At 45.7% G+C, this 70,522-nt stretch overlaps 4 protein-coding genes and 1 long non-coding RNA gene across 7 annotated transcripts in view; 1 reads left to right on the top strand and 4 right to left on the bottom strand.

The window, feature by feature from the left end:
- Positions 1-2,337, bottom strand: part of C9H2orf72 (chromosome 9 C2orf72 homolog) — a 15,544-nt gene extending 13,207 nt beyond the window's left edge. Inside the window, exon 1 of the mRNA XM_077827004.1 lies at positions 1,719-2,337. Coding sequence (XP_077683130.1) covers positions 1,719-2,337 — 619 coding nt within the window. The remainder of the gene's footprint in view (positions 1-1,718) is intronic.
- Positions 2,338-17,043: 14,706 nt separating this feature from the next.
- LOC144270619 (uncharacterized protein C2orf72 homolog) lies at positions 17,044-19,321 on the bottom strand. Its single transcript, XM_077827223.1, has 2 exons — positions 18,639-19,321; positions 17,044-17,143 (listed from the first exon to the last, which is right to left on the bottom strand). The coding sequence occupies exons 1-2, from the start codon at positions 19,219-19,221 to the stop codon at positions 17,052-17,054; spliced, it is 675 nt and encodes a 224-aa protein (XP_077683349.1). The 5' UTR covers positions 19,222-19,321; the 3' UTR covers positions 17,044-17,051.
- A 5,007-nt stretch (positions 19,322-24,328) lies between these two features.
- Positions 24,329-32,005, bottom strand: LOC144270002 (large ribosomal subunit protein eL33). Of its 3 annotated transcripts, none has more exons than XM_077826159.1 (5): positions 31,898-32,005; positions 31,358-31,400; positions 29,125-29,277; positions 26,558-26,702; positions 24,329-25,546 (listed from the first exon to the last, which is right to left on the bottom strand). In XM_077826159.1, exons 2-5 carry the CDS (start codon positions 31,366-31,368, stop codon positions 25,346-25,348), a joined length of 510 nt encoding a protein of 169 aa, XP_077682285.1. In that variant the 5' UTR covers positions 31,369-31,400; positions 31,898-32,005; the 3' UTR covers positions 24,329-25,345. The 3 variants fall into 3 exon arrangements, with proteins under 3 accessions (XP_077682285.1, XP_077682286.1, XP_077682287.1); XM_077826160.1 differs by having other exon boundaries at positions 24,329-24,384; XM_077826161.1 differs by having other exon boundaries at positions 31,829-31,943.
- Positions 32,006-32,038: 33 nt separating this feature from the next.
- On the top strand, positions 32,039-68,465 carry DRC9 (dynein regulatory complex subunit 9). Its single transcript, XM_077826158.1, has 10 exons — positions 32,039-32,209; positions 44,046-44,193; positions 47,267-47,514; positions 48,858-48,986; positions 53,233-53,314; positions 59,063-59,224; positions 61,767-61,841; positions 65,093-65,224; positions 66,647-66,748; positions 68,271-68,465. Exons 1-10 carry the CDS (start codon positions 32,175-32,177, stop codon positions 68,403-68,405), a joined length of 1,248 nt encoding a protein of 415 aa, XP_077682284.1. The 5' UTR covers positions 32,039-32,174; the 3' UTR covers positions 68,406-68,465.
- On the bottom strand, positions 47,999-63,745 carry LOC144270004 (uncharacterized). The gene is made up of 4 exons (XR_013347092.1): positions 63,664-63,745; positions 59,087-59,206; positions 57,163-57,253; positions 47,999-48,934 (listed from the first exon to the last, which is right to left on the bottom strand). It is a non-coding gene; the product is annotated as an uncharacterized LOC144270004 (long non-coding RNA).
- Positions 68,466-70,522: the final 2,057 nt, after the last annotated feature.

The raw sequence follows: 70,522 nt of genomic DNA, 5'->3' as shown, positions 1-70,522 counted from the left end.
TGAGTCAGCAGTGTGCCCTTGTTGCCAAGAAGGCCAATGGCATTTTGGGATGTATAAGTAGGGGCATAGCGAGCAGATCGAGGGACGTGATCGTCCCCCTCTATTCGACATTGGTGAGGCCTCATCTGGAGTACTGTGTCCAGTTTTGGGCCCCACACTACAAGAAGGATGTGGATAAATTGGAGAGAGTCCAGCGAAGGGCAACAAAAATTATTAGGGGTCTAGAACACATGACTTATGAGGAGAGGCTGAGGGAGCTGGGATTGTTTAGCCTGCAGAAGAGAAGAATGAGGGGGGATTTGATAGCTGCTTTCAACTACCTGAAAGGGGGTTCCAAAGAGGATGGCTCTAGACTGTTCTCAATGGTAGCAGATGACAGAACGAGGAGTAATGGTCTCAAGTTGCAGTGGGGGAGGTTTAGATTGGATATTAGGAAAAACTTTTTCACTAAGAGGGTGGTGAAACACTGGAATGCGTTGCCTAGGGAGGTGGTGGAATCTCCTTCCTTGGAAGTTTTTAAGGTCAGGCTTGACAAAGCCCTGGCTGGGATGATTTAACTGGGAATTGGTCCTGCTTCGAGCAGGGGGTTGGACTAGATGACCTTCAGGGGTCCCTTCCAACCCTGATATTCTATGATTCTATGATTAGCCAGTGGGGTAAAAACCAAAGTCCTCTCTGTTTGGTGGGTTTGACGTGCCTTAATAATAAAGGACACCCAGCTTTGGGCTGTAACTGCCCTGCTCTAAACAATTTGTCCTGAATTGATACTCTCAGTTGTGTCCCACCAAAGGCAGCATCTACAATAAAAGCACCCTGCTGGTATAACACAGCAGTATACCTATACTGGTAACAGTATGCATCTGATGAAGTGAGCTGTAGCTCACGAAAGCTCATGCTCAAATAAATTGGTTAGTCTCTAAGGTGCCACAAGTACTCCTTTTCTTTTTCCTATACTGGTAAGGCTCCCATTGTAGACATGACCTGCATCCACACTTGTACCTCTTTAATTATACCGGTATAGTAAACCCAGTACAACTTGTGCCAAGCCCCAAGATAGTGCTGCTGAGACAGAAATGGGTTCAAGACCATGGCACCAATCAGCTGTAACCAGTGGTGTTCCTTACAGCTATGAATTATTATAATACATGTATACCTGCCATCCCGTCTTGTGCCGTGATCCCATCAGACCTAATGAACTGAGCCGTCAGGATGGGTCAGTCCTGGGCTGGGAAACCCACAGGGGCACCGGGGACTAACTAAGCAGGTGGCAGGGTTTGTTCTGAACCAATGCCCCAGCAAGGAAATCCGTGCTACTGGTGTGGGATCATGGCCATTCCCGGGGCGTTCACTGAAGGAAGGCGGGGGGTTGGCTCTGGAGCGCTTGCCCATCCCAACTCAGGGAGCCACCTTCCCCTTGCAAACCCCAGGGCCTTTTGATTCCACTACCCCCCACCCAAGTGCGGCTGTGTGTCCAGCGAGACCCAGCGCCTTCCAGCCACAGCTGCCTGCCCCATTGTGTCATGTGTAAGAGACTCTGGGCTGAGAGCTGGTGGCGCCCGGCAGGGCCAGCGCTCCTGGATGCCAGCCGGTGCTGACACAGCAGCTCAGCTCGCCAGGAGGTGCACACGGCAACCCGAGGCAAGAAAGAAACCGACGCCCCCGGCCTGCTCTCTCCCCGCTCCCCCCGTGCCCCGGCCCCCGGGCACCCCGCCCCGTACCTGCTCGGTGCTGCAGGGCCGCTCGCAGGGCTCGGCAGGCGGCTCTGCGGACCTCCAGCGTCCCGCCCGGGCGGCCGGGGCTGTAGGCGGCCGCTTGCACCGTGTCCCGCGGCCCGGCCCCGCGCCGCCCTCCCTGGAAGACCTCGCAGAGCAGCGCCTCCAGCAGCCGCTGCGCCGCCGCCGCCGCCGCCTCCTGGCCGGGGCCGGGCTGCACGATCACCCCCACCAGGGCGGCCGGCGGGCCCCGGGGCAGCCGGCTCCGCAGGTCCCGCGCGATCTCCCGCAGCCGGGCCCGGGCCCGCGGCGGCTGCAGGGAGCCGGCCCGGCACAGCAGGAAGATGAGCGGGGAGCGGATCTCCCGGCCGGCCGCGCCGCCGGGGCCGAGGCACACCCGGACCTGGGGAGCCGGCTTCCCCCGGGGCTGCCCCCCGCTGCCCGCCGCGGGCCCGGGCTGCTCCCCGAAGAGCTCCCGGGCAAAAGCCCCCAGCAGCGCCCGGGTCTCCCCCGCTTCCAGCACCTCCCCGACCAGCAGCACCTCGGGCTTCCCCCCGACCAGCTCCACCAGGGCCTGGAGCTCCCGCAGCGCCTGCTCCCCGCGGCCCGGGGACTCCCCCGCCATGGCCCTCCGGGCGCTCCCCGTCTCCCTCTGCAGCGCCGCCCCGGGGCCAGGGCTCAGCGCCTTCCCTGCCCCGCCCCGGGATCCCGGCACAGGCCGCCCCTCGCCGCTTCAGGCTGTGACCGGGCTTCTTCCCCCTCGGCTCCTGCTCCTAACTCCACGTGGGGTGCAGGGGCGGGGAACCAGGGGCCCAGAGCGCTCCTGACCCACCCGCTTGTGTGGGCCAAAGGTCCCCCCGCCCCAGGCTTCTAGGATCAGCTGGAACCAAGGCGTGCTGCCGGGGGGTCAGGCCTGCCCTGGTTGTAGTCTTCCAATTGCAGCAACAGCCACACCAGGATAGAAGGAAAATCCAGAGACTAAGAGGTGCCGCAGAGGGGTCAGAGTTATAGTCCATCTAGGCCCCTCTGCTGTCTCCAGTAATGGCCAGTACCAGAGCTTCAGGGGGAGTGTGCAGAACTGGGTAGTTATCGGAATCCCGCGCTCCCCCCGTTCTCCTCCCGGCAGAGGTTTAGGAGGGTCACCCTGAGCATGGTCGGTCACCCTCTTGGCTAACCGTCCACTCCTCAATGAATTTCTCATTCTTTTTTTAACCCAGTTGTACTTTTGGCAATCACAGCATCCCCTGGCGAGGAGTTCCATAGGTTAGTTGCGCACAGTGTGAAAAAGAGTGGAAGGAAAATTCTGCTTTGGGAATCAGAAGCCAGCTGACAATAGAGAAAAGTCCTCTTGCCCCGGAATCCTGAGCCCCTCAGACACTGGGAGGGGGAAGAGAGAATGAGAAATGAACAGCACAACCAACTGCACACAGTACATCAACCCTCTTCCTGCTGTGAATCCTGCCCTGATAACTAACTGAGCGACCCCCAGGGTTTGTTAGTATTATTATAGTAAAGCTACTAGAAGCTTCAGTCACGGACCAGGACCCCATTGTGCTAGGCGCTGTACCAACTCAGAAGGCAAAGATAGTCCCTGCCCCAAGGAGCTTGCAATCAAGTATAAAGGATGGATTCAGGCAAATGGGGCAACAGAAGGAGAGAGGCGGTGGTCACAACACACCAGCAGCCTAACTGCTGTCAAAGCTTTTTGTAGGCCTCCTGGCCTCACAGCAAAAGGGAGTTTTGAGGGATTTGAAGGTGGAGTGCGACTGATACAACCTGACAAGGTGCAGGAGAAAGACTCCTGCGTGTGGGTGTGATGGGACTGGAGGGCAAAGCGAAACATACCTGACAGAAGAAAGGCGAAGTGCATTAGTTCATCCAGTTGGTACTATAATATATAGTACACATATATAGTTCATACCACAACCTTTGTTTGAAAGGAATTAAGGTTAGGTGAGTGGGACATCCTCCTAGCCAAAAGCCTTAAAAGCAATGACTTGCCAAGTTACAGGAGACCTTCTAACTGTACCGTACCACCCACACAGCTACCCACACAGCTTCGGTCCACAAACACTGACAAACTATGCAGCCTCCTCACAAGCCACTTCCCAACAGTGCCATAAACACACAACACATTAATCCCCCTCCTGTAGAATGCAAACTCTTACTCACAGGGTCGGCAGCATTAGCAAATGTTCAGTACTAACCCAGGTGCAAACACCAAGCGTGCGGGGGGGGGGGGGGGGGGAGGGGAAGTACCACATCTAAGTGGAGGTTTTGTGTTACCAAATATAAAGCCCCAGTTGTGAGTGGTGAAATAACTGTAGTGGAACTTGGCCGTGACCGTTGCAGAGGCGAGCTCACTCTGATCACTAAGCATACAAAGAAGTCCTATTCACATGAACGGACATCAAGTGACACACAGCCAGGGGAGAACATACCCTGAAGTTTGCAAAATGGACAAATGTGTGTCAGCTGGGCTGGGAAGCTGCATGGATCAGCATCAAGGCAGATGGGATTCTCATGCTGCTTTTCCTTGATAAACAGGGCCACTCACAGTCCTAAGAGAGCCCCCGGCAGAAGGTGCAATGCTAATCATTTACAGGGCTTCCAGTTGATGGGCATTACTGTGACACCCAGCACTGTATGTTTAATGAGCCACATCTGATTTGCAAAGAAATTGGAATCTATTTAGCCACCAGTGGCTATGTGCAGTCCTCTTTAACATTACAGAGACAGGAAATAATGGGAGGGTGGAGCATTTACTTTCACTCCACAGTGATAGTCCAGCCAGACACAGACAAGCTAAGAGGAAGAGTCAGGGCAGGGGTGCTCAAGCTGGGGATGAAGGTCCCAACCACCCTGCCATTCCCTGTTGCTAAATGGGAAGGCGGGGCGAAGGATGTCCCAGTATAGACACGGAGGTCATGCTAGGGAAGAGGTTGAGAACCATTCAGTTAGGGGACTAGGTTACATTCTCTCCCTACCAATGACTGGTGCCAGGGAAGCCCACAGCGAGTGTGGTTTGATGATGTGGCTAACTGGATGGGATGTGGTGTCACCCTTCTCTGGGATGTGTGAAGACAGCAAAACATGGAGAAAGATCACTGGCCAATGACTCGCCTGGGTTGTGTTCACTGTGATGTGACTTTATGGTGCTTTGCACTCTGAGAATAATAAAAAAATACATACATTCCTTACATCAGGCTGGCAAAGTCCCAAACTTTATAAGGTACTGTTCCACCTCAAAGGCCTGCCCAAGATGTGAAAGAATCAGTGGTTTAAACATTAGGCATGAAAGCTCTCAGGTCACAGGAATCACCAGTTTGGGGTGTGGCAATGACGTCACCCCTTCCTTCCTCCAATGGAGTTCCATGACATTTACAGAAGGGCTGTAACATTTATGGCTGCTTGTGCACTCTGACCAGCACCATTTCAGTTTGCAAGCATGCTGGCTGCAGGGCCCCTGCTAAAACAAGGGTTGTGAGCTGTGACAGGCTGGATCACAGAAACCCCCTTGGAAACTACCACCTGATGTGCCTAGACTACCTCTAAGCCTGTTTTCCCTGCCAGCTTGGGACTTCAGTCCCTTGCCTGATTTTAGCCAGACACACTTGCCTGCTACAAACACAGACCCAAGTCTGAACCATGTCCCCCAGAAACTGCAGACTTAACTGAAAACAGCTTAAGAAGTGTTCCTATCTCCAGCACTCAGATACCCAACTCCCAATGGGGTCCAAATCCCAAACAAACCCATTTTACCCTGTATAAAGCTTATACAGGGTAAACTCATAAATTGTTCACCCTCTATAACACTGATAGAGAGAGTTGCACAGCTGTTTACCCCTCTCCCCCCCCGGTATTAATACATACTCTGGGCTAATAAGTAAAAAGTGATTTTATTAAATGCAAAAAGTAGGATTTAAGTGGTTCCAAGTAATAACAGACAGAACAAGTAAATTACCAAGCAAAATAAAATAAAACACGCAAGTCTAAGCCTAACACAGTAAGACAGTGATTACAGATGAAATCTCATCCTCAGAGATGTTCCAATAAGCTTCTTTTACAGATTAGTCTCCTTCTAGTCTGGGTCCAGCAATCACTCATGCCCCTGTAGTTACTGTCCTTTGTTCCAGTTTCTTTCACGTATCCTTTGGGAGTGGAGAGGCTACCTCTTGAGCCAGCTGAAGACAAAATGGAGGGTTTTCCCAGGAGCTTATATAGTTTCTCTCTTGTGGGTGGAAACCCCTCTCTCCCCCTGTGTAGAATCCAGCTACAAAATGGAGTTTTGGAGTCACCTGGGCAAGTCACAGGTCCATGCTTGACTCAGTTTTCTGCAGGACGTTCCCAGGAAAGCTCAGATGAGGATTGGTGCCTATCAAAGTCCATTGCTAACCAAGTACTCCCAATTACTTGAATAACCCCTTCACTCTATGTTGACCACATCTGCCTTAGGTGTTTTCTACAGCAAACACTTTAAATACAAGCATAGAGCCAATGCTCATAACTTCAGATATAAAAATCATACATGCATACGAATAGGATGAATACATGCAGAAAAACATAACCTTTGCAGAGATATGTTACATGGCATATCTAGCATAAAACATATTCCAGTTATGTCATATTTACACTCATAAGCATATTTCTATAAAGCATTATGGGGTGCAACATCACATGAGTACTTTGCACCATCACAACCCTGCTCCACGCATACTTTCTTCCACAGGGGCTTGCCCCCTGAGTTAGACCAGAAAGAGCTGGCTTAGCCCAGGTGAGTCATAGGCAAGTGACTCGTGAAAGTAACTTAATAATTGACAAACACTGATAAAGAGGGGAGAATCTTAACTAGGGATCACATTCTGCTGTCATAAAACCATATGTTGACCTACTTCATTGACAGCAAGGTAACCCACTTCTGAAAAGAATGGGCCCTGTACTAAAGCTATACAGGTTTCAGAGTAACAGCCGTGTTAATCTGTATTCGCAAAAAGAAAAGGAGTACTTGTGGCACCTTAGAGACTAACCAATTTGTTTGAGCATGAGCTTTCGTGAGCTACAGCTCACTTCATCGGATGCATACTGTGGAAAATACAGAAGATGTTTTTATACACACAGACCATGAAAAAATGGGTGTTTTCCACTACAATAGTGGTAAACACCCATTTTTTCATGCTTTGTGTGTACAAAAAGATCTTCTATACTTTCCACAGTATGCATCTGATGAAGTGAGCTGTAGCTCACGAAAGCTTATGCTCAAACAAATTGGTTAGTCGCTAAGGTGCCACAAGTACTCCTTTTCTTAAAGCTATACAATGAGATACAATCTAATAGACAGGAATGGCCTTTATTTAGAGTTTGTGTAAGGATTTGTTTTCATTTATTTCAAGTCTTGTCAATCACCCTTTATCTAATCTGGTGTAGATACAGTACATTCTGTATCTAATACTACAGACTTTTAAAACAACAGGGAACAATCATAGGGAACAGCCACATAGCTGGGGCCCCCTGGATTTCACTTCTTATTGCTAGATTCCAGGAACTCCATACCCAATACCTAATTTATTATAGTTTTCCTTTCGCTGAAGCAGATAATGGGGCAGGAAGGAGATTGACTCTATTTAGGGATGAAGCTGGGGGAAATGTATTCTTTCCCTCCACTCCCCCACTCCATAGCACTGAGGGAGGTGCTGTGGGAAGCTGGGATCTTATTCCAGCAGTGAGTCAGGAAGGAAAGATCTCTAGAAAGAGCCCTGTTGCTGAGAAGAGAACCAGCGGTAAGGTCTTCTTCTTTGCTGCCCAGCCCCGGCAGGAGAGAGCCATGCTTTACTGTTTTGCTTTGGATTTTGACTGATGAAAGCCCTTCTCTATTGAAGTTTGGGCCTTAAAGGGGCAGGGCATTATTTATACCGACTGATGACAAAGCCCCCTACCACGCAAAGGTGTTTAAATTGTGCCTGAGTATGCAAAATAGTTTCTTGTGCCATTCGAGTTGGCTCCCATGAAGCTAAAAGAATAATCCTTATCTGGAGTATGAACAATAATACCTAGCTCCTATGCAGCTTTTCAAATAGTAGTGTCCAAACCCTGACCTGTTCTGGGACAATAACCCCTCCAGTTGGAAGCTCTATGGTTAATGTAGGTACATCCTAGACATAAAAGGCAAAAGAATCCATACTTAAATTGGATGAGCATCACTGATTATTTTTGCTTGGCAACAGATACCTGGTTTATCTGAATAAAAAAAACAACCACTTTTCAAAATGAAAGTGTCTGTAAAGCTCCAGTTCTTTTTTTATGCTCAGCTGTAATTCCACAACTCATTTTGTTTAGATGTTCCGTTGTCACTATGTTCATAGGAAATGTGAACATAATCCACCATATCCAAACAACTGTGTTTACATTTCTCTATTCATTAACAAAGGTAAGCTCTAATTGCCAATGCAGTTTTCTCTTCCTACTCATTGTTTTTAAAGAGACAGAACTAGCTCCTAACAAACAGAGTTTAAAACAGGTACCGATTTAGTGGTACATTGCAAGTGACTTCCATGTAGCTCAAACTAAATCTTTTCAGTGGTAGGACCCAAGCAACCATATCAAGGGTGCTTCTGAGGCCAGGAAGTTGTAGACAACACTGGTCTTTTCCCAACTTGTTAGCAATTGGAAGTGAGGTCCTGACTAAAGCTAGACACTGAACTAAAGAGATATGATCTGCACTGTTATTCCCATCCTGGATCTCTCCTGAGGAGGGAAAGTTAATCTGACCAAGAAGTCCTTGGTTCCAGTTCAGGTTTATGGACCATATGAAAGTAGGTTTGTTAGCTCTCCTCCTAGGTCCTGCTGTACTAAATTAGTTGGAATATATGGACTAAAGGTGTTAACACCCAATCACTGTCCAATATTTAAACAGTGTTAAACTAGGATCCACTGTTTGGTATGCAGAGAACTCAGCCTGCTTAGTGCCATGGCAAATATATAATTCAATTCATGCCAAAGGGCAGAAGTTTATTGATTGAAACACACAAAAGGAAAATAATCCAGAGGAGGTAAAGAGCACTGCCACTGAAATTAATAGTTTATGCAAAACAAACAATCAAAACCTAGCAAAGTCCCTTTTTGGAGACAGCGGATATTGGTTAAAGTCTCTTATTCAATCCGTCAAACAGTGCTTCTTGGTGGGGAAGAAAGGTTTAGTGCTTGTTGTTCAGTTTTGAATAGGGAATAATCATCACTTTCCTGCTTTAGAGAAATCGAGGACACAGACAGGGAGAGAAGACATAGGAGAGTAAGGCTGGGGGAAATTCAGCTTTTGTTGATGTTCTTGGGATACAGAGTGGCTGGTCGGGCACAGATGGATGCTGGCAGGTTGGCCATGACAGCTGTTGCTCTGGACCCTGGCTCACCTCCTGGGTCAGGGGCATCATCTGGTTGGTCTGCTCAGTTCCTCTCATTCACTGTTCCTTCTCAGGTTGGGCAATGCTGGATGGGCTGTCTCGTCTCACCAACCTGGTGCCGGGCAGTACAGCTGATTTCAGGATCAGGTGAAAAGCCGAGAGAGATAACACAGAAGGAAGATGGGGGGCAAACAGAAGTACACAAGGGAGGGGAAGACAGAGCAGGATCTCACATTTATCAGTTTGAGGTCCTCGCTTTTGCAGCACTGATGGTCAAGTATCCCTACTGGAGTATCCGTGTGTGGTATCAGGCAACAATCCTTCCACTGCAGCTGCGATGATGTCAGTAAGGTTTATTCTCCCCTCTAAAGTCTCTTTAAGGGCCCCCAAAGAGGCGATGGGTGGAATAATCCATCCACTCATTATTTTGTCCACCAAGCAGGCCTAATTTCCAACACACCGATTTTGGTTCATTGATTTCCAATCCTCTGCTCCTCTTGTTCACCAGTCATGACCTTAACACGGTCCTTCCGTGGGATCGGACGATCATTTCTGTTTAAATTAATTCAGTCAGTCTATCTCCTTCTCCTATCTTTTTTAAACATTTATATCAAAGGTCATTGTAACAATTCATAAACCTTTACCTACTTTTTAGCAGTTAGGCTAACAATTAACAAAGGCATGGTCTCGGCATATCTGGCTGTGGGCTTGATTCAGTCCCATTGATCTCAATGGACAGTCTTTCCATGACCGTCGCTGAACACAGAATCTGGTCCTAATGACTCTGCTATTCTTCCTTCTCCTTCACAAACAAGCTAACACGCAGGTTCTAAGAAAATCACAGCGACTGCTTTACTCTCCATTTGTAAAATAGGATTCCGAAAGCTGAACAGAATTTTCTCCCTGACATTTCATGTGGAGCCGAATTAAAGTCTGATATTCCTTGTCACCTTTGTTTTGCTACTGAAGAGGAGTAAAGTCTTTATCAAGGTGAAAATCCGATCAAGAGGAATGAGCTGGGACTATGCCCTATGTCCGCAAGCAGAGAGAAAGAGGGGACCATGCAGTCATAAAAATGGAACAAACTGAATTCTTAAAATGAAAAGGATCCTGTGATTAATCAGATCCTAGTGCTATGTGTTGTTGGATTCTACAGCTGTTTATTGTGTCCAAACCCACTTTGTATATCACTACCCAAAGCACAAAATCCCCTAAATCCTGCAGTCTCATAGGCTTCAAAAACTCATTGAGTTGTGGAAACAGTTTGTTCCCTTGGAGAACACAGGATATGCATGCAGCTGTTGCAGGCATGCTGAGCATGAATGAGAAAATCTAACATCAAAACATGAAACAGAAAGAGAGAAACCCATGTGGGGTTGAGGGAGGCACACGGGGATCAGATCCAGAAGAAGGAGCCCACATAGAGGAATCCATATGCTAGGCAGAGCATTGTGAAAAGGACTTTGATGTCAATTTTATTCCAGGAACAGAATTCTACAAGGAGAGATTTTATTTTATACTGCAGAGGTGCCTGCTGTAAAAATCTAAAAACACACCACCACCCATAGCCCTCATCAGCTGGTGGTAGCAAGGGCCCATCACCCTGCTACCGAAATGGAAAGCAACCCACTGTCACCGGCTTAGACTGTGCACCTTGTATGTAATTTAATGCAAACACAGCAGAAAGGCTTCAGATGTTCTCTCCCTCCTGACCGAAGGACTACATTGTTATACGCCCTTCATACCAGTCTGTACTCCCAGGTCATGTTGTACCTAACCAGCTCAGAAGGTCCTTCAGGGGCCACAGATGGGATCCAGACAGATTAGGGGTTGCCAGGGGTTAGCTATCAAAAACTAGTGGATATTCTGAAAGTCACCAGGCACCAATGACTTTAGCCCCTAATGAGCTCCTCTCCTTCCCACTAGACACCAGCCACATAGCCCACACCATCTGCGCTCACTGGACGCAATCACATTCAACGTAGGAAATCCATTTCAGTTAGAGCCATATAAGGCCCTGGAAAAATCATGCTAAACTCATAGTCTTAGTCCATATCGGCGGTTATGGACCAGCCAGGCTGCTTCCAAAAGGCCCAGTCATTTCTGCACAGCAGCCAAACCCCACAGCATAGAGCTCTCCCCTCTCCCACAGCTTCTCTTTTGCTCTGTGTGTGGCCACGATTCTTCGCCCATGGCCATGTCTTCCCCCAGAACCATGGTACTGCTGCTAATGCCCTGAAAAGCAGGCCATAACCCGACTTGTGAGGGGAATTCATTTTATAGCTGAACAGTTGAGTAATAAACTCAGGTGTCCTCACAGGGCAAAGCCTTACTTTTATTAGGGTCATGCAGTGGTTTCAGAGCATGGGCTTCCTTCACTTAACGTAGGCCTTTCGCCTCATAGGTGTTGACAGAGTGGTCAACGTTCGCAATTTTATGGTGAAATTCATGATACCGTGAATAAGAGACTTTAACCAATATCCTTGACAGCAAGGTTTGAAGCCTGGCCTATCAGACCCCTAGCTTCGGCCTCCTGAGTTCAGCAACTAAAGGAGGACTCAACACACTGCTTCAGAGGGTGATACAACTGTGCTAGATGTCAGGATCACCACGGACATCAGGAATCCTGGTCTGGGGAGAAAACACAACACCACACTTAGCCTTGGTTTGGGGAGAAGAGGGTAGCTTATTGGTTTGAGGCAGAATGTGCTTTTATCATCCTATCTGAAAGGCAGTGTGATGGCGCAGCTAAGAATTGGATCTCTTATGTTACCATGAGTCTGGGTTCTGATTCCCAACCGCGCTTGCCGTGTAATCACTCTGTTAACTGTGAAATGAAACTGTAGCTCATACTTGGATGCCTGGCCTTGATTAATAAGGGTAGAAGGGAACACAAACCAGTCAGCAGAGGTGAGATCTGAACTCATGGCTATTGTCTCCCCCAGTTCAGGGAACTTCCCCATAGCTTACCTGGGTATTTGGTGGAGGAGACTAGTGTCTTTCTGCCTCCTCCAACAGAGGCTTTATACCTGCGGGTGTGTTACATCATCAGTGCTAAATGCAACTACTCCCATCCCCCAAGCACCTACACGGAGCTTCTGCTGTCTTCCTGGAGAATCTGATTGCTTTGCAGTCTCCCCCACTGACCCCCAGTGAGCCCATCCCTGGTGAATGGGATAAGCTGTGATGGAGTTTGGCTGTGACCAAATAGCGCCCCTGTCCCACTTGTACTTGCATTGCCTCTGGCCTGCGGAGAAAGCCAGAACTCCAGGCTGTCGGAACAGGAAGCTGTTCACCTTAAAGAACGCAGACTCCTTAGCCATACAGGATGTGGGAGCAGCCCAGCACTGGCGCCGTCAATGGGACCAAGGCTGAGAGAACTCCCTGAAAACGTTCCTGTCTGGGGCACTATATGAAAAGGCCAAGGGGTGAATGGACCTTGCCCCGTCGTGTCAGTACACAGTGCTGGATCGATGGGGAGAGGGATTTGGCAAGGTTTTGTTTGGAGGCAGATAAAGCTGGAGCTGCTTAGAGTCCTGGGCACGGGCCCCTTTTTGATCCACGTTAGGAGGTTAACAGGTCAGCGAAACCTAGCAGGGTGATTGTGCCTGAACGGAGCAGCGAGCCCTCCTGTTCCCTTGGGACGGTGCAGCCTTCGCCAGGGTACGTTGAGAGGGTGGAGCAGCCTGATCCCAGCGTTCACAAAATTGTGCTTTGAAGGAATCCTAAAAGTTAGAGGGAAGAGCCCTATTAGCTCTCCTCTAGTCCATCACCAGCTGCACCCCCTTTCTCTCTGGCCTCCCAGACACGCACATGCCCCCCGCCGGTTCACACAAAATGCTGCTACAGTTTGAACCCCCCCCCCCAGCTCCCCCTCTGCTACCACATCATATTCAAGCTTCTCCTCACCGCCTGCAAAGCTCGGCAGAACTGTGCCCCACCCTGCTTACCCAGCCCCTCACCATTGCCACCTCTGCTCTGGCAGCAATGCCAGCATCATCCGCCCACACGGGTCAGCTTCTCTCAGACATCTCCGTGCCTTCTTCCACACTGCCCCCTGCGGCTGGTCCAGCCTCTGTGACCTCCTCCTCTCTGGATTTAAAACCCTCTTGCAAACCCCCTTCTGCTGTGCTACTCAGGGAACTGAGCTGAACTCAGACCATGAAGCCCAGGACACTGGGAAGGGTGACCTTTCTCTGTCAGTGGCCTGCAGGGTGACCTTGGACAGCATTTCCTGTTTTTTAAAATTTCATGATTTTTGGAGCTTGACTTGTGAGTTATGAATGCTTGGAGCTGGTGATATTAGCTGGCACTCAACACCCTCCCATACCTACAGAGATTCAATTCCTTTCAAATTCAAACCAACCATAAGAAATGAAACGTGGGAAGCAAATGACAAGATGCGCCACTTCAGGCCAGAGAGTTTCCTCCAGAATAATCAGGGCTGCTTTTGTGTGACTCCCAGAACCGTGCTAGGTGCATTACAAAACATACAAAGGTATGTCTACATTGCAAAAAACCCCCAAAACCCCACATCAGCAAGTCTCACAGCCTAGATCAGCCGACTCCGGCTTGTGCTCTGGAGCTAAACACAGCAGTGTGGACGCTCCGCCTGAGCTGGGCTTTGCAACCTGGAAAGCGGGGAGGGTCTTGGAGCCTGGGCTCCAGCCCGAGCAGAAATGTCTACACTGCTATTTTTAGCCCCGTAGCTCAAGCCCAAGTCAGTTGATCCAGGCTCCAGACTCACTCCCATTGGTTTGTTGTTGCTGTGTAGACGTAGATTCCAGACTGAAGAGTTCATGAGTTTAAAATAGACCCAGATAATGATACAACTAAACAAGAAATCACGTTTTTTGGCTGTGAAATATTTTAAAAAATATTTAATGTTTGATGTTAAGGGTTTAAAATAAATATTTAAGCAGCTGTAAATATAAAGAAGAGTCCACTGTCATTACATAATTCCTCACATGAAAACTGTCCCAGGACATTTTGTCTGCCCTGCTGTAAGTGATAAATGGTTTGAAGTTTATACATACACACAGGCATGCAAACAGAGAATAAACTCCAAATTTTAATGTGTGGGGTTTTTTTGTTGTGTAGTTTTTTTGTTTTTGGTTTTTTATTTTGGTGGCAGTTCAGATCTTAGCTGGATACAGGAGCTGTAAAAAAAAAAAGAGAGAGAGAGAGAGAGAGAGAGAAACATTAAGTCTCTAATGCAAAAATGCATAATTTGTAACAACATTTGTATAACTGCAGCACCTAGGAACCCAGGTATGGGCCCGGATCCCACTGAGCTTGGTGATATACAAACTCTGAACAAACAGACTCTCCCTGCTCCCAAAGGGATTATAATCTAAGTATAAAACAGAGAGGACAGATGGACACAGACAGAAAGGGGAGACAAGGAAACAGTGAGACACTATTAGTCAGCATGATAGGCGGAGGTGTCAGTCCACCAGCAGTCCAACTGTTGTCAAGTTAATCAATTAATCATAATTAGAGCTGGTTGGGAATTTTTCAATTAATTTTTTTTTAAAGTTTTCACAAAAAACCCCACCCTGAGATCCCAGAACAGTCAATAGGCTGGGGTTGGGGCACTCAGCTGAGATTGGGGAACCCAGATACAGGTCCCCGTTCTATCTAATTCAGAGCAAAGACTGGAACATGAGTTCCCCATCCCAGGTGAGTGCCCCAAACCTCAGACTACTACTGGCTATTTTGGGGTGGGAAGGGGTGTTTATGTAGGTTTTTTCCCCTCCCTCTTTTTGTGTGTGAAAACTTTCAAAAGGTCTCAGTTTTGTCCCAGTGCAGAATGGGAAAATGTCTGGAATCTCAACATTTTATGGGGAAAGGAAAAGTTTCCCAGCCAGCATTAATCATAACCTCTACAATACACCAGTGAGGATGCAACTATTCAATGGGGTTACCTGATATTAGATTCAAATCACCTACCTCCCACAGTGCCTCTTCCCTCCCCCTGGAAAAAAAAAAATCTAAATACCTCCCAGGGACATTCTCCATCAGATTATACCAAACCGTAGGCAAGTTGCATCACTCCTAGTGTCTATTTAACATGATCATTGTACACATGGTGAAATCAGTTTCTTTCTATGGAGATAAACTCCACAGAGGGGGTAGTGTGTACTTGAATGTGCTAAACACAGTCCATTTTACTTGGAGCAGGGAGTTCACAAACCTGCACTGTAGGTATTCCACATAGGAACCTAGCGAAACTGATTCACACAAAGCCACATATCAAGATGCAAGATCTCTCTAGACCAGCTAGAGCACCCAATCACCATATATACAGCCGTACCAAATTCAGGTCCGCTTTGGTCATGGGATTTTTAAAATCGTAAATGTCATGGTTTCGGATCTTTAGATCTGAAATTTCACAGGGTTGTAACCATGGGGTCCCAACCATGGGGGGCGGGGGAGGCAGGGGTGTCACAAGGCTACCGTTGGAGGGTTGCAGTCTTGCCACCCTTACTCCTGTGCTTCAGAGCTGGGCATCTGGCCAACATCCATGGAGCTTCCTGAAGCCAGGGGAGGATCCCCGAGGTGGGTCTGACCTGGCCCTGAGAGTGGCCTGTGCCAGGGAAGAGAGAATCCTGTCCCTCCCCCGCCTGTCCGGGACTAGCAGTTGGAGCTCAGTGCACAGTCGCAGCCCCCAGCTCTGCCTCTCCCTGACTCCAGGCCCAGTGCTCAGGAGTTAAAGGGGCCACTGGCTGGCTGGCTGGCTGTGTGTGTTAAAGGGGCCTCAGGCTGGCTGTGTGTGGGTGTGACCACGGGGCCCTGGGCCGCTGCCCACTTGCCCACCCGTAAGGCTGGGCCTCCCTCCCTGCCCCCCAACTTGACAACCCCCCCATACCATGCCACCTTCACTTCCGCGCTGCTGCTGGCAGCGATGCTGCCCTCAGAGGTGAGCTCCCTCCCGGCCAGCAGCCGCTGCTCTTCGGCTGACCAGCTCTGTGAACTGTAGTCTCCTCTACAATAGCCAGATTTCCTGGGGGCGACCAGATTTCATGGTCCGTAATGTGTTTTTCATGGCGGTGAATTTGGTAGGACTCTAACCATTTATGCTGCTATTTTGCCACAACTTTTCAGAGCTCTGCCTCCCCCCTGACTTCTCACGGCAGCTGCACCATGCAAATCAAAATTCTGCTGATGCACAGGGATGGAGGGGACCTAGGAAGCTGATGCAAAGTCCTCTAAAGTCCCTGGAGGACTTGCCATTGATTTCAGAGGGGGTCGGATCAGGCCCCTAGCATGCAGTGTAACAAACAGGGCTTGGCTTGTTGTCGTCTACCGGTGGCCCTGAGCATTGGTGTAGAGGACAGCCTGGTAAATGCCACCCTGCCAAGGGTTAATGGCAACAGAAATACTGTAAGGTGAACTAAAGGGAAGAAAGGGACTGTTGCTGGATTGCTGGAGCAGCAGCTCTCCCTGCTGACGACAGCATGCTCAGAATCTAGCTGCTAGCACGAGTTTTGTTATCCCATCGAGGGGAGCATATATGGCACCCCAGGGATTTGCGCAGCATTGCAGGACTGTGCGCGTGGCCTGGGGAGGAAGGGGGTGTCCTATAAAGATCTGTCTGGCCTAGGGTTTTCTATAGCACCATTACCACAGTATCTAAGCCCCCCCCGCTCCCCTCCCACTGCTCTCCCCATCCTCCTTCCCCAAGTCCAGCACAGCCTGCTTGCAGTCCCAGGCAGGGAGGAAGGGGAATTTCCAAACTCCTGCCAGGGGATAGTTGTGGGAGTGGGGAAGGCATCTCAGGCAAAAGTATCTGCAGGAGTTGGCCTGCCTGGGAGCACTCCTCCAACAAGTATGCTAGGAGCAGCCGGCGAAACGGGTTTGCTCGTGCAGTAGCAGCATGTGGATGTTGCTATGAAGGGACGGGCTGAGATGCACCCACCTTCCAGGCACATTGCAATGCGGCCTAAGGGAGCCTGTCCTCATACCGTCTTTCATATCCTGTGTTGCACACACCCAAGCTGAGTCGGATGGTAACTGGATCCTGGGGAGTCATTTCTGGGGGGAGGGGAGGAACACAGTGTAAATGCCGCTGGCTTGGGGAGCATCAGCCGCAAGGTTGGGGCTGTGCCGAGCATGAACCACTGAGCAGAGGAGCCTGCAACAGGCCTTTGCAGAAGAGCCACACCACTGTGCAGCCTCTCCCACCTGTTCTTCCTCCCAGCGCATGCTGTCGCCAGCAATCCCAGCTTCTCAAGTGGACCACAGAGGGGATCCAGCCAGGCTAAGGGATCAGAAGGGACTCGCTGGCACCTATGCGAGGACTCTCCGGTCTCGAACCCAGGCCCCCAGACAATCCTCAGATGGCGACCTGCACCCAGCAGCTTGCTGGTCCCAGAGTGTAGGCTGGCGGAGCCGCGCTCCCCATAGGCCCCACCCACGAAGCTCCCAACGGTAGGAGACGTCCAGCCTCTCAGATTGGCGCAGACTCACTATTTAAGGCAGGAGGTAGCACAGGAAGTTGTCCAAGCAACAAGGTGAATCCCTGGCATGCAACAGGACCCTGCCTTCGCCACTACCTTCGGAGCCCTGCCTTGCTCCTGTCCTCTAGCCTCGATCCAGATCCCTGCTGCTACTCCCCCCACTCCACCCCCCAGCTTGATTCCTGACTCTAGCTCTGACCCTTGGCTTGACTCCCCATTCTGTCCCCGCCTCTGACCTCCGCTTTCTGGCTCACGATTGCCAGCGCTGACCGCCTACATCCCAGTTTATGACAGCACCCAGCTCTCTCCGACCTGCTGGGCAATGACTGAACGTCCCCCCCCAAACCCTACTCAAACAGAGCCCGACCTACAATCCTCCTCGGCACTGATTTAACATGCCCCCTGCCCTCACACCAAGTAGGGCTGGTGGACTGGGGCAGGTTGCCCCTATGTAAAAGGCCCAGACGTTTATTGACACCACCACATAGTTCCCCAAAAACCCACGGACACCGACTGGATGGCCCCTGAACCAAGACTTTTTCCTCAGAGCTCTCACACACATGCAAGATGCCTCCTCTCCCATCTCCTACTCAAGCTCTGTCTAGCACAGGAGCTCAGCTTCCCAGAGCTGCTGCCTCCTGTCAGTTAGCAACAAGGAGCAGCAAATCTACAGGGCTCCGAGCCATGCAGCTCGAAAGAGCAGCTCCTGATGTACTTTCTTGAAGGCCCTCCTCAGGCCCTGCAGCACCATGGGTTGCTGAAAGGGATACGGCGGTTCCCCTTCCCCAGTCTAGTTTCCAGCTCATGTGCCCCCCATGCCCATCCCAGCCTCCCAAATACCGCCTTGCTCAGCTCCACCCTGGATGCCCACATCCCTGATTTTCATGTCTCTCTGGTGTGTCTCTCACTCCTAACTCTGCTTTGATCTCTGCTTCCCCTCTGCACCCAGCTCAGACTTCCACATTTCCTTCCACCCACCTAGCTCTTTGTCTCTCCTCCCCAGCAAGACCTGCTCTTAAGTCCCCCTTCACATGATGCTAGCCCTGTGTGACCTCTGACCCCTCCAGTACCTTCTTGGCCCTTCAGAACTTCTCTCAGGGCTCTGCAGGCAGCTCTCTTGACCTCCAGGGTCCCGTCTGGCTGGCCTGGGCTATAAACAGCTGCTTCCACCACCAGTTCCTGGAAGCCACCATCTAGCAAGCACTGCATTCTCCTTAGCGCCCCTGCCGCCCGTTCTGATTCCACCTGCTGGTGCTGCAGGTCTGGCTGGATCATCACCAGTACCAGAGCAGCTGGCATGCAGGGAAAAAGATTCCTTAAGTTCCAGAGTGTTTCATCCAGGTGTTCCCACTGCATGAGCTGCCTCAGCGTGGCCGATTGCCAGAGCATGAAGACCAGCTGTGGTTGCATCTCCTGCTCTTCCTCCTTGATTTCCTCCTTCCGGTGGAGTTTGGCCTCTAGGTCGATCCCTCTGAAGAGCGCCTGGGCAAAGTCCATCTGCACAAGCGGGGCTGCCTCATGTACATCATCCATCTCCATCACTAGCACCTGGCCATTCCGCCTGCCCACAGTGTCCAGCAGAGTCAGGAACTGCCCGTGCACTGGCTCTGCCGGGGAGCACACAGGCATCTCCCCTAGCAGCTCCGACTCCATATCTTCCTCCCAGACTACAGCGTCACTAGAATGGCAAGTGGCTTGTTACAGGGAGCGTAAGGCAAGCCTATGCCAATGTTTCTGTGGGAGTGGAAAGTGTGTGCAGAGAACAGCTAAGGCTCTGTGGGTCCCAGGCCAGGTAGACAGGCTCACCCTAGTTCAAGTAGAGCACATAAAAACAGCAGTGTGAACATTAGCTGGGCAGGCTTGGGCTAGGGCAGCTAGCCCAAGTCACAACATCTACAGTGATTTTTAGCATGCTAACTCTGCTTGAAGTAGCCTGAGTCTCTTTACCTGAGCTGGGAGACTTGCTCTCAGCTGCGGTGTAGACATGAACTGCTCACAAAGAAGCAGGTTAGATATTGTGGGTTTATTCGACAAGGGATCAGAATTCTTGCAAAGCAAAGAGGAAAAATAAGAACAAATGGGACCTTTCACTACAGGAGGATCCAAAATTGGTGTCATTGGCCATTTTTGCAGTGAGCGACCCAGGCTGTTGGAGGTGCAATGCATACTGTATACACACCCTCCCTGGGAGGCAGAACAAAGAGGAATTGCCAGTCCAGTTCAGACAGGAGCTTATCCAGCACAGCATGTGATCACCAACAGCATCCAGGAACAAATACTGCAGCAGAATAGGCTAGAATCCAGGTGATATGAAAATATGGAATAACTCAACCACTGGGAAGTTTCTTACTAACTTCTTATGGCTGGAAGCATAACAATCTCTCCTCCCCCCATAATGGGGCTTGCTCATGTCATCCATATATCAAATCCTGGTAAACTCTTGCACTCTGCTATCTTGTGGGAGAGAATTGCACAGGTTGTGTTTTGCTTAAAAGAAAAACTATCTTATTTAACTATTTAAAATTGTTGCCTTTCAGCTTCCTTAAATGTCCCCCTGTTCTCAGAGTAAGAGAGGCCCGCCAGGGAGAGCAGATTTTACCTTCTCTGCATCTCTACATCCCCTCCTCCTCTTTGTTGCCTCTATAAAGATCTTAAACTTCTCACTCTCCCCTCACAGGCCACACATCTAAACATGATTTGTCACCTCTGACCAGCTTTAATTTCTGCTGTATCTTTTAAAAGAGATTACATTTAAATAGCGTGAGACACAATGAAGAGCCCAGAAGTTCTTGCTTCAGGGCCTCAGACAAGGTGAAAATTGGCTATTGGATACACTATGCTACCCTGCCTCCAGAGGCAAAGGAGGGGAAGAGAACATGAAAGACTTTCCCCTAACAAGGGAGGTTGGGAGAGACGAACTCATACTTCTCACACCAGAAATAGACCAGAAGGTGAATTATACACATTGTGTCACTCACCAGGAAAAGGACATATAATCGATATTTAATAGATTAGCAACAGTTCCACTGCCAGATTAAAAAGTCCCTGATTCCACAAGCATGAACAGAGGGCTACATTTCACTAACACAATGTGACTATCAATTTTCAGCATCTTAAACAGGATTAATGTACCTGTTACCTATGGCCAGTTCTAAGGTAACTTACCTGTGTTACCATCTAGAGAGGAAAGCTTTTTCTAAGTCTTGTAATCAAACTGTTTGCAGTAGGCAAATTTGCTGCTCAACTGTATGTGGATTGGCCAGGTTATCTCTGATGTCACAATCCCACCCTTTCCCAAAATGACCTGTTACTCTTGAAATCAAACTTAAATTATTTAACATCTGTATTATGATTAATGCCTAGTGGTCCTGACTTGGGGCCCTATTGTGCTAGACACTTTACAGTGACAGCTTCTGCCCCAAAGAACTTACAATCGGTTTTCTTCCCTGCATGTTTAAGAAACCCAGTCCTAAACATACATGAAGTAAAGTAAATGCAGTATATTGATTTTAAGCCAGTTTTCAGAAGGGGGAGAGGTAAATAGTGGTGTCTCCCAGGGGTCTGTACTGAGACAAGTCCTATTCAACATATTCATAAATGACCTGGAAAAAGGGGTAAACAGCGAGGTGGCAAAATTTGCAGATGATACAAAACTACTCAAGATAATTAAATCCAATGCAGACTGCGAAGAGCTACGAAGGGATCTCACGGAACAGGGTGACTGGGCAACAAGATAGCAGATTAAATTCAGTGTTGATAAATGCAAAGTAATGCACACCAGAAAACATCTCAGCTATACATATAAAATGATGGTCTAAATTATCTGTTACCACTCAAGAAAGGTTTCAGAGTAACAGCCGTGTTAGTCTGTATTCGCAAAAAGAAAAGGAGTACTTGTGGCACCTTAGAGACTAACCAATTTATTTGAGCATGAGCTTTCGTGAGCTACAGCTCACTTCATCGGATGCATACTGTGGAAACTGCAGCAGACTTTATATATACACAGAGAATATGAAACAATACCTCCTCCCACCCCACTGTCCTGCTGGTAATAGCTTATCTAAAGTAATCATCAGGTTAGGCCATTTCCAGCACAAATCCAGGTTTTCTCACCCTCCACCCCCCCACACAAATTCACTCTCCTGCTGGTGATAGCCCATCCAAAGTGACAACTCTTTACACAATGTGCATGATAATCAAGTTAGGCCATTTCCTGCACAAATCCAGGTTCTCTCACTCCCTCACCCCCCTCCAAAAACCCACCCCCATACACACACAAACTCACTCTCCTGCTGGTAATAGCTCATCCAAACTGACCACTCTCCAAGTTTAAATCCAAGTTAAACCAGAACATCGGGGGGGGGGGGGGTAGGAAAAAACAAGAGGAAATAGGCTACCTTACATAATGACTTAGCCACTCCCAGTCTCTATTTAAGCCTAAATTAATAGTATCCAATTTGCAAATGAATTCCAATTCAGCAGTTTCTCGCTGGAGTCTGGATTTGAAGTTTTTTTGTTTTAAGATAGCGACCTTCATGTCTGTGATTGCGTGACCAGAGAGATTGAAGTGTTCTCCGACTGGTTTATGAATGTTATAATTCTTGACATCTGATTTGTGTCCATTTATTCTTTTACGTAGAGACTGTCCAGTTTGACCAATGTACATGGCAGAGGGGCATTGCTGGCACATGATGGCATATATCACATTGGTGGATGTGCAGGTGAACGAGCCTCTGATAGTGTGGCTGATGTTATTAGGCCCTGTGATGGTGTCCCCTGAATAGATATGTGGGCACAATTGGCAACGGGCTTTGTTGCAAGGATAAGTTCCTGGGTTAGTGGTTCTGTTGTGTGGTATGTGGTTGTTGGTGAGTATTTGCTTCAGGTTGCGGGGCTGTCTGTAGGCAAGGACTAGCCTGTCTCCCAAGATCTTGGAGTCATTCTCTCAAAACATCCACTCAATGTGCAGTTTTCAGAGTAGCAGCCATGTTAGTCTGTATCCACAAAGAGAAAAGGAGGACTTGTGGCACTTTAGAGACTAACACATTTATTTGAGCATAAGCTTTCGTGAACTACAGCTCACTTCATCGGATGCATGCAGTGGAAAAATAGTGGGGAGATTTTATATACACAGAACTTGAAACAATGGGTGTTACCATACAGTGCTCAGGTAAGGTGAACTATTACCAGCAGGAGAGAAAAAAACCTTTTGTAGTGACAATCAAGGCAGGCCATTTCCAGCAGTTGACAAGAACGTGTGAGGAACAGTTGGGTGGGGGGGGAAATAAACACAGGGAAATAGTTTTACTTTGTGTAATGACACATCCACTCCCAGTCTTTATTCAAGCCTAAGTTAATTGTGTCCAGTTTGCAAATGTCATTACACATTACGGTGTGTATGGTAACACCCATTGTTTCATGTTCTCTGTGTATACAAAATCTCCCCCCTGTATTTTCCACTGCATGCATCTGATGAAGTGAGCTGTAGCTCACAAAAGCTTATGCCCAAATAAATTTGTTAGTCTCTAAGGTGCTACAAGTCCTCCTTTTCAATGTGCAGCAGCAGTCAAAAAAGCTAATGATGTTGGAAATCATCAAGAAAGGGATGGATACTAAAAGAGAAAAATCCATGGTACACCCATACCTTAAATACTGTGTGCAGATGTGGTCGCCCCATCTCAAAAAAGATATATTGGAATTGGAAAACGTACAGAAAAGGGCAACAAAAATGATTGGGGGATGGAACGGCTTCCATATGAGGAGAGATTAATAAGACTGGGACTTTTCTGCTTGGAAAAGAGACGACTAAGGGGGGATATGATAGAGGTCTATAATAGGCAGCAAGTTTAAAAACAAAAAGTATTTCTTCACACAACGCACAGTCAACCTGTAGAACTCCTTGCCAGAGGAAGTTGTGAAGGCCAAGACTACAACAGGGTTAAAAAAAAGAACCAGAAACCCAGTATGGCCCTTATGTTCTTAAATAAGAATTTTTTTCTTGTTAAAAGTCTAGCGGATAACCAATATCTCACAATCCTGGAAAACAGCAAGTCAAGACTTGTGCAGAGGAAACATGCATTGTGGTGATGGAGAATGAAGGGATTTCAAACAGGTGTGTAACTAAACTACATAAAGTGGAAGTAAGTTAAGAGGTAGGTGAGAACCAAAGAGGATTGTTCAGGGGTGCTAAAGTCCTGTTCTTCATGAGTATCTCAAGAAGCCACTACATCTTTAAATGTGAGTTGAACCAATCTGAATCTTGGCAAATAAACTGAGTTCTGTATTACACGTGAAGTTACAAACTGTAACTGTACAGAACTGTATTATCTACATCGATTTGTCAGAAGAATCAACCAGTGCAAGAGAAACAAAACTTTGAGCTTTCATTTTAGTAAGCAGGCAAAGTGTTTTTCAAATACTGTATGTAAACTGCATTTGTTTTCAGTTTACATGCACAATTTTGAGATGTTAAACTTTTATTGAAGAGCACTTAGATACCATGATGGGAGTTACAGGAAAAAAGCCACAGGTAGATAACAGCCATTCATTGTGATCTATTTTCATTTAAGAGGTAATTTTCTCTTTTGATGCTTTGGTCAGTAACAAATCCAATTCCTCCCTTTATCATCTGCTATTACTAGGCCATTGTCCTGTTTTGTGGATTATGTAACACTTGTAGAAACAACTGAAAGTGAACTAGTTATCCCCCACACCAGCTGAAGGTCATAAGAAATCATTAAAAACAAAATATACAAAAAGGAACAATTTCTGAATTTTATTTTTAGTAAAAATTTAGATCCTAGATGGATACAGCATCTGAAAAACAAAAACATCAGGTTAGATCTTGTTACTAAACTAAAATGTTAACACACATTTCTAATTAATCATTCTCTAAATACCTATGCAGATAGCTAGGAGTCTGCACAGAGAATTCTTTGACAGGTTACTGGTCTAGTGGATGGAGGGAAGCGGTAGGTGTGCTATCTTGATTTTAGTAGGGCTTCTGATACGGTGCCACCTGACATTCTCATTAGCAAAGGAGAAAAATGAGGTCTATACAAAATTACTGTAAGCTGGTGCACAACTGGCTGAGACCATTCTCAAAGAGTAGTTACCAATGGTTCATTACCAAACAGGGAGGTGGTATTTGGGGGTGGGGTCACGCAGGGGCCTGGTACTAGTCAATATTTTCATTAATGATTTGGATAATAGATTACCCAAATAAATATGCTTATATAATTTGCAGGTGACTCCAAGATCTAACTATAATGGTAGATAAGCTCCAGAATAGGTTTACAAGGCAGGATGTGGAAGCCGCACCATTGGAGGCTTTTAAGAACAGGTTTTCACCTGTTAGGAATGGTCTAGATTCTCTTGGTTCTGCCAGAGCAGGGGGCTGAACTAGATGACCTCTCAAGATTCCTTCCAGCCCTACATTTCCTGAAGTAGTGATGATTCCACATCAGGGGTGGGCAAACGTTTTAGCCCGAGGGCCACATCTGGGAATAAAAATTGTATGGCGGGCCATGAATGCTCACGAAATTGGGGCTGGGGTGTGGGAGGGGGTGAGGGCTCTGGCTGGGGGTGCGGGCTCCGGAGTGGGGCCAGAAATGAGGAGTTCAGGGTGCAGGAGGGTGCTCTGAGCTGGGGAGGGTGAATGGGAAGGGGTGCAGGCTCCAGCTGGGGGTGCAGGCTCTGGGGGGGGGCTGGGGATGAGGGGTTTGGGGTGCAGTAGGGTGCTCTGGAGGGGGATCAGGGCTGGGGAGTGGGAAGAGGCTCAGGGGTGCAGGCTCCAAGCAGTGCTTACCTCAAGTGGCTTCCGGAAGTGGCGGCATGTCCCTTCTCTGACTTCTAGGTGGAAGCGCTGCCCCATCCGCAGGCACCACCCCTGCAGCTCCCATTGGCTGTGGTTCCTGGCCAATGGGAACTGCAGGGCAGCACTTGGGGTGGGGGGCAGCTTGTAAGCCCATGGCTGCCCCTAAGGGTAAAGGCTGGAGGTAGGCAATGCCGCTGCTTCCGGGAGCCATGTGGAGCAGCCTCTGACCCTGCTCCCTGGCTGGAGTGCTGGAGCAGGGCAAGTCCCAGACCCTGCTACCCAGTGGGAGCTCAAGGGCTGAATTAAAATGGCTGGCGGGCCGGATTTGGCCCGTGGGCTGTAGTTTGCCCACCCCTGTTCTACATGGAAGAATGAAAGAGCACAGAACATGGCTCAGTCTTTGGCAAGTGCTCTTTGCAGGGGTAGCCCATGCACAATCTTCGAACCTAGCTGGGGGAATGAGAGGATAACTGCTCTCTTTTGCCCAGCTGCAATGAAGGATAGTACTTGTGCTCCTCCTACAGTGGTTCTTCTACAGGATAACGAAAGCTGAGCAGGGTCACATCTCACTCTGATACTGTTTTTGACAATATCATTAGGATGACAGTGTGTACAGGAGCAACAGTTTGAGTGGTGAGAGACAGCCAGCCAAGGAGGAGGTTATCCTGGAGGTGCATAGGTAACAGCACATGTGAATTTTGGGTCCATGACTGGACTTGGGAGAGATTCATTTAGTCCTCAGCCAGAAGCAGGGCTGATACGGTGAGGGCATTTGGGGAAGATAAGGGAAAGAAAAATAAAGACCCCAGAACACCCTGACCCAAATAAAAGGGAGAGTGGACCAGGAGACTCGGGGAGAGAGGAGAAGAAAGAATTAGCTATACAAAGTTTGAGGGAGAGGGAAAAGAAAGCAAGAGTAAATAATCTTTGAGGGGTGATTACAGTGAAGTTAAACCTTTCCCATTGCCAGAATACAGGTCCCAACATGCACCTATGACAGGCCCTGTGGAAGATGCACACTGGAAACAGGGGAAAGGGAATTTTTGTATATTTCCCCTCCACCAATGTAACATTTTCTCAGTGTTCTTTGAAAATCTTATATCCCAAAAGGTATAATTTAGTTAAAATAAAATCATCACTATAGGTTCAAAGCTGTTAGGAAAAACTACTCACCACTCTGATTCTGTGCCCAATGGCCTTGGCAGGAAGGTTGGACCGGAACTTGGCACGAACCATGCCACTGTTTCCATGGGCACGTGTTACTTTCCCCCAGATCACTCGTGTTCTGTTGGGCTTCCCACCAGGAGTCACGGTATTGCTAACAAACAGAAGACTGTTAACTCCTGGGCATTCCACCCCAAACCAAGTGACGGTCTACTTAAAGCAACAGTGGCAGGTTAAAACCATCATCTTTTAAAAGAAGTTTCATTCCCTCTATTGTCATGGCTCCCTTGGAATGGTCAAACTCAAAGTTTAGAAACATTTATTTGGTCACTCATAATGCAGATTTGCTTTCATCCAAGCTGGGAGAAATGCACATTTTGAAGAGATTTTTTGGTGATCTCATTAACATGAGGTGGTGATGTTTGGATTGCAAATACAGTAGGGCAATGGGTTTAAACCCAAATATAAAAGCACGAAAACATGTCTGTACATTTGCCCCATCAAGTTGTGGGTGAATCTAACAGTGTCCCTTTACAAAACATCCTTCAAGCAACAGTATTCTACCTGGCTTATATTAAGTCAGTAATTTACAGAATTAAATCAAACTAAATAGATATAAGCCAGTTGGCAAACTTGTTGTGTCCACACAGAGATTTACACCAGTTTAAACTAAATCAATTAGTTAAACCAGTGCAAGTTTTGTGTGTAGATTAGCCTCCTATCTTAGATTTACCTTTCAGAACTGCTATGTCTGGGATTTGCAGGCTTCAGTCACTCCCCTCTGATCCATTCCAAACACTGTATCTATTTCCAGTACTGGTACTAACTGGGGAAAGTATTAGGCCTAGTGATTTACTGGATGATTTGCAAATAACTATAATATATATTCACGCAAACAATATTACACATTAGAATTCTTGATTATCACTACAAAAGGTTTTTTTCCTCTCCTGCTAGTAATAGCTCACCTTAACTGATCACTTTCGTTAGTGTGTACAACAACACCCATTGTTTCATGTTCTCTGTGTGTGTATATATATATATCTATCTTCCTACTGTATTTTCCACTGCATGCATCCGATGAAGTGGGTTTTAGCCCACAAAAGGTTATGCTCAAATAAATGGGTTAGTCTCTAAGGTGCTCCTTTTCTTTTTGCAGATACAGACTAACACGGCTGCTGTCAATAATCTTAGCGTTCACTAGCTTTAAATTCACATATTAACAATCTAATCCACTGGGAGCACAGCTTAAAGCCATATGCAATGGTAATTACAATTCACATCATGTAATAAGACTCTAACCTATCCCCAGACCACCTGCAAGAAAAATCAAAACCCTCACACGGTCCAACCCACTTCTGTTAAAACACAAGAAGAGAAATGCTTCACTGTGTCTGGCAAACTATCAAAGGGGAGAAGAAGGCTTCCCACTAAGCATGCCCTGATTCCCTCAGTCCTTTTAGATGTATTAATGTAGAAGTTATCAGTTTGAGTGACTCCTGTGACTTTAACTGTAGAGGAAAAGGAGAGGTTTCTAAGATGTCCAGGTCCAAATCAGAACCTTGAATTGCACCCAGAAACATAATAAAAGCCAGAATGGTCTCTGGAGCACAGGGAAAAAGCACTCGCTGTATGAAAGATTCTAAATGGGAAACCACATTCTGCACTAGCTGTCCCTTAAACCAGTGGTTTCAACCTTTTTTCATTTATGGACCCCCCTAAAAAATTGCAAATGGAGGTGTAGACCCCTTTGGAAATCTTAGACATAGTCTGTGGACTCCCAGGGGTCCGTGGGACCACAGATTGAAAACCACAGTTCTATGGTAACACCTTTTTGTGGACCCCTCATACATAGTCTGCAGACCCTCAGGGGTTCGAGCACAGGATGAAAATCACTGCCTTAAAGTAATCTAATCAGGAAGTAACAAAGGCACAGATATCTGCATCAAGGTCCACATCAATAGAAAAATTCAACCTGCTATGCAAGTAGAGAAGGGAATAACCACAAATGTATCAAACCTACAGTACTTCTGGGGCATCCATCAGCATAGTAACAGCAGCAGCAATGATGGTGATCAGTTATATGCACTCCCAGAAGCAGATGAGGATTGATTAAATCCCTTCAGGTTACAAAGCAAACCCTCACTGAAGGGGATGATATTAATTCTGTCACTTAAAGCACTGAAGTACAACAGTGAAGGACACTTCAGTCCAGTCCATTACTGACTTGACTTCAGTTCACACCAGTATCCTGGAGGCGAGAAGACTCATGTCCAACCCATCACTCTTACCAGAACCATTAGTCTTCTAACCCAGCATTTCTACAAGAGCAATCATACTGATGTTTAACACATTATCATTTAATAACTGAATTAATTTGGTACCTAGAATTGTGAAAGCAAAAACTAAATCCCCAAAACTTAACCCTGTCTTGCACGATTCTACTTGGCCATTTTGTTTGTTTCACCATTATCATGGCAACAGGTATGCAAATACATTTATTGTGGCCTGATCAATTTTTACGACAATTTTTACAAGTCCTATTTGGCATAACAACAAGGAGTTCAGCTACTTACTTTTTAGCTTTGTATACATAGGCGCATCTCTTGCCCAAGTAGAATTCAGTCTCATCACGGGCATAAACTCCATCAATTTTCAGAAGGGCAGTGTGCTCCCTCTGATTTCGGAGGCCACGCTTATAGCCAGCAAAAATGGCTTTGGACCACAGTCTAGGAAATATTGAGCATATTAATGAATCGCCAACCACTAAAGCGTACTGCACGTGAATACGTTTTCTGAACAAAACTTTCTGAAATAATTAGATATCATGCTAGTAGAAAGCATACAGGGGAAAAAGGAACAGTGCTTCACTTGAGCAAATACCCCCACATTCACAAAGTGCAGCTTCTTTAGCACAAGACATCAATTATAAAAATCCTGCACTAGCCTTCTCCTTCCTTCCTTTTTTATACTAGAACCATTTCTAAAAAAACGTTATTTTCATTTTTTTAAACACACAAACACTTGTCGCAAGATCCCAAAGGGATAGATAGTATATTCCATACATGGTGAAATAGATTAAGAACTTGGGGCCTGCTATCCCACAAAAGTCACCATGTCAAACAACTTAGTTAAAATGTTCTCTTTCAACATGGTTAAATCATAACTGCATCCCAGCGTCAATGGGTGGGAGAAAACATAATCATGTCCGCTGTGACCAGTCCAAGTCTTTAGCACAATTCAGGACACTTAAAATATGTTTAAGGTCTTCAATGTTGATAAATGCAATAATACACATTGGAAAACATAACCCCAACTATACATATAAGATGGGGTCAAAATTTGCTGGAACCACTCAAGGAATAGATCTTGGAGTCATTGTGGATAGTTCTCTGAAAACATCCACTCAATGTGCAGCAGCAGTCAAAAAAGCAAAATGTTGGGAATCATTAGGAAAGGGACAGATAGTAAGACACAAAATATCACATTTCCTCTATATAAAACCATGATAAGCCCACATCTTGAATGCTGTGTGCAGATCTGGTCACCCCATCTCAAAAGGTGTATATATTGGAATTGGAAAATGTACAGAAAAAGGCAACAAAAATGATTGGGGGATGGAACAGCTTCCATATGAGGAGAAAAGGAGTACTTGTGGCACCTTAGAGACTAACCAATATGAGGAGAGATTAACAAAACAGGATTTTTCAGCTTGGAAAAGAGATGACTAAGGGGGGGGATATGATAGAGGTCTATAAATTTGTGATTGGTGTGGAAAAATTAAATAAGAAAGCGTTATTTACGCCTCCTCATGACACAAGAGCTAGGGGTCACCAAATGAAATTAATAGGTAGCAAGTTTAAAACAAACAAAAGGAAGTATTTCTTTACACAACCTGTGGAACTCTTTGCCAGAGGATGTTGTAAAGGCCAAGATTTATAACAGGGTCTCAAAAAAAGAACTACCTAAGTTCATGGAGGATAGGTCCATCAATGGCTATTAGCCAAGACGGGCCAGGATGCAAAACCATGCTCTGAAGTGTCCAGTCTGTTTGCCACAAGCTGGGAATGGGAGACACAGGATGGATCACTTGATGATTACCTGTTCTGTTCATTCCTTCTGAAGCCCTTGTATTGGCCACTGTCAAAAGACAGGATACTGGGCTAGACAGACCATTGGTCTGATCCAGTATGGTCGGTTTTATGTTGAGAAACTATGTTTAAGCAATTATACTATAAAGGGGTTTCTTAACATAGTTACTTTTACAGTAGAGATCTGTCCAGGCTACACTTAACTTCATAACCAAACTGTAACACAGGTAATTGCATATGCAGTTTGCATCCATGAACAAGACAAGTAGCTTCCAACTGTAGCACATCAGTAGGTTGCAATCAGATTCTAACAACTCTTGACGCACAGACAGGCCCAGTTACTATGTCCGTGTGACCTAATTATCCAGTCCTTCTTCCTTGGTCTGTGCAGAGCACTCTGCGAACTGCAGTGCGCTGTGCAGCAGCGTGGGATAAGCGTCAAGATGTCTAAGAACATACTGATCCAGACACAACTGTGCAGTGTAACAGGCAGGGCAAGATTTTCTAGCTGACAGATGTTTGGGACGGGAAGAATAGTATCGGTCATGACAACCACATCACAACGGAGAGTCAGAGCTTAGTTAGGTTTAACACAACACGTTCTACAGCTGAGATGGGGCTAGGGAGAGGAAATGTGTGTGATTTATGAAGCCCGCCACCCCAGCCAGTGTAACGTGTCCAGCGACAATAAAGGAAGTTTTCAGAGCCCATCGCTCACCTTCCAGACATGGTGTCGTCCTGAAGTCCTGCTCCCAGCAGGCCTGCGAAGCACAAAAAGACTTTAGCCGCCACACTCGGGAATTTAGCACCAAGCGGCTGTACGACCCCCCCGCCCCGCGGCGGCCAGCACGTCCCACGGGATCCCAGGCTCCCCCACTAGGCGGCTGGAGAGGGGAGCAGCACCAGGGGCCCCCAGCTAGAGCCCGGCCAGCTGAGGGGGGAACCCAGCTCTGCACCGGCCGCCCACGTTAGCCAGGCCAGGCCCCCACCCCGCGGGCCTTATCAGGGCAGCAGCCCCGCGATGTCCAGTCAAGCCCCCCGGGCCCCTCTCGGGCGAGTCAGAACCGGGAGGCGCCGGGTTCGGAGCCGGCTCAGCCCAGGGCCTAGCACCATCCGCCCCGCATCGGCTTCATCCCGCCGCCTGCCCGCTCCACGCGCCCCCCGCTCCACAGCCCGGCCCCCGCCGCACCTGCCCCCGCCCCATGGTGGAGGGAGAAGGCCGCTTCACCAGCCGCGGGACCTCCGCTCCCGGACTCACCCCCGCGCCTCCGACCCAAGATGGCGGCGAAAGGGAGAGCGGCCGCAAAGCACGCCGGAATATGAAATCGCAAGGACCCTTTAGGTGACCCTAATACTGCCTGACTAGAAAACGCTCGGTGGAAGGGTGACTAGACTCCAGCGACGGCCCCTCCATCCCTCTCTGCCCCTTTCTCCATAGGCAAAAACCCTGCGAGGGCGTGGTTGAGTGGCTATGCCTGACAGGCACCCGCTAAAAACCAATCTGGAGGATAGGCCCCCTGAGTTTGGTGGTTGCTATGGAGACCAGCTCTGTCCAGCCTGAGGCCTCTGTGTGAGTCTCTCCTGGTTGTCGCTGATAATAGACCCCCCCAGTGGGGGGAGGGGAGAGAGCATCCCAGTGCAGGGCCCCCCCGGGTGGAGGGCAGTGGGCCCCTGGAGCTAGAGAGCGGGCAGCCCACCGGGAGCATGTCGAAGCCCCTTGCGGGGGGTGGGGGTATGGGGTCCCCCATGCTGCCCCTGGCCCCAGGAGCACAAAGGCCTGTAGACCTCATGCTCAGACCAGCCAAGCCGACCCCTCCTGTTGAGTGCCCACGCGGGCAGTCGTTTCTCCCCCGCCCTGGGGCTGCCCATGCCACGGCCATGGTGGGTGCAACTCCCACTCCCCCGCCGTTAAACACAGCCTGGAAACCTCGGGGATGGGTTAAAAACATACAGAAACCAGGCACCAGTAATGGAATGAACTGGAAAGGGGCCAAAGAGCAGCCGAGCCGAGGCAGTCCCAGTCGCGGGCAGGCCACGGTTACGATGGACAAACGGGCAACCGCGGAGGATTAAACCCCAACTAGCCGGTTTTAAAAAGGGGCCTTTAACCCAGCGAAGAGAAGCAACTAACAGTGGCTGGGTTGAGGGGCAGCTGGGGGGTGTAATACAAACAAGTGCAATAAGATGTGCATGAGCCATCACGCTGATCACTCTGCTTGTGTGTTGTGCCCGCAGCCCTACCTCTGTGTTTGGTCTTTTTTTTTGGCAGTGAGCTCTTTGGAGAAGAGACTGTGTCTTCCTATGCACTGGGACAGCCCCTGGTGCTTCTTCAATGCGACTGTAATAGTAAATAACTTTAAAATTTACTTTTAATCCTTTGTTTAGATCTGGATTGAGGATTGGGGATTCATTGGAACAAAAGGTTTCAGAGTAACAGCCGTGTTAGTCTGTATTCGCAAAAAGAAAATCAGCGGATGAAGTGAGCTGTAGCTCACGAAAGCTCATACTCAAATAAATTGGTTAGTCTCTAAGGTGCCACAAGTACTCCTTTTCTTATTGGAACAAAAGCACATTCTTAAGTGTTTTCCTGAATAGGAATGGACTTAAGCATGTGCTTAGCTGTTTTCTAGAATCAGGGCCTTGTCTCTGACATCTATCATTTCCCCCATGCAGCTAATGCTATTGTATTAGTGTAAAATTATGAATTAGTGTAAAATTTTGAAAAGTGCCATAAGTGACTTAGCAGCCTAAACTCCATTTTCAGAAGTGACTTTTGCTGAAAGTTTGGCTCCTAAGTGACTAAGTCACTTTTGAAAATTTGATTTAGGCTCCCAAGTAGCTCACATGCTTTGAAAATGTTAACCAACTCTATGATAGACCCCTCACTCCTGGGGGCTGAGGGTTCAATCTGAGAAGGTGCTGAGCCCTCTGGCTTTGATGCAGTAAAGTACTTAAACACTCAGCACTTTGCAAGATTTAGCACTATTAATGACATTTTAAAAAAAAGCACTGGAGGAACTGTTTCAGGCATCTGATAATATGATGTACTGTAGAGCACATTTGCCAGCTTTGACTGTGTTCACAACTGCTCCCACATAGGGAACATGAAAATCAGTGATGTTCCCTTTGCCAAATCCTACTTATTTTGTCAGCATCAGTAGGCTGAGCCCTAGAACCACTGGATCTTGGAGAGGATCCAGTGTGGTGAGGTCCAACTATGCTGAAAATGCTTGCCTCTGTGTTAGCATGCCCTGATAATATGATTCCTGCAAGAGTTCGCAGCCACTGAACTCCAGGTCAGCTGCTGCTCCTGGATTCCCTTCACAGGGTTCTATATTAGAGATGGAGCAAGGAAGTTAATGCTGAAGGAATTTGTATTAATTATTCTTATTTTAACAGCACCAAAAAGCATGCTAGATTCCTCTCTGTACAGCCAAAGGATGTGATCCCTGCCTTGACAAACTTAACTTACCTGAAAAATCCCACAGGTTTCCAAGGGGATTGGTGCCACAGAGAGTGGATGTCCCTGAAGTCCTGTCTTCACCTATGCTATGCAGGCTAAACTCTATGTAGGAACTTCTGCAAAGGGGGCTCTTCCATGCTCCCCCCACTCAATTCCACTAGGTTCTCATCCCCTCCAGCCATGTATCAATATTTATTTTTTAAAATCAGCAACTTGCTTTCTGACATTTGTAGTGCTAGTCAGGGTTCTGTACAGCCATTGTCCAATAAAAGCGAGGGCTTTTCTTATTTAAGCCTCAGCTGCTATGTGAACTCACCAGTCTGACTCTGCCAATATGCTGGCAAAACACAGTGAATTAGGGGTCAAGTGGCAGCCCCTGCTTTGAATTTCCTCACTGGTACCCATGATTATCATCACTTCTTAATCGGCTGAAAGGAGCATTTCAGAGTGATGCAAGGTGTTTCCTGAGTTTCCCACCCCTGCAGCTGTATCAATCTACCAGGTGGCAGGATGGAGAAAGACATGACTACAAGGCTCTCACCTAGCAATGTGTGGGCTGTAATCCCCAAAGGGGTACCGGGCCAAACCATTTATATTGTTTTTTTTAAATTATTTCCAAACTTCCCCTCCCTTTAGGACAGAAGGGAGAGCATATGATAGTTTGCTCATCACCCCAAAATCTTGGGGGAAGCTCTGAGTCTCTTCACATACCTTGTCTTTTCTTGTAATTAAAATTTGATCAAGGAGTTCGGTTGAGTACAATAATTAGTGTTGATGCCAGTGACTGAATCAGGATTGTCTTTTCTGTGTGTATAGCTTTAAAAGTTGACTTCAACTAGAGGAGCTCCTTATTTGTAATATTTCTCAGTACACCAGACAGTGGTTTCCTCTACATCTATAATAGAACATAAACCCTGGCAGAGCTTACTGGTTTGGCACCAACATCTGCTGAGTATATGGATATACGAGGAAGCATACAGGAGGAACTAAGACAACATTAGGCTTTAGAGAAACATTACATTCCAGCTTTAAGTTTTCTTAAAAGGCATTAATATCTTGAATTAATTATCTCCTGGATAGAAGTTGCTGATGGGGAGGAGGTGAAGCTATTAAATTCTGCCTTTGTATCAAAAGAAGTCAGTTTTTCCTACAAGAACCTTCAACTATTTTATTCTTCTTTTAAAATTGCTGGCATAATAATCTGTCACAGCTCTTTCACAGAGAATCTTTTGAACCGTATTGTCATCTTTGTGGCTGCACACTTTATATAAACCAGATGCAAAGGGACTCGTCTCATGTAGTTTAGACCCAAAATTTCGGTTGTTTAAAAAATGTCAATATGAATAAAACACATTTTTAATTTAAAACATATCTCTACCACAACATTGTACTAGTGCACGTTAATCCAAAGGGAAACTATCTAAGGCATTTATAACAAGCAAAATTCAGTCAGAGGGACTTGTATTTTCCACTTCTTCCTTGGATTACTAGTTTCTGAGTATAAGAAAAAAAAATTTTTTTTACACTAACTTGATTTACTAGACTAATTTCACTGTCAGAGTTAAATGAACAGAATAAACAAACATCATTAATGATGACAAGTAGGAATCAGAGTAGCAGCCGTGTTAGTCTGTATTCGCAAAAAGAAAAGGAGTACTAGTGGCACCTTAGAGACTAACTAATTTATTTGAGCATAAGCTTGTGAGCTGTCGCACACAAAAGCTTATGCTAAAATAAATTGGTTACTCTCTAAGGTGCCACTAGTACTCCTTTTCTTTTTGACAAGTAGGAAGTATTTTGACATTCTTTGTTTTAACAATCTAGGTCATATCAGTAACAGTTGTAAAGGCATTTTTTAAAATGTGATTTCTTTTGACAGTGTTCATTTAAGAGACAAAGCTGAAACAATCTTGGAACCGTTAGTGATTATCTTTGAGATCTCCTGGAGGATGGATGAGGTACAGAGGATTGGAGAAGGGCAAACATAGTGCCTGTCTTTAAAAAGGGGAACAAAGAGGACCTGGGGAATTATATAGTAGTCAGCCTAATGTTGATACCTGGAAAGATGCTGGAACAAATTATTAAATAATCTGTTTGTAAGCACCTAGAGAATAATAGGATAATAAATAATAGCCAAATGCCAAACCAACCTAATTTCATTCTTGGATAGGGTTACTGGCCTAGTGGATGGGGGTAAACAGTAGACATGACATACCTTGATTTTAGTAAGGCTTTTGACACATCCCACATGATATTCTCATAAGCATACTAGAGGAATATGGTCTAGAGCAGTGGTTCCCAAACTTTAACAACCTGTGAACCCCTTTCACTAAAATGTTAAGTCTCACGAACCCCCTTCTAAAAATGAATATTTCCAGGGATTTTCTCATTTACCTGAATATAAATTATAAAAGCATTGATCTTGCAAATATAAAATTTGTTTTTATGACACGCTTATTATATACTATTTATTATTATTTATCATTACAGTATTTTTATTACATTATGAAAACGGCAACACTCTTCCAAGATCTCACTTTCATAGCTTGTATCACTTTGAATAAGTCTGTTATAAGACAAGGCTCCTGTGTTTCATCAAGGAGTATCAGATGTGAAACAGCATGAAGGTATTTAAGAAGCCAACTCAGAGTTGCTCCTACACAGTCGTTCAGGTCTTGCGCAGTCCTGGCAAACAATGCACGTTACAACAAAGCTTAAACTTGTTCTTCATCATAATTTTAAAAACAACACTAGCTGCCTATTTAATTTTAAAAACAGCAAAACATATCCACCTCCCTTTCCATTTCTTCTAAGGAGTCTTGAAGTTTAAATCTCCTCAGTGTGATAGATATGCTTGCTTTGATCTGCTTAGCTCTTGGATGTCCAGGGGCTCCAGGCTGCTGGCCCCGTACTGCCCAGGGTCCCTAGGGACAGCGCTGTCCACCATTATGGAATTTTTTCCCCAAGAACCCCCTGTAACATTTCACGAACCCCAGTTTGGGAACCACTGGTCTAGAGCAGTAGTTCTCAAAGCCGGTCCGCCACTTGTTCAGGGAAAGCCCCTGATGGGCCGGGCCAGTTTGTTTACCTGCCGTGTCCGCGGGTTCGGCCGATCGCGGCTCCCACTGGCCGCTGTTTGCTGCTCTAGGCCAATGGGGTCTGCAGGAAGTGGCCAGCACGTCCCTTGTCCCGCACTGCTTTCTGCAGCCCCCATTGGCCTGGAGTGGTGAACCGCGGCCAGTGGAAGCCACAATCGGCCAAACCCGCGGACGCGGCAGGTAAACAAACCAGCCCGGCCTGCCAGGGACTTTCCCTGAAAAAGCAACAGACTGGCTTTGAGAATCACTGGTCTAGAGGAAATTACTATAAGGTGAGTGCACAACTGGTTCAAAGGCTGTGATCAAAGAGTAATCAATGGTTCACTGTCAAACTGGGAGGGCACATCTAGTGGAGTCCTAAAAGGGTCAGCCCTGGGTCTCTTACTAGTCAATGTTTTCGTTAATGACTTGGATAATGGAGTGGAGAGTGTGCTTATATAATTTGCAGATGACACCAAACTGTGAGGGGTTGCAAGTACTTTGGAGGACAGGATTAGAATTTAAAACTACCTTGACAAACCGGTGAATTGGTTTGAATCCAAGAAGCTGAAATTCAATAAAGACAAGTGCAAAGTACTTCACTTTGGAAGGAAATATCAAATGCACAGATACAAAATGGGAAATTACTAGCTAGGCAGTAGTTCTGCAGAAAATAATCTGGGGGTTTTAGTGAATCACTAGTTGAATATGAGCCAACAATGTGCTGCACTTGCAAAAAAGGTTAATATAATTCTGGGATGTTGTGGTGAGACAGGTCCCCACCCCCATCAGCAAATAATTAAAGAGCTTCTCGGGGCACAATCTGCTTCAACCAAGTACATCTCTGAGGCTTGCAAAGCCTAGATATGGGTGGGTTCTTTAAAAAGGAAGATGCCAGGTCACTGTAGGGTGGATAATAATATATGGGGAAAAGGACTGCTGCCAGTAGAACAGAAAAAAGCGTTGGTGATGCCAGTTAAGAAACCAGGCAAGGTACATACAAGACCTGATGCTTATAAACCTATTGCTCGCACATCCCATGTGGGGTAAAAACATGGGGAAAAGTGTAAATGTAAGACTAGTGGAATACTTGGAGAAAAATGATATTCCTGTCTAACTGAGGTACAAAGTGGTTTCAGAAAAGGAAGATGCACAGTTGACCATATCGTGAGACTAGAAACTGCTTAAAAAAACATAAGGACTTTGAACTTTGTGATAACAGTCTTCCTGGACATTGAATAAGCATTTGGCATACTAGAGGGAAGACGTCCTATATAAACTAGCCAAAATTGGAATAAAAGGGGAAATGGTTTGATGGATAAGGGAGGGCATTTTTTAGTTAAAATGGGAACAGCTTTATCAAAAACCTACAAGCTTACAAATGGAACTCCACAAAGGCGTATTTACAGCCTTGTTTTGTTTTCCCTTATGATAAATGACTTCCCAGAAAGCATGCAGATGTCTGTGCTATATAGACTAAGCATAATACACTTAAATTAGATGGGAAAAGACAAATGAGGTACTCCAAAGAATTTCTAAGTGGGGAAATGATCGGGGATTTAAATTCTTACTTGCAAAAATTAAGGGAATGCCTTTAACCAGAAAGAAAATTAGAGAAGTTTGGAACTTATTTCTTTACGGTGAAAAAATTCAGATCGTTCAAAAGGTTGTGGTCCTAGGAGTAGTGTTTGATAATAAATTAACTTGTACAGGTCACAGACAATATCATACAAAAGTGTAAAAGTAGGATGAACTTACTCAAAAGCGTAGCTGGAAACAAATGGGGTGCAGATAAAGAAGGTATTGATGATGATAATGATGTACAGAGCATTGATCAGATCAGTTTTAGACTATGGATGCCAAGCTTTAGGTTCAGTCTCAAAAACAACTCTTAGGCCAGATCTACACTAAAAAGTTAAGTTGACCCAGCTACATTGCTCAGCAGTGTGAAAAATCCACAAAGTAGTTAACCCTCAACCTAATCCTTGGTGTAGACAGCGCTAGGTCGACGGAAGACTTCTTCTGTCGACCTAGCTACAGTGTCTCGGGGAGGTGGATTAACTATTACAGTGATGGGAAAACCTCTCCTGTCTCTAGTAAGTGGCTACCCTGAAGCACTACAGCAGCACAGCTGAACAGCTATTCCCCCATTTGTGGATTTGGAACTGCATGAAAAAACAAGGGAAGGGAAAAAACACTTATGACCAATAACATTTCTGAATTTATTTATGAAAAATGGGACCAGCTTTGCAAAGTCTATACAGATGGATCAGAAGATGACAGCACGAGTAGAGTGGGAACAGCCTTCTGTGTTCTTAGTTTTGGAATCCAGAAATCTAAAAGACTGTTGAATTATGTGACCACACTGATGGCTGAACTAATAAGGATAATGTTGGCACTAACCTGGGTAAAAGATGTGCGACTGACCTGCACTTGAACCTGTCAGGCATTATGACAATCGGAATTTGGAAAGCAGAAATGACATAAGTGAAATAATGTTCCTAACTACAGAAATAATGCAAGCAGGTATCTGTGTAACAATAGCATGGATTCTGGTATATATCGGAATATCTGGACATGAGAGGGCTGACAAAGCAGCAAAACAAGCTCTGAAAAAATGAGGAGGTAGATATTAAGATACCTTTAAATAGACAAGAATTCAAAAGTGTGGTAACAAAGGAGCTTGCGAAGGAATGGAAAGAACTATGGACTAAGGGGGAAAAAAAGGACTTAAGGTTTTAGAATGTATGATCAAAAATTGAAGATAATACCATGCTCCACAGTCATGTTAGGAAAAATGACATAGTCCTTTTTAAAGGGCTAACTGGTCATTATGCCTTAAATAATAAGTTAAACGTATTAAAAAGAAATAAAGATGGGCTGTGTAATGTGTGCAAAGCCAAGGAACCTGTTGATGATGTTCTATGGCAGTGGTCTCCAATATTTTTATGCACAAGATCGCTTTTTGAATTTAAGCGCAACCCAGGATCTACCCCATTCCTTCCCCGAAGCCCTGGCCTGCTCACTCCATCCCCCCCGTCACTCACTCTCCCCCACCGTCACTCACTTTCCCTGGGCTGTGGCAGGGAGTTGAGGTTCGGGAGAGGGTGCAGGCTCTGGGCTAGGGCCAAGGGGTTCGGAGTGTGAGAGGGGGCTCTGGGCTCAGCCTTGGGCAGGGGATTGGGGTACAGAAGGGGGTATGGGGTGCTGGCTCTAGGAGGGGGCTTAGGGCTGGGGTGCAGGCTCCCGCCAGGCGGCACTTATTTCAGGCAGCTCCCCGTCGGCGCCACAGCGGGGCTAAGGCAGGCTCCCTGCCTGCCCCGGCCCCACGCCACTCTCAGAAGTGACTAGCATGCATGCCCCTGAAGCTCTGTGTGCTGCTCCTGCCTGCAAACACCACCCCTGCAGCTCCCATCATGCAGTTCCCTGTTCCCAGCCAATGGGACTTGTGGGGGGCAATGCTTGCAGGCAGGAGCAGCGCACGGAGACCTCTGCCCCTCCCCTTCGGGACCTTGGGGGCGTGCTGACCTCTTCCGGGAGCAGCGCATGGCCAGGGTAGACAGTGAGCCTGTCTTAGCCCTGCTATGCTGCCAGACTTTTAGTGGCCGGAGATCGCAATCGACTGGCAGAGGCTCCAGGATCGACCAGTCGATTGCGATCTACGGGATGGTGACCACTGTTGTATGGCATTGTGAAAAATATTCTATAGAAAGTAAGTTTCTGGATGAAAAATTGAGTCAGCCCAGAATCAAAGATTTTTCCCTACAGGGACTAATGAGAATGTCAGGGAAATGCAATAGTGCAAAAAAGCCTTGCTGTAGAAGGATATTTAAAAAACCAAAACTTGGCTAAAAATTAATGAAGAAGGTGGTGGTCAGAGCTTCATATGAGGACACTGCTGTGTCAAAACACTAAAGACAAAGTGCAGGGTGGTACTTTGTAGAAGCAGGACTGCAACTCAGAGCTTCCTGGCAGCGGGGGTAACTGACTGGGGAAATGGGTTGGCTTCCCAGGTCCTCTCAGAAAGGAGAAGGGCTGGTACTTTCCTTTGACTTCCCAAAGGCCTAGGACGCTGGTTTTTGTGGGCTGTGGAAGCAAACAGACTTTTTGTTTGGATTCCTTTAGCTCCCCTCTTCCCTGCAATTTGCCTTGAACAGCACAGCTGGAGGCCTGAGCCTAGACTGAGAGGCAGCAGCAGTGCCCACCCTCTCCCCAAGGGGGTGCTAGAAAGGTATAGCCTACTACAAGTGTATAAACAGGAGCGTGCTAAGACATGAGAGAGAATTGTTTCACTCTTCTCGGCATTGGTAAGGCTTCAGCTAGAGTAGCGTGTCCAGTTCTGGGCACCACACTTTAGGAAAAATGTGGAAAAACTAGAGAGAGTCCAGAGGAGAGCAACAAAAATGCTTAAAAGTTTAGAAAACCTGACCTATGCAGAAAGGTTAAAAAAACTGGATGTTTAGCCTTGAGAAAAGATGACCAAAGGGGGACCTGATAACTCTTCAACTACATTAGGAATTGTTATAAAGAGAACTGTGATCAATTGTTCTCCAAGTCCACTGAAAGTAGGATAAGAAGCCATCCACTTAATGAGCAGCAAGGGATATTTAGGTTACATATTAGGAACAACTTTCTAACTCTAAGGGAAGTTAAGCTCTGGAATAGGCTTCCAAGGAAGGTTGTGGAATGCCCATCATTGGAGGTTTTTAAGAACATGTTGGACAAACACCTGTCAAGGATGGTCTAGATCAGTGGTTCTCAAAATAGGGAAACTTGTTCAAGGAAAGCCCCTGGTGGGCCACACTGGTTTGTTTACCTGCGGGAAGGGCAGCCAGCACGTCCCTTGGCCTGTGCTGCTTTCTGCAGCCCCCATTGGCCTGGAACGGCGAACCACGGCCAGTGGGAGCCAAGATCGGCCGAACCTGCAGACGCAGCAGGTAAACAAACCGGCGTGGCCCGCCAGATGCTTTCTCTAAACAAGCGGCGCCCCTAGTTTGAGAAGCACTGGTCTAGATATTGTTGGTCCTGCATCAATACTGGGAGATGGACTAAATGACCTCTTGAGGTCCCTTCTAGCCCTGCAGTTCTATGATTCTGTAGAGTCAAACTGAAGATGCCATCAGGGGCTAGTTAAACCTCCTGGAAAGGATTAATATCTTCAAGGAACATACTCCATGAAACAGAATGTCAAGAAACAGACAAATTAAAAATAGAGGGTCCTTTTACTGCACCCCACCTTTTGTGATGCTGAAAATCTGGTAGGCCTGAGCTAACAAATTATATTCATCTTCTGCCTATTTGAAACTAATTTCACATTCTAATATTAAATTATTACAGTTTCTTCAAGTCAGGAAGTTGCTGAAGAAAGTAACTCACTCTAACTGCAGTGCAGATACAGAGTATGGCTGAATCTAAACCTCTTTAGAATTCATAGAGCATAACAGTGCCTCAACCCTATTAATCACAGGTCTGATCCATTTCCAGAGTGTGCTTGCAGACTGGGATTATAATGTTCTGCAGACTTTGAGTGTTTGTTCAAGAGATTTTAAACATGGCCCAAGTCCAACAGCAGACAGAGAAGGACTAGTGGAGACTTCTATTATTAGACTTTATTGTAATACCCAGAAGGCCCAATCAGAATCAGGGTCCTATTGTGCTAGGTTGCTGTACAAACACAATCTCTTTTGTGTGTGTGTGCATGCATGGTGGGGGTTTGTGGGGGTGGGAAAGAGGGTTGTAACATGGACCAGAAGCTTCTATTCAAATACCAAATAATAATTCTGGAAACTTACTTAGCAAAAATAAAGTTTGCATAAGATCTTGACTGGCATTTGTTCCTTTTTCTTTAAAAATAACCTGCACAAATTAATAGTTTAAATTGTATGAGAATCTCAGCACAATCATGTTTATTTTGCCTTTTAAAAAACCCACTGGCTGCAAAAAACTAAATCTAAGACACATTCCTCCTGTTTTATTGTTAAAAGAGATAGTGTGATTAAAAATCCTGTGTATGTACAATAAAAATGTCTTTACCTATGTTACAGTTTAGATGACAAAGTCAAAACTGAAATCTCTACTTTTCAAGCTACTAACATACTTTTCTCACTGTTTATGGTGATGTTTACTTATGTATTTTGCTCAGCTTGGACAAAGAAAATAGGCTGGTCAATTTCCATTTAGCTTCAGTGTAGTCTAATGCTGTGTTGTTTGATTTGCAAACGTGGCATGGGAATGCTGATTTGTATATGAACATACTTTTTCCATTTGAATTGAAATAAACTTGTTCAAGATTTCAAAAATAGGAGGTGAAAGTTAATTTCCTCAGTCCATACATAGGCTCTTGCCCTGATTTTCAAAAAGTGCTGAGCTCCCAGCAGCTCGTATTGAGGTAAATGGGATGATCCAAAAATATTCCAGGTAATGATGAGGAACAGTTTAAAGCATAAGTTGGCAAAAGTGCAGCTATGGAGTTCAACGTAGCTAGCAGGCACCTTCATTTTGAATATGGATGGGGAGTCTACAAATCTCAGCACTAAATGCTCCAATCTGAGCTGGGGGGGCCAGGCCACTTGACCCAATTTGGAGTATTGCGCTGTAGGATTCAGGCTGCCCAAACATAACTAAGATGAGGGTGGCTGTGAAACTATTTTGTTAATGTGAGTTAAGGCTCCCACTATGTTCAAATGCAGCCCTTAGGGGAGCATGATTTCTGGGGTAATGAGTGCAGGATAGGCTATACAAAAAATAGAAAAGAGATGAAAGGCTGCAGATTTAAAGCTATTTCAGTATCTGCTATTACTTAAACTGCTGTTACGAAGTCCACGCTGTCTCTCATTGTCGTCACATGCTGTGCTTGTTCCTTTTAGCAAGAACATGGCAAATAAAAAGATGGAAATATTCTCCCCTCTGGAAGCTGTGCAAATCTGTGCTGTGCTGGAGGACTGTCTTGATCAGCTTGCTATTCTTGGATATATTATGCCAGTTTCCTATGAGGGCAGGACAGACATCAGCAATGTAGGTGCCTCAATTTTTTTAAATTCTCTGATTTTCCTTCCTGTCTTTATGCTACAACTTCTTACCTTCGTTTGACTCCTCTTAAAAATAAATGTTGATATATTTTCATTGTAAAGTGCCCCACAGCCCGTGAGAGAAGGAACATTCTGTTTGCCAGAAGCTGGGAAAGGACGACAGGGAATGGATCACTTGATGACTACCTGTTCTGTTCATTGCCTCTGGGGCACCTGGCACTGGCCACTGTCAGAAGACAGGATACTGGGCTAGATGGACCTATTTGGTCTGACCCTGTATGGCTGTTATTATAAATGCATCATCTTGTTCAGCTGTAGACTGATTTTAATACTTATATTTCAGTAGCACCCAGAGGCCCTAATAAGGATCCCATTCAGCTAGGCACTGCACGAACATAAACAAAAACATGACTCCTATGCCAAAGAACTTACAATCTAAGATAAAAGTCAAGATGCAAAGGAGTAGGGAAAGGAAAACGATCAAGCATAGCTAAGTTGTATATACCTATATGCATTCTCTTTTTAAAAAGCAAAGAACAGGATTTTCAAAAACACTCAGTTCTGATGTAATTCTGCTCCCACAGAGGTCACTCATGAAACTCCCATTGACTTTAGGGGGAACAGAGTTGGGCCAACACTGAACATTTTTGAAAATTCCACCCTAGATCTATAACTAACCAACTGCCCCTCAATCTAGAGTCATTAACTGGCTGATTTCATATTAGGCATCACAGCATAAGTGGGTCTCGAGGGGAGATTTGAAAGAGAGGGCAGCTCAGAGGGGTGTTCCATGCATTAGAGGCAGCCTAGTGGAAGTGCTGAGATGTTTTTGGAGAAGGAGGCAGTTGCAGGGGATGGTAGAGTGGCGAATGAGGTGATAGGACACAAGAGTGGGCCTAACCACCTTGAGAGGCAAATAGTTTTCATATCTGCTATCACCTCAAGAATCTGAACATTTACTGAAGGCAGCAGCCAATTTCCAGGCTGAGCAGTTATGAAACTTTTCCTTATGAGTAAGGAACTCGAAATAATTGAAGCATTATGACTGAGGTGGCATAAACTACTGGAACTTAGTTTATCTGGTGTAATGCTGCTTCTTTTTATTCTACTCACTAGATGCCTAAAGTATCAGCAGAGAAAGAAAGAGGAAGAGTAAAGTAAAATTTAATTTTGTATAGCAGTCCTTTGTCTCTTATCTGTTTTCAAGAACAAGAAGTCTATTATATGGTGACAGAGAATACTCAGGTTTCAGAGTAGCAGCCGTGTTAGTCTGTATCCGCAAAAAGAAAAGGAGGACTTGTGGCACCTTAGAGACTACCATATTTATTTGAGCATAAGCTTTCGTGAGCTACAGCTCACTTCATCGGATGCATTGAAGGAGCTGTAGCTCATGAAAGCTTATGCTCAAATAAATTTGTTAGTCTCTAAGGTGCCACAGGTCCTCCTTTTCTTTTTAGAGAATACTCAGAATCTGAAGTGTGTACTAGATTCAGAGCCTGACTAATGCTTAAGCCATACAGTAGAGGGCACTCCTTCCCTGAAAAGAGATCTATGGACTAGATCCACCTGTTCCCAGATATGAATTCTCATTCACTGAATAGCGTGAGGAAAGCTTCTGATGTATTAGCAGTGAACGCCCACAGAGAAAACACATTCCTAAGGATTCTAGGGGGTTTTCTCCTCCTGACACACACGTTCACTGTGTGATAGTGTCAATGAAAGTCACGCCCAATACAGAGAACAGCTATGTGCTAATTCCATTGCTCTGTGATTTTGTCACTGTTTCCCATCCTCTATTTTTCAATTGTAAATTGTCAGTTTCATTTCAAGGGACCCTATCTTCTGCCTAGCACTTAGGCATGCTATTGCAGCTGTAGAAGTCAATCATAGTTATGACATTTTATATAACACTAATCACAGTGTCAGCTGATAATTCATTAACTTTCTCAATCAATGACTAGGGCGCACTGCTCCATTTCATGTGCCCCCCCAGAGGAATGGAGTGTTTCCATTTGCTGAATTTAGTGCAGTTGCCTCCTACACTGTGCCACAAAAATAAACTTCTAGTTGACTGAACAAAAGGCACCTCATGCACTTTACAAACTCTCCATCCTTTGGCAATTGAACTATCCCAGGGATTTTAAGGTACCTGTCAAAGTGCCTGTAGATACTACATTACATTAAAGCAGTTTCTTTGCCACGCTCAGGTTTTTCTGGAGCTCAGTCACTTAGATTGAGATTCAATCTATTTTAATATTGTTAATTTAAAGTAATTTTTTTTATTTGCACCTGTCTGTATACATTTAGTGTATACAATTTATATACCTATTCACACAAATACACCTACACACCTCAGCTGGTTAACTGCCCTAACTCAATGGAGCTATGATAATTTACATCAGCAGAGGATCTCTGTTTGTTTTCCAACTCATACCTTAGGCTGCCCTAAAATATCCAAAATGTTTCCATATAGCTTGTTACGAAGGTAGTGGCCAATATTTTGAATTTCCCCTCCTGATTCTTGTTGTATTTACTCCACCACACAAAACCGCTAAACAAACACATTCACCCAGCACTTATACTTCTATTAAGAAGGCAGCACAACGCACAGTGATTGATATAGAAATAAGGCAGGCAGGCAAGCTCTAGGTGATGCTGGTGGCAATTAAATGAGAAATAGATGACAGGGTGACCCTTCCTCTCTCCTCAGTCTTCACCTTGGTCCTTGTCCTGCACCAGCCTTTGCACATGCTTAATTTTACACACTTTGAATAGTCCCATTGATCTCAATGGGCCTATGCTCCTGTGCTTAAAGTTAAGGAGGGATAAAGGTCTTTGCAAAATCAAGCATACATTATAAGTAAAGATTGCATTATTTTGGATATCAGACTCCCGTCTCTTTGGTGTGTAATTTAATACACTCTATCAATGGCTGTAGGCATGATTCTAATCTAGTTTACTGTTTAATCAACTTTTTCCTCTTCTGTTACATAACATTGCAGAGTTTTTCATTTCTCTTCTGTCCCTTATGCACATAAATCTCTTTTGTTCCCTTGTAGATTGATGCCCAAGAAATTAGTGAAATCACCAAGAGCCAGAAGGAGTTGGGGGTTAAGTTTGAACAGCTCATGTCAGCAAAGTCAGAGAACAGGCCAACAGTTCCCTCTGAGTCACTGAAGTTCACAGAACTGGGGCAGCAGCTGCAGGAGACAAGTGGAGATCTAAAAAGGGCCAATCATCTTTTTAGTAGGGCTGCAAAACAGAGTGCTGTGTCCTCCGATAACCTCAGAAAAGTTCAAGCTGATAGGTGAGTGATCAGAGAGGACTGTGGCTTTTAATGAGAGGTGCCAGATGACAGACCTGAAGACTGTGAAGTCCTTCATTTCTCTCCAGAACAGATAGCAGCAGTATACGCTTCCCTTCTCCTCCTTGCTAATGTACTTCAACCCTAACCTGGAGGGAATAGGGAGTTTAGTCTTCAAGACCCTGGCTTCTGCTTAGACTGACAGCAAGGAGGCCATTTACTGTGGTTTGGGAACTAGGATACCTATCCATCAGGGAATGGACTGACACTACCAACTAATTTCTCAAAGGTTTGCAAAGTATGGCCTAGCATTAATGACTTTTGGTCACTTTAATAGAATCCAAACTGATGACCTTTCAATAATTCATCCCTGGAGCCATCCAGTACTGGTGTTTGAATGTTTGGAATCAAGGTTTCTCTAGCAAATATTAGTTTATTAGTGAAATTAGTTTAACAGGCTGAGCATTGTCTCTTGAGCTCAGTCAATTAATGTCTCATATGATGTCACTGTAGCACTGTTACTACTGTGCACTCGATCCTGCTTTACAGAACAGCTAATGAACACCAAGGCCAAGATTTTCTTAAAAAAGGGAAGATGATGTTAGCCCATATTTTAGGCTCCTAATTAGATGGCTTGATTTGAAAGAGTGCTGAGCACATAGCAGCTCATTGATTTAAGGAGTCTAACATTAGGTGCATATATTACAAAATCTTGGCCTGTATAATTAAGCAGCAAAGTCAAATGAACGAGTTCAAGGAAATTCAGTGCAAAAAAATTCCCAAATGAATGCAAAATTGCCACTGAGAATGTAATCACATATTCATCAGGAAATTCTACATGCTGGTAAATTGTAAGCTCTTCAGGGCAGGGACCATGTTTGTGTAAATGTCTGTACAGCACCTAGCACAATGGGTTTCCATCTTGAGTGGGGCCTCTTAGTGCTACTGTAATATAAAAGTTAAATGATAACTCAACCACACTGTATGTTCTTAAGGCATAAACATAACTCCTCCACCATTCTACACAATATTCCAGATGCACAAGTGGGAGTTATAGTGGGAAACCTAACTCTGTCTACACCAAAGGTTTTGCTGGCATGGGTAAGGGGAGTGATTTTTTTCGCACTCCTAGCCATTATAGCTATGCCAGCAAAACTTTGTAGTGTCGACGAAAAGCCTTGGATTTGGTGTAAGAACCTGAACAGAAGAGAAGCAGGACATTACGTTACTGTAACTTTTTTAGCAGTGAACAATAACAGGGTCTGTATGTTTGAGCCAGGCATTGAATTGCCAGAAAATAACATCTTTGTCTAAGCTGCTGTTGTGTTCCTCGTTCTTGTCGGCAGGCAGTATGTGAGCGATGTGATTGCAGACACTTTGCAGGAAATGCAGAATTCAGGAACGTTTCAGAGCCTGTTGCAAGCTGTGCAGAGAGAAGAGGAGAAGAAGTTTAACTTCTACACCACCATCATCAGGTTAGGGTTGTGTTAGGCATTTTCCCAGCTTCAATCACCACTGCTCCCGAGTACATGTTCTAACTTACAGTATACAAGAGAACATAGCTTCTTCCATCTGAGCATCGCTGTGTATTTCATAAACATTTACTACATTATATTTAGGGAGAGAAGTCACTTCTGGGCCTACTGCCCTGTCTACAGTGAGAATGCCCCCTCCTGCCCATGTCCTGCCACCAGAATGCTACTGACATGCTCCCTGTCTCCTCTTATGCTACTGGGGACTGGGAGCACAGAGATGGCAGAGCTGCCTCCATCAGCAGAGAGTTACCTTAGACAAGGAATTGGCACACAAAATTGCAAGCCCATTAGCAAGAACTTTTAATGAATCTGTAAACTCAGGGGTTGTACCATATGATTGGAGAATTGCTAACATAGTTCCTATTTTTAAGAAAGGAAAAAACCGTGATCCGGGTAACTACAGGCCTGTTAGTTTCACATCTGTGGTATGCAAGGTTGTGGAAAAAATTTTGAAGGAGAAAGTAGTTAAGGACATTGAAGTCAATGGTAAATGGGACAAAATACAACATGGTTTTACAAAAGGCAGATCGTGCCAAACCAACCTGATCTCCTTCTTTGAGAAAGTAACAGATTTTTTAGACAAAGGAAATGCAGTGGATCTAATTTACCTAGATTTCAGTAAGGCGTTTGATACCGTGCCACATGGGAATTATTAGTTAAATTGGAAAAGATGGGGATCAATATGAAAATTGAAAGGTGGATAAGGAATCGGTTAACAGGGAGACTACAGTGGGTCCTACTGAAAGGTGAACTGTCAGGTTGGAGGGAGGTTACCAGTGGAGTTCCTCAGGGATCAGTTTTGGGACCAATCTTATTTAATCTTTTCATTACTGACCTTGGCACAAAAAGTGGGAGTGTGCTAATAAAGTTTGCAAATGATACAAAGCTGGGAGGTTTTGCCAATTTAGAGAAGGACCGGGAAATCATTCAGGAAGATTTGGATGACCTTGTAAACTGGAGTAATAGTAATAGGATGAAATTTAATAGTGAGAAGTGTAAGGTTATGCATTTAGGGATTAATAACAAGAATTTTAGTTATAAGCTGGGGACGCATCAATTAGAAGTAACAGATGAGGAGAAGGACCTTGGGGTATTGGTTGATCATAGGATGACTATGAGCCACCAATGTGATATGGCTGTGAAAAAAGCTAATGCGGTCTTGGGATGCATCAGGAGAGGTATTTCCAGTAGGGATAAGAAGGTTTTAGTACCGTTATACAAGGCACTGGTGAGACCTCACCTGGAATACTGTGTGCAGTTCTGGTCTCCCATGTTTAAGAAGGATGAATTCAAACTGGAACAGGTACAGAGAAGGGCTACTAGGATGATCCGAGGAACGGAAAACCTGTCTTATGAAAGGAGACTCAAGGAGCTTGGCTTGTTTAGCCTAACTAAAAGAAAGTTAAGGGGAGATACGATTGCTTTCTATAAATATATCAGAGGGATAAATACTGGAGAGGAAGAGGAATTATTTAAGCTCAGTACCAATGTGGACACAAGAACAAATGGATATAAACTGGTCATTGGGAAGTTTAGACTTGAAATTAGACGAAGGTTTCTAACCATCGGAGGAGTGAAGTTTTGGAATAGCCTTCCAAGGGAAGCAGTGGGGGCAAAAGACCTATCTGTCTTTAAGATTAAACTCGATAAGTTTATGGAGGAGATGGTATGATGGGATAACATGATTTTGGCAATTAATTGATCTTTAAATATTCATGGTAAATAGGCCCAATGGCCTGTGATGGGATGTTAGATAGGGTGGGATCTGAGTTACTACAGAAAATTCTTTCCTGGGTATCTGGCTGGTGAATCTTGCCCACATGCTCAGGGTTTAGCTGATCCCCATATTTGGGGTCAGGAAGGAATTTTCCTCCAGGGCAGACTGGAAGAGGCCCTGGAGGTTTTTCGCCTTCCTCTGTAGCATGGGGCACGGGTCACTTGCTGGAGGATTCTCTGCTCCTTGAAGTCTTTAAACCACAATTTGAGGACTTCAGTAGCTCAGACATAGGTGAGAGGTTTTTCGCAGGAGTGGGTGGATGGGGTTCTGTGGCCTGCATGGTGCAGGAGGTCGGACTAGATGATCATAATGGTCCCTTCTGACCTTGGTATCTATGAATAAGTGTAATCCACTGGTGAGTGTGTTACAGGTTCCCCTCTGTAGTGATCTTCAGCAAATAGGAGTCTGTTACAGCCCCAAGTACAGCTCAAGCTGTAGGTCGTGCTTTTTGGCTCTGGAGGTCCTCAGTTTAATCCCAGGTGTATCAGCCAAGCTGGCAGCTCTCACATGATGGGAATTCACCACCAGCATTTTCCACTGTTTTAAGGCCACTTTGCTCTGTGTAGCAAACAGGAGGCAATGCTGCGATTTGCATGGGTGAAGCTTACCTTGATTTCAAGCAAATGTAAGCACCAGTAGTGCACACTGTGGCTTTAAGCAGCTACAGTGGTGGCCACCAACAGCTGTGATCAAGGCAAATCCCCAGTGCAGAAGAGGCCTACGTGTGAAGTGTCTAATTTCCTCAAATGGATACTTGCTGCGTACAACAGTTGTCCCCTATCTAAAACTAGAGGGATCTATTCTGCTTCCCCAGGCAGTGGACAGAAATAAAATGAGTGGTGATTATCTGTGGAATAACCATCGGATATTTCAAGCAGAAAATGGACAAATTACTACACCTGAAAATGGCATCTCAGTTTATTCTCCACCCATTAGACGTGTCTAATCAGTGCTAAGGGTTCACCTTCCTTTGCGCTTTTTTGGAGTGAGCCCTATATGTCTTCCAGTAGAACATGGCTTCTGGTTTTTGGTTTTGTCCAGTCGATAAAAACATCCCAACACCAATAAACCCCAGAAATGGTTACATGTATCTAAGGGTTTGTCTAAACCCTTAGTAAAATGTGGACTAAAGAGGTGTGATTTCTAAAGCGCACCAATATGTTGTGGATTAATCGGTCTGTGTAGACACTAAGGGTTCCTTAGTGCGCTTTAAGGTAGTGCTGTTTGAAACAGTACTATATTAAAGCGGACTAGGGAACATTACAAAGAGATTATTTATTGCAGTATATACAAAAGCCCGGAACCCCCCGGATTTCTGGACATCTACAGAGAAATCTAAGTTTGATTTTTAACTGTCAATGTGTGCGTCTAAAAGTAGTCTTATGGAATGTATGTTGGAGTGTAAGCTCTTCAGGGCAGGGACTTGTTAAATTGCTTAATGAATGAAGTGCCATATGCACCCATGGCCCTGTATGGATATTAGATTATAAGCATAAAACCTTAGGAAAAAATCGGAGTGACAAGGGCCACGGTAACACAAGCTGGAAAGCTACCGGCTATACATGTTAAGGCACAGATTCTGTTTTTTTCTTCTTTTGTGAAGGGAAAATGGGAAGCTTGTGCAAATAAAAAAAAATTCAAATTGCCCATCAATAACAGAACGTATGCCTGCACCAAAGACTACCGTGATTTTGTTTTAAAATGTAAACATCTTTGTCAATTTTGGTGTCCATACATCTCCCCTTACTGATTTGAGAATATGAACAGGTTTGTTTTTTAAAATATACTTTTCAGTTCACCCTTAACAAAAATAGTCTTATACAAAAACTAAAGCCCGTGTAATCTGGAAATGGGCAGTGATTAGGGACATGCCCCTACATTGAAATTTGTGGGATTTTAGTATAAAAGCTGTCCCCAAATAGTAAGATTCTTTCCTCCATCCTCTCAACCAAATAAATCAAGTCTTTGTGGAATCTGTACAGGCTTCTGTTGGAAGAATTCTACATTTTTTGCTTCATTCTCCCAATCAGTCCCACCTGTCTGGCTCAGCAGTGGTACGTGAGCTATGCATACATCACTGCACTGTGGATTTATTTACCATGTCATCAGCTCTACAATCACATCCCAGTTTGACTTTCAGATACATAGCCTCCCTGAAGCTTAAAGTGGACAGAAAATTGCCTATTTGCCAACCAACCAAGGAAAGATGGCTCACCCTATGGTACTGCAAAGTCCTGGGGAGCTTTCCAACCTACAAGCTCTCAGGGCAAGCAGGAGGAGCAGGGCTGTGTTTTGTAAGCTGCAACACTGCATCAGAAGGGAGGAAGTTCCCTTCCTGGGGAAAGCTAACCCTACTTTCTCGTTCTGTATTCAAGGAATGTAGGTTTTCCCTCTTGCTTTTTCCTCTAGGGAGGAGGAAGGAAGGAAGGAGATAAAGTCCCTCCAGAAACAGCTACAAGATGTCAAGAAAGAAAAGGATTTAGAACTTCAGGTAAGAATATTTGAGATGGGCAGCATGCTAAAGAGGAAATGTGTTACTGAGCATGCCCAGACTGGGACCTCTCCTTCCTAGGGAGGTTCGCAGTCTCCGATGAAAGGGTGTGAGCACACATGTAACATTCTCTCATTTTGGGGCAGGCAGGAAAAATATAAAGAAAACAAGAGCGAGTATAGCTACATCACCAGTGTTCTGGGTGTTGAATGATCGTTAATTACTGTCAAAGCACCAATCAGTGCTGTAGAGATATAATAGTCTCTTCCTCAGGAAGTTTACAATCTAAGAGAGACACAGATCAGATCTGAATGCAGTGGGAAACCCAGAGGATGGTGTTAATTGGGATCGGGATGGCATAATAATCACAGGGATTAGTATTTGAAGGCCTAGTAGAATAAGTAGGTTCTAAGGAAGAAGTTAATGAAGATGGTGGGGACATAATATTCTGTGATAAAGGGTTGATCCAGGCATAAGGGAGAAAGCATGAAGAGGAGAGAGTGAGAAGGAAATGAAGGGAGTGATGCTGCTGTACACTGATGGAGTGAGGGGTGTGCGAAAAGAAACCAGCAGAGATAGAGGCAGAGCCATGCAGGGCCTTGAAGGCAAGGACAAGAATCTGACACTGTGAGGAGGAGGCAGCAGAGAATCTGTATAAAAGAGTGATCTGGTTGAGTGGCAAATGAGGGTCATTTTATCAACAGTATTCTTGATGGACTAGAGGTGAGCGAGATGGAAAACAGGGAGTCCAGAGGGGAGGACTTAGCAGTAGTTGATCCAGGAGATTACTTGGGTGTGGAAGAACATTTGAAGTTGAAGGCGCATTGAGGAAGGGCTTCTTTTTATAAAAGTTGAAGAGGAAGAAGCAGCAGGACTTGGTGAGAGCCTAGATGCGCATGGAAGAGCAAGAGCCACTGAAAAATGCCCCCATGGTTGCAAGTCTGACAAGGATGGTATTGGTATAGGAGAAGAGAAGGTTCGGGAGGAAAGACCAGGAGCTCAGATATAACTGTGTACAGTATGGGGAAACAGCAGAAACTTCAAACGTGATATCAATGAGACAGGAAGAAATGTTGAAGTGAAAAGTAGATTTGAGAATCATCAACATAGAGGTGCTAGAAGAGACAAATGGGGGCAGATGAAATAAATAAGTGTAGGAGGAAGAAAAGGAGGCGACAAAAAGAACCCAGGTGAACCTTGTAGAAAGGAGGAACCACTGAAGGCAATATTGAAGGAACAAATGGTTACAAGGTAGGTAGTGAACCAAGGAAGGACAGACACAGGAGGTCAAAGGTTTTCCAGGAGAAATGGAGAGTGAGGATTACTTTTCTAGAGGATTTCAGTGTCTTCAGTTTGGCACTACGTCTAAAGGAATCTGAGGTCAGAGACTAGTCTGCAAAAGATAGATATTTCTAGATATAGAATTTTTATAGAATAGATATTTCTTTTCTGTTGCTGAAACTGGGACTCAAGCCTATATCCAGGCCCTAAGGGGGAAAACGGAACAGCTTAAAAATCTGTTGACCTCTGTTTGGCAGTTAAAAGAAATAAATTAGTTGTTTCATTTGGCCTCAGGCAGTGTGGCAGTCACCTGAAGATTATATTTTGTCCATTTCTTAGCACATGTTGTCTCCTCCCATTCCGATTCAGGACCCCCATCGGGTAATGCTCTCCATGCACTCTACCAACATAAGGAGCAGAGCTGGTGCCAAAGTCAGTGCTCTAGAAGCCCAACTTACGCATGATGTTCTGTTTTAATGTAGTTTCCACAGCTCTTTCCAGCGCTAGGAAAAGCGCATCACCCGCTGGAGCTTTCTTTGGCCTCAGCTTTGTTAAACTTTTTTGCGTTGGCTGTAGGTGATGATCCTGTTTTTCAGCCTTTACCTTCTAATCTTTGAGTACCTCCCTTCCGTCTTTGCGATCAGCCTCACAAAGTGTGGCCTGCAGTCATTTTCTTTCCAGCTTAAAGTCCTCTTACAGCTTGATCCTTGATAACAAATCAAGCTGAAGCTACTTTCAAATCCTGCTTTCCTCCCATTGCTAAAAAATGACCTGCTCTGATTAGGTCTCCTGGGAGAATGATTTCAATTCATTTCATTGATGAATTTCTGATAGGCAGCTTTAACTGAGACTTTAATGATTTGGCACATTGCCAACTAATTAAAAAAAAGCATATTGATTATGGAACATTTTGAGCAGCGACAATAGATGGAGGTAGGGCCTAAAGCCCCCCAGCAGTCTCCAGTCTTTGGACTGAGTGTGAAAGAGAAAACAGAAGCAAGCAGGTACAACCACGGATTTAGAAAACAAAATTCATTGTTCTGAGTGTGTTCCTTGTATGTTCTTCTTTTGAGCTGTGTTAGCTCTTAACAAGACACTAATTAATAACTCACAGGGCTATTTTGCTGTTTTTCTCTCCTAATTCTCTGTAATGAGTCTCAAATATTCTTCCCTACTGATTTTGTCCTTTTGGCAAACATTGATTCCTCATTCACCTGTATTTCTAATAGAGCTGAAATTAACAAGGCTCTTTTTGTTCTTTCCCTTTTCTTTGTGCACCGGCATCATTAATAACTTTAGTTCAGCTCTAGGAATAAGATTTATTCATTTAGCTATAGCTGCTGCAGTGGTCACTTACATTTTGTAGCTTTTTTTTTTTTAATTTTTCATTGATGAAGTGGTGATATTCTATACAGATTATGATGATTAATTATTGAATGCCAAAAACTGTGCTTATGTAACCTTAAGGTTGCACAGTCAGTATCCAAAAGTCAGGCAATGAAAACTTTTAAGTTCCAGCAGCGCTATTTACACATCCTGTAGATTTTACGGTATACATTTTGCTGCAATCAGTAATATAGTAGACTACATACCTTTAGCAGAAAAACAATAATATAATGTTTTGTGTGCAGGAGAGTAGGTTAACATTTTGATTGGGTACTTAGCTTTTATTCATTCTTTTCTGTATAGGTTCTTATCCCATGCTCAGCACCTTAATATTAATGCAGCACTAGAAAGGGCTCAAAGTAGCATGACCAACATTTGTCACGTTTGTTCTCTCATCCTCTTGCAGGGAAGAGAAGTGTGTGCAGTGTAGTAGTTTGTTTCAGAAATTTTTACAACCCCCACCCCCATGTGTTTACCGTAGAGCAGCCAGGTCACGGTAACTTGCCTCGAACTTGGAGTGGAAGGTGATGAGGTTTGTGATGGTCCTTAGTTCCTATGGGAGTTCACGCCACAATCTTGGTCTGGACCCTGAGAAAGCTCTGTCCCCTCATTCCTTGTGGTTATAGCCTTAATGTTACCTTAACCATTTCTTGGATTTAATTTCCTAATGCTTTTTAAAAAGGAAAAGAAACGATCCAGACTGACGTGTCTTACAGACTTCACAAGCTCTGCTGGCTTTGCTTTAGGAGTTTGCAATTTCCTTAAAACAAGTATGCATTTAAATAATGGCACACACAAGCACAGTATTCCTCTATCTACGTATACACCTGTATAGAGTTAAGGAAATTTCCTACTATGCATGCTCAGCATGGGCCCAGTCCAGAGCTCATTTAAGTCAATGGACAGGCTATTATGGACTTTGTTGGGCTGTGTTGGCCATTTTCGCAGGGCTGTCTCTTTGGTAAATCAAAACAAGTTTCTTTCAAACCATAGAATGACCCTAATCTTCAAGGAAAGCCTGATCCATGGCATGTTTCAAACTTCAGCCCTTTTTGGTATAGTCCTGTTCTATAGAAGAGTAGTTAGAATGTGTATATAATTACAGTGGGGCAAGTATGTGTTTCAATTCAATGTGTCGGTTTTAATCCATAAGGCCTTAAAATGGTTTGAGGGCTGCTTACCATAGTGAACCCCACTCTCTGTGTGATCCTGCTGCAGTTGCTATCAGTGGAAGGGTTTGAGCTGGACTTCCATTCCAAATGTTTTAGGGGTCTGCAAAAGGAAAAAAGGTTGAAAGCCACTGATAATGCAGCTATGTGACAAGCTCCCCCTTCTGTCTGCTGGAAGCACAACAGCGCCCCCACCAGCTGCATTGTTTCATACGGAAGAAAATACAAGCCATTACCAGATGACCTTGGTATATTATGGAGCATAAATAGGTCCTGTCTCTGCTTGTTATAAAGTCATTTGTCTCAAGTCATATGACAGCAGTTGGGCTGTAAAATGATCTTTGGGCTGAGAAACCTTAAAACAATTATGGATGCATGACTTTAACACACACACAAACCTCAGCCAAGGGCCCTAATTATCTTGAGCCTTATATCACAGTTTGCTTTCCCTCGCTATATCTGATGGGAGTGCGCGCGCACTTTCCCTTTGAGGGTTCCAAACTCGTCTGAAAAGGAACTCTCTTCAAATGACTCATGCGGCACTGGCCTTTAAACACCGTGCTATGGAGCAAGCTGTTTTCTGGGGGATCTTCCCCTGTTTACACAGTTAAGGAATGCGGTGGTGCTTGAGAGACAAGATGGGAGCCTTCAAACCACTTAAATAATACCAGCACTTCGGTGTTTCAGCTTCACCTGATGAATGTTGAACCCACTGTAACATGACAGCAAGCAAACAGGAAGAATCTGGTTGAGTAATCAAAGGCACGTGGCACAAGAAGTAGAACCAGATGCATTAAGCTCAGTCTTACGTAACTGCAAACTAGTCTGTTATGACCTTTTGATTCTTAGCACGTCTTGTGCTTTTCATATTAAAGAGAATTCTCCTTTAGTTACGATCCTGCGTTTCTAATCTTCACGGGTTACTCCGAGAAACCAAGTAAAACTAAAAAGCCCAATCCTAAACTTAATCATTCTTCAATTCCCCAGTGCGTTCAAACATCTTGAAACACACTCAGCCACAGACGTCAGCTCAGTACCTTTCAACTCCGGAGTCCCTTCTGCCAGGGGACGCGCTCAGACACAACTTGCAGCTGAAAATCTCAGCTCTCCATTGTAGTGAGAGTGTGCAGGGAAGGGATGATAGCACATAGCCTGCTACTTTTTCTCAGCACTCCTTACTCACCCAGCGACCATGTGCCTTTTAACAAAAGTTATACTATCCGCCCTGATCAGCTTTCAAAGAAGTAGTGGCCCATATGAACAGAGCAAGAGTCAATTTTCACCTGTTCTTAAATTTGCTTTGCAATTGTTTAGTTTTTCGGGTTACATGAAAACTTCCATGCAAGGAGCCCAATATTCTGTGCAACTAAAGAATTAAACCATAGCACTCTCACAACCGAGATGTCATTTTTTTTTTTATAGATGGGAAACTGAGGTACAGAGGTTGTGACTTGTCCAAGCTCACACAGTGGGTCTGTGGCAGAGCCAGATATAGACCCCAGTTCAGGAAACTACTTAAGCATATGCCTCATGTTAAGCCATTGAAATCAATGGAACTACTGAAAGTTATGCAAGTGCTTAAATACCTTCCTGAATCAGGGCTCTAGAAGCCAGGTGTCCTGGTGACTTGTCTGTCACTGCAACCTCTAGATAGATAATCACCCTTCCTTCTTTGTTTGCTGCCTTCTATACGGTTGGTTAAAAATTAGGTTTCTCTTTGAAGCTCATGTTGAACTTGGACAACGCTCTGGGGGAGAGTGAAGCCTTCAGCCCTATGATTTTGAAACATGTGAGGTGGGACACAGGTGAGTTTACCTGGAGTAGTGGGCACAAGAAATGGGGAGGTGACTTGCATTTTGAAGCTTGCTTTTGTGCCCCCCGCATATGCCCCTCCCTCCCGCCTATTCCTCAGAACCGGAACGAGATGATTGCATACCTCAAAGATCAGCTTCAAGAGATGAAGGCCAAGACAGACATGGAGAGCCGCTATGTGAAGAAAGACACAGAGCTCCAGATCTACCAGACCCAGAAAAAGTGCAGCAACGCAGAGAGTGACCTGTTAAATGAAATTGAGGTAAGCACCGTCTTTAGGCCTGTTTGTAAAGCATCTCCAGCTAGCAAGGCGAGAGCTGGCTGCCTGCAGATTGCATTGCCACTAAACAGCCAACATGTAACTCACCATGCAAAGAGACGTTTGTGTTTTACATACAGGTGGCACAAGCGTCTCCGTCTCACCCACCACCTTGACTCCTGAAGTTAACAATAAGACAGAACCGGGACTCGGTGGGCAGCGCAGAGCTGCCGAGTGCAGCCTCACACTCTCATGGCTCTGGCAATGTCGTGATTGTACTACCTCATCGTTAGGTCATGTTTTCCTCCTATTCTCTAAAACCATGTGGTGGTGTTCTCTGTAATTACAGGACAAGGACAAAGCTGGTCAGCTGCAGGTTTCCACTGTTGATGACCTCAAACAACCAGCCACTTCTATTCAGCTGTGTAGGGAGGGGACAGGCCAGAGGCTGCTCATTATTTTACCAAGCTCACAACAAATAATGGGGCTGATGGGATGGCTGTAACCATTAGCACTGGTAGGTGGCTGCTATGCGTGCCCCCTGACAGGAGAACTCTACCACAGGAAGAAGTGTCTGGTTGGAAGGATCCCCCATTCCAGGAACCCATCCCAAGGGTGCAGGTTGCAGAGATCACCCAGCAGTAGAATTGCTGCAAGGATTTAATGATTTCTGGATGAGTCCTCAGGCAGGGCCTCTATGCACATGTATACACAGCGTGTGGCATGACCATACACACTCCTCCATTAGAGGAGGCTTGCAACTGGAAAAAAATGGCCTCCTGGCTTTGTCTGCCTCCTGATGGATAAGAGGTCTGGGTGGTTTTTAAAGATAAAAGGGATTTCTTTTCCATTCATTTTTTTAAATGAGATGTTCAGGTCCTGTCTAGGCTGGAAGGTTCTATGGTGCCTGGACAACTAGTGAAATGATGACACGACAAGAAGCAAGCATGAAAGTTGAGCATTTGAGAGGGGAAGGAGTTTTTAGATAAACAGATGTTAACAAAAAACAGTCTATCTTCCGTGCCTAATGAACACTCAGGAGAAAGGATGAATCTTGAAGAGACAGCACCCCAGCCCCTTCAGTTCAGGTGTGAGAGCTAACAGTATACTGCATCTTCAAGTCAAGTGCGATATACATATATATTTTTACCCCTCGATGCCTCATCTCCCTCCTCTCAGCTTTTGGCTTTCTGCACCCAGAACGGAGTACAAAGGAGAGAGCAGCGCAGAGTGCATGGGGAGAAGGGCTGACTCAGGCTATGTCTACACTACAGACCGCACAGCTGTACCGCTGGAAGGTCTCTATGGCGGTAGGATAGAGCTCTCCCGCCGGCATAATTAAACCACCCCCAACGAGCAGCAGTAGCTATGTCGGCAGGAGAGCCTCTCCCTCTGACATAACACTGTTCACACTGGGGCTTGTGTCAGTCCGGGGGTGTTTTTTTCACACCGCTGACTGACGAAAGGGCTAGTGTAGACAAAGCCTTAGTTCTGGGCTCCCAGTGGTAGTCGCTAATGAAGGGATGCAAGTGGAAGAGCGGCTAAGGTTTTGTCTACACTAGCACTTTTATTGGTAAAACTTCCTTTTGGTCAGCGTTGGGGGGAAAAAAGACCCCCCCGACTGACAGAAGTGCCGGTGTGGGCAGCGCTATGTCAGCGGGAGATGCCCTCCTGCCAACATAGCTACTGCCGCTCGTTAGGAGTGGTTTAATTATGCTGGCGGGAGAGAGCGGCTACACGGGAGACCTTACAGCGTCACGGCTGCAGTGGTATAGCTGTGCCACGGTCAGCTCTGTAGTGTAGACATAGCCTTAGATCCTCAGAGCTGGCCGCACTATTGCTGCTGAGTCTTGTGAGCTGTGCTACTGGGCTCTGCAGTGCTGGGCTCCGCCCATGCCACCGGTGTGATTCGGCTTTCTGGAACTCCGCCCCAGGGCCATGGCCCTAGGAAAAGGAGAGGCGAGTGAACCCAGCACCAATGCTGCGATAGGTGCTGGAGGATGGAGAGCAGTATGGAAGGCAGAGGGTGAGGGGAGAATGTGATGGGGTGCACCAGCGAATGGGAAAAGGACTTGACTTGCTGATCGCAGGTGTAGGAGGCTAGTAAATGTGTTTTCCCAGGGCATCAATACAAGCCCAGGGCTGGCTCTGAGGAGAGGGGGCTGATTGTGATGTATGCACAGTACAGGTGCGCCCCTCTTCCATGATGCTGGACATGCCTTAGTGCAGGTATCTGTGCACATCTAGGGCTGGGGAAGCTCTGGGCCAATGCTCCCAACTCCATGCCATGTCACTTCCCTCAACAGCCAATACCACATCACCATTTTGATGTGGCTAATCAGCTCCCCGACCCGTTCGTTCCTGGAGTTCACTCTCTTACATAGAACTGGCTTTTTACTGACACTGCAGCGCAAGGGCCTGTCACTTTCAGAAGTGCTGTCCATTCACCACTACAAGCAGTCGCTCACCAGCGCACCTCCTCGCAAGGTATGCGTACATGCCTGCCAAGATAGCCTCTGACCCGTTCTGTCTTTATTGATCACAGATGCTGAGGATCAAAACTGATGAGGAGATTAGAGTCCACATGGAGATAGAAAATTTCCTCAGGCAGCAACAGATGGTGGGTGACTCAAATGTTTTCAATTAGCACTTAAGGCAGCAACTTACAAAAAAATCACATGAGCTTATTCCTATGGTAGCAATTAGTGTCTTAAGGAAAACAGCTAATGTCCATCTACTCCTCAACCAGCTTCAAGACTGTTGTTGGAATTACCATTTGCCCTAAAAACATAACACTGGTTACCTGAATTTTGGATTATTTTAAATCAAAACTGAGATAGGACAGATTTGTTCATCCAAATACTGTGGATTCTCCCCGCACCACAAGATGTTCAGGTGATTGGGCTTTAAGTTGAAGTACATTCATTGCAAACAGGTCAGACGTCCAGCAGCATCATGAGCTGGCGTTAATACATGCAGTATAACTACAGCTTCGCAGGCCCAGGTATTGCACGTGTAAAGTAGGACACAGGGGACAAGGAAAGACTTTATAGAAATCATCAATCTGTTTTTGCTTTATCCTAGCCTGGGTAGGATAAATGTCAATTCACAACTCTTTTGATAGACTCAGGTAGCACACAATCCATAATGTCTATTATATTAATTCAGGTTGCCCACGATCCATAATGTCTGTTGTATTACTTTATACAGAAGAAAGGACCCAAAGAGTCAAAGGTGTTAACACGACCCTGAAACTGTTTAACATTAAACAGCATTGGACAAGGTTCAGGGTTTGCTCTATAGAGACTTCAGCCTGCTCAGTACCATGGCAAACATGCCATTAAAATCCTTTATAACCTTTTATTAAAGATACAGAAAAAGGAGGAAAAGCAGTTAAAGCATTTGAAATGTAAGGTATGAAGTAAGGTTTTAATTTTAACATCCCTTGTTCCCTTCCTTTAAGCTGTAGAGAGTCTTTAGAAGATTTGCAAAAAGAAAAGGAGTACTTGTAGCACCTTAGAGACTAACCAATTTATTTGAGCATAAGCTTTCGTGAGCTACAGCTCACTTCATCGGATGCATACTGTGGAAACTGCAGAAGACATTATATACACAGAGACCATGAAACAATACCTCCTCCCACCCCACTCTCCTGCTGGTAATAGCTTATCTAAAGTGACCACTCTCCTTACAATGTATATGATAATCAAGTTGGGCAATTTCCAGCACAGATCCAGGTTTTCTCACCCTCCGCCCCCCCCCCCCCAAACTCACTCTCCTGCTGGTAATAGTGGTCATCGGATGCATGGTTTTCTCACTTGGATTTGTGCTGGAAATGGCCCACCTTGATTATCATACACATTGTAAAGAGAGTGGTCACTTTGGATGGGCTATTACCAGCAGGAGAGTGAGTTTGGGGGCGGGGGGGGGGGGCCCGGCGGAGGGTGAGAAAACCTGGATTTATGTTGGAAATGGCCCACCTTGATTATCATACACATTGTAAAGAGAGTGGTCACTTTGGATGGGCTATTACCAGCAGGAGAGTGAGTTTGGGGCGGGGGGGGCGGAGGGTGAGAAAACCTGGATTTGTGCTGGAAATGGCCCAACTTGATTATCATACACATTGTAAGGAGAGTGATTACTTTAGATAAGCTATTACCAGCAGGAGAGTGGGGTGGGAGGAGGTATTGTTTCATGGTCTCTGTGTATATAATGTCTTCTGCAGTTTCCACAGTATGCATCCGATGAAGTGAGCTGTAGCTCACGAAAGCTTATGCTCAAATAAATTGGTTAGTCTCTAAGGTGCCAGAAGTACTCCTTTTCTTTTTGCGAATACAGACTAACACGGCTGTTACTCTGAAACCTGTCATTTTAGAAGATTTGTTTCCAGTAGAGATAAGGAGGTGTTAGTAGCGTTATACAAGGATCTGGTGAGAGCTCACCTGGAATATTGCGTGCAGTTCTGGTCTCCCATGTTTAAGAAGGATGAATTCAAACTGGAACAGATACAGAGAAGGGTTATTAGAATGATCCAAGGAATGGAAAACTTGTCTTATGAAAGGAGACTCAAAGAGCTTGGCTTGTTTATCCTAACCAAAAGAAGGCTGAGGGGAGATATGATTGCTCTCTATAAATATATCAGAGATAAATACCAGGCAGGGAGAGGAATTATTTAAGTTCAGTACCAATGTGGACACAAGAACAAATGGATATAAACTGGCCATCAGGAAGTTTAGACTTGAAATTAGACGAAGGTTTCTACCATAAGAGGAGTGAAGTTCTGGAATAGCATTCCAAGGGGAGCAGTGAACACAAAAGGCTTCAAGAGTAAGCTTGATATGTTTATGGAGGGGATGGTATGATGGGATAGCCTAATTTTGGCAATTAATTGATCTTTGACTATTAGCAGTAAATATGCCCAGGGGCCTGTGATGGGACACTAGATAGGGTGGGATTTGAGTTACTACAAGGAATTCTTTCCTGGGTGTCTGGCTGGTGAGTCTTGCCCACATGCTCAGGGTTTAGCTGATCACCATCTCTCGTTCAAAATGATCCCACCACTACCACCATGTCAGGGTTCCTTCCCCACTCTGAACTCTGGGGTACAGATATGGGGACTCGCATGAAAGACCCCCTAAGCTTATTCTTACCAGCTTAGGTTAAAAACTTCCCCAAGGTACAAACTTTGCCTTGTCCTTGAACAGTATGCTGCCACCACCAAGTGTTTTAAACAAAGAACAGGGAAAGAGACCACTTGGAAATGTCTTTCCCCCAAAATATCCCCCGGGGCTGGAGCACTCATGGGGAAAAATTGGTGGATGCTCTGCAGCCAGCAGCAGCTCCCCGTCCAGCCCCCTCACCCCAGCTCACCTCTGCCCCGCCTCTTCCCCAAGCGCGCAGTGTCCCCGCTTCTCCCCCTAGCTCCCAGTGCTTGCCGCTGTGAAACAGCTGTTTTGCGGTGGCAAGTGCTGGGAAGGGGTAAGAGGGGGAACGCGCTCAGGGAAGAGGCGGGGCCGGGGTGGGGATTTGGGGAAGGAGTCCAATAGGGGGAGGGACTTTGGGGAAGGGGTTGGAATGTGGGCGGGGCAGGGGTGGAGTCAGGGCAGGGCGGAGGGTGGGTTGAGCACCCACCGGTGCTGGGAGAAGTTGGCGCCTATGCTGCAGACCACGAGTGGCTCAACACTAGCTCCAGGATTTTGGCTCTTTGAAGGGTTGGGGTATGCTGAGGAATTGCTGTGCTGTGTAACGTCAATGTTACTCTTACAGAAAGACGGCAGACTGAGCAGACGATAGAAAGTTTTCAGTAGCATTACTAATCCTTCCTGGTGCATTCTGTCCGCTGTGCTAAATGTCAGTCTGTCTCCCAAACAGAAGTTGGAAGAGAAGCTAGAATACTGGATGGAGAAGTATGAAAAGGACACGGAATCTAAACAGCAAGAACTGAACACTCTAAAAGCATCCAAGGCAAATGATTTAGCAGCACTGCAGGAACTTGCCAAGCAGGTATGAGATCAGCAGTGGACTAAAGGATTCAGTGAACCAGCATGTCACTGCCCAGGCAGCATCCCAAAAGCTGGGCACTTCCCCACCCTCACTCTTTTCATTCACCCAGAACAAGGGAAGAGAACTATGGGGAAGAAAAGATTGAGTAACCATGGAACTGTTCAATTGAACAGGCAGGAACAACCCAGCAAGTGGTGTCCGGAGGGAGCCACAGGGGGCATAAATCCTCTGTTCTCTACAGGTGACTTTGGTCAAGAAATGCCATTGTTTGTTGTTTTTCCTATGGCCGTTTTGGATGTAAGAGAGTGGCAAGTAATTGAATGGCTATTGTGAGGGGCAAGGGAGGACAACTCCCTTCCCAATGTGTGCCTCACCTTGGGTCACACAAGCCATTGCTAGGCCAGGGGAGAGGGGCTTCGTTGAATTTTAACACGCTTGCTTTCATTGCCGGCGACCGCTGGCTGCTGCAGACTAAGGGCTCTCTCTGAGAGCTTGTTGGCTGCCCTACAGTTCGGACTCTGGGGGCAGGAATAGCAGAGGCACCGAAGCGCTTGCGTAATTCCCTCCTGTGGGCGTTAACTAAAAGGTTCCTAGTTCTAATCAAATCACTAGAAATGACATATTGTCGGTGTTGTAATGATGCTCACTCTGAACCATGGTAACACCCTGTTAAACAGAAAGCGCTGATGACAATATTCCTGCAGAATCTCTCTCAACAGAAGCTCACTGTGGAAATGATTGTTCTGTTTCCGATATTTACATGGCAAGGATTTGTAAACATGTACAAACTTCCTAAATAAGTAGTTAAAAAAAGGTTCCTAGTTCACATTAACACAGTCCTGTTGAAGAGGGTTACACTAGTGCACACTATTTGTCCCCACCCCGGTAGTCAGAACTGCGGGGCAGCGTGCACATAGCTTAAGTTTACTGAGTTCTAAGCGCCTGCTTGTGGAGTTAGAGGACACTCAACTCCTTGCCCCATCGAGCAACTCCTCTTCCATTCTGCATGTAAAACTTAGGTCAGTTGTCATCCCTATGTCCCAATCATTCTACCACATCCCCATGTGCTTGGGGTGACTTCCTACCAACACCTGTTCCACGAGAAGCCGCACAAGACACTTTCTGCAGCATAACATCAGGGGGTTCGATAAGTTCAGGCAATGAAAGGTTTCAGTTAATGGGGCAACTTACTGCTTTACGATGGGGAACACAGTTATACGCAGCATTTGCACTGCAGAGCTGGGACAGCTCACAGGGAAAGGAACCGAGGGAGAAAGGCCCGTGGTTTGCACATCAGCCCCCATGGAGAAGCTATGAGGGACAAGCCTTGTACAGGGAGCTCCAGAATTCAAAGTCATCATGATGCCCTCAGTCCATTTCTAAGCGAAGCATGTTCTAGAGCGTCTCTGTGCATTTCTGCAGTGCCGGTTATTCGAACAAGTCATGATTGAGGATCGGGTGGAAAAGGAGGCAGCAAGAAGAAAGGTAGAACAGGATGCGTTGGAATTAAAGAGCGTCAAGAAGGTAAAAGGGAAAGTGCTACCAGTGACATGGCTCATTAATGATCTGTATGCGAAGTGGCTCCTTTCAGTCAGCAACACGTAATAAAGGGTTTGGCCAGCATGGCCTGGGATTAGCAAGCGCTTCCATTGCGTGAGGAGAAGAGAGGTGTCTGCTGCATGTCCAAGCTGCTGTTTGTTCTCCCCACCCTTCCAGTCCCTCCCTGGGTAGAACAGCCACACAGTTAATAGCCACCGACCGAATCAGAAAGGAAATAAAGGGGAAAAGTCTTGGCTCCCAGAGTGAAGATTCGGGGGCCTTTTGTCCATCACACCATGTGTGCAGCAAGGATGATGCCACAGAGGGAGGGCTGCAATGTAATTCCTGCCCTCAGTGCAAGAACCTCACCCCACAAATGCTCTGTGCGTGCTCAGCACACAGACTATCCCATAACCTAGTGACTACGCAGGCCAGGAAGTGCAAGGGAGGAGCCCAGCCTGCTACAGCTTAGGACATTGGTCCCTTTACAGCAGGTGCCACAGTCTACACTGTACCTGGCAGCCTTCTTGCTTTCAAGCTGCCTCACACTGGCCTTTCACAGGGTTTGTTGCAGGGTCACTGGTGCTGGGTTTTTTTAATGTGGCTAAGGAAAGTAGCATTGAAGTACTTGCTGAGAACAAGTACAGGCATGTCGGACACAGTGGGGGCTGGGAGTACCAATTACACGTGCAGTCCCAGCCTAGGTGGGCAACTGCGTGTGCACATGGGACTTTTTGAAAATGGGGCCCCAAGAGCTAATGAGAGACGAATATTTAACCATGACCTGCAAAAGGAAGGCAGGTGGAGTTGGACCCATTGTTAGCTTCTTTAGGACAGGTTGGGTTTTAAGCATTTCTAATATAAGGCAGACAAAATCCGGAACACTGAGTCTGGCCTTTTCTGCTTTTGCTGGAAGGACTCACTGGGGTCTCCTCTGCTCTAGCCTTTTACTTGAATAACACACTGAGCTAGCAGCTGAACCGGGTGCAGCCCGTAAGCTAGCGTACGAAGCAGCTAGTCTATAGTCTAGACTGCGTGGAAGTCTTATCGAGGGGTTTTCTGTAGCGCCCATCACTTAGTAGCTAAGCACTTACGGTTGGAATGTTTCCAGGGCAAAGGGTTGGTGCACATGGAGCCCGCTCCAATAGCTCTGTGCTGAGGAGAACGCTGGCAGCTGACACCGGGCTGCTGGCCTAGGAGAAGCTGGCGGACAGCAGACTTAGGGTGGGATCCAGGTTCAGACACTCCCAGTGGGTGCCTCTGGAGTAGGCTGGAGATCAGAACGTGTCGCAGAGCAGTATTCCCTGGCACTCTCAAGTTCACAATTTGGATTTTCTTGTAATTTTCTTACATAAACATATCAGAAAGCCCGTCCCTTTTCCCACAGCACTGAGCCGATGGGGCGGCATGTTGCGATGGCAGCTGACTTCCCCAAGACCAGCCGCTCTGAACAGGGAAGTGTCTGACTTGCTTTGGAAAACTAACTCTCCCTCTTTCCTGCTTCCAGCTACAGGCCTGGTGGAGAGGCACAATGGTTCGCCACAACATCGGCCCCTATAAGGCCATCAAGAAGCCTAAAGAGGACGAGACAAATGGCAAAGACAAAGGGAAAAAGGGAAAAGCTGGAGCTAAGAAAAAGTGATGGCCATAGAATCCTGCTCTCGTTAGACTCACAGGGCCCTGGAAGCTTTGGACTCTCATCGGGGAGGAGCACTGGCTTGTGTACACAGAGTAAGAAATAAAGCATTCAGCAGAGTTCAGGGCCAGGGCTCTGGGCCAGGCTCGAGGTTGTTTTCTTGACAGGAAGGAGTTTAAGATGAAGTTTCTTGCACAAAGGTCTGACCTCTCCAGCTCAAGGTAACTCTAGAGCTTAGCAACCAGCTACTAAGATTTTTAACCTGCCCTGTGCTATGCACACACGTTATTCCCCTGAGAGCACAGGAAGCTGGAACAATATGGCCCTCAAGATTTTTTGCAGCCTTAAACTAATTAGTCATCTGGGTATAATTCACACTGTTCACAGGCTTGAAAATACAGCTGTTTTAGAGGCACTCTGCACTCAGAACATTCACCACTTCTCCCCGTCACTGCGCTGGCAGCCGTCCAAGTGCTAGCGTCATCTGGGGGCACGCGTCCTTCACCACCGTTTTGGCTAATGCGGCTCAGAGCAGGTCTAGACGGCTTGGTGGCAGTCACTCACATCTGGTCTTGGGTGGCGCTTCCATTCTTAATGCCAGTGCTAGAGCAATGGTAGCAGAACTGCTGAAGAGTCTCAGTGTAGAGGGAGCCTTGTTCACGGAGTGTTTGTGTTTCCATTCTCACAGTCCTCCTGCCAGAAGTCACTATAGCCCTGCAGGAGGTAAGGAAAGAATCACGCCCTAGTGAGGGTGGTAATGGAATGTCCTTGGTACAGAGCAAGACATCCTTTGGCATCTGGTGCCCAAGAGCTGCTGCTCTCAAACCCCAGAGTGCAGTGAAGTGATGACAGCCTGGCTGTTACCTTGAAAGAACTGGGGGTCGGGGGAAGGTGGAGTTCTGCTCTGTTATCCGAGAGGGCTCTCCCCGCTGTGGGTCGAGTCCTTTTAAATGAGATTGTACTGCAATCAGTGTACACAGTGGAAACAGCCACGAGCGCTATCTACACGGTGTAAAACCGCTGAGGGGGGTCGGGATTTTTGAATACTCCCACACTTTGAAAGACACGGATCAGAGCATACAGAATCGGAATGAGGCTGTTTTCACTCTGAGACCATTTAAGAGCTGTATCAGGAGCGTGTGTAGCTGTCCAAATTCATTCATATCGAAGAGTCAAGCTGTGCCAAAAGTTCTCTTAAGATCAAGCAAAATTACTTCAACTGCAAGTGGCAAACCTCTTTGGCTTTGAATTCTGAGAGCTCAGTGGTGGCAGGAGCCTGTAGTTTATTCTGCCTTAATAGATCATGGAAGTGACTGTCCGTAGCTTTCCAAAAATTCACACAATCCAGGCAAGCCGGAGTTACAATCATTGGCATCATTACTCTTTCAGTTTATCAGGAAGAACTCCCTTTTCAGTCACTGATCCCAAATGAGTCTTCCTTACTCCACACTGGGGTAAGAATGGGCACCACTCTTGTATGATGTTTACGTCACACGTCTGCAGCAGGCGCCTCATAGCAACCACTGCAGTTAAGTTTAATTTTATCTCCCCCTTTCCATGCGCTCAGAACATTTTGAAACATTTCATTTTGAGGCTAAAATTTTCCAGGCTTGGTATGTGCTGACAGGTGATTTTTTTTGTGAAGTTTGAGCAAAATCCCTTCAGACATTTGAGTTCTAGAAAAGGAGGGGAAATGCACTTTTCCTGTTGTAAAAAAAATCCTAGCCACACGTTTAGACACAGCTACAGCACAAACAGCTGACGTTTGAAACACCGCATGGGCAGAATGTTGAGTCGGGATCAGCGCCTTCGCTTGCTTTGGGGCAACAGCACATGAAAATAACGTTGAGTGAAAAATCACTTCTCATTCTAAGGACACTGTCTGTTCCGAAGCTTCACTTCTGGGTTCTGGTTCCTTAGCATGAATCCAGTGGAACTGCCCTGGCTCTTGCAAGGTTTTTGATCCTTGAGGATTACTGTAGTGGGGTATACTGCAAGCCAGTGATATCACATGCCAGGTGCTAGATGTAAATTACATCCAAAGACACCATTTGTGTGACCCAGCTGCAGTGAATTATGATGCAAACTGGAAATGAGCAGTAATGGTGGTTATGAAATTATCC

This window comes from Eretmochelys imbricata, chromosome 9 (genome assembly GCF_965152235.1).
Source record: "Eretmochelys imbricata isolate rEreImb1 chromosome 9, rEreImb1.hap1, whole genome shotgun sequence".
In the NCBI taxonomy this organism is placed as follows: Eukaryota; Metazoa; Chordata; order Testudines; family Cheloniidae; genus Eretmochelys; species Eretmochelys imbricata.
Note: the sequence above shows the minus strand (reverse complement) of the source record. Positions and strands in the feature narration are given on the sequence as shown.

Bases quoted from the DNA above. Each gene is read 5' to 3' on its own strand.
- DRC9 (XM_077826158.1), top strand. From the start codon at position 32,175: ATGGAGACCAGCTCTGTCCAGCCTGAGGCCTCTGT. The intron at 32,210-44,045 runs GTGAGTCTCTCC...TGTTCCTTTTAG, and splicing joins GTCCAGCCTGAGGCCTCTGT to CAAGAACATGGCAAATAAAA. The intron at 44,194-47,266 runs GTAGGTGCCTCA...GTTCCCTTGTAG, and splicing joins GCAGGACAGACATCAGCAAT to ATTGATGCCCAAGAAATTAG.
- LOC144270002 (XM_077826159.1), bottom strand. The intron at 26,703-29,124 runs GTAAGTAGCTGA...TCTGTTTGTTAG, and splicing joins TATGTATACAAAGCTAAAAA to CAATACCGTGACTCCTGGTG. The intron at 25,547-26,557 runs GTGAGTAGTTTT...CTTTACCCTTAG, and splicing joins TTGGGCACAGAATCAGAGTG to GGGCAGCCATGGGCTTACAA.
- LOC144270619 (XM_077827223.1), bottom strand. From the start codon at position 19,221: ATGGAGTCGGAGCTGCTAGGGGAGATGCCTGTGTGCTCCCCGGCAGAG. The intron at 17,144-18,638 runs GTACTGGAGGGG...CCCTCCCCCCAG, and splicing joins AGTTCTGAAGGGCCAAGAAG to AAATGACTCCCCAGGATCCA.